Source organism: Thermobia domestica, chromosome 11 (genome assembly GCF_964235325.1).
Source record: "Thermobia domestica chromosome 11, izTheDome1.hap1.1, whole genome shotgun sequence".
NCBI classification, from domain to species: Eukaryota; Metazoa; Arthropoda; class Insecta; order Zygentoma; family Lepismatidae; genus Thermobia; species Thermobia domestica.
In genome coordinates, this window is record NC_137464.1 from 7176451 (window position 1) to 7248539 (window position 72089).

The 72089-nt window shown below is 36.7% G+C and overlaps 2 protein-coding genes across 2 annotated transcripts; one reads left to right on the forward strand and one right to left on the reverse strand.

Annotated features, from left to right (window-relative positions):
* The first annotated feature begins 7299 nt into the window (after positions 1-7299).
* Polr1C (RNA polymerase I and III subunit C) lies at positions 7300-36696 on the forward strand. Its single transcript, XM_081729981.1, has 9 exons — positions 7300-7448; positions 9866-9937; positions 13892-13999; positions 16721-16853; positions 19371-19490; positions 25376-25558; positions 30061-30183; positions 33949-34065; positions 36529-36696. Exons 1-9 carry the CDS (start codon positions 7389-7391, stop codon positions 36642-36644), a joined length of 1032 nt encoding a protein of 343 aa, XP_081586107.1. The 5' UTR covers positions 7300-7388; the 3' UTR covers positions 36645-36696.
* A 6598-nt stretch (positions 36697-43294) lies between these two features.
* AP-2sigma (adaptor protein complex 2, sigma subunit) lies at positions 43295-53470 on the reverse strand. The gene is made up of 4 exons (XM_081729982.1): positions 53285-53470; positions 51671-51820; positions 46651-46824; positions 43295-43952 (listed from the first exon to the last, which is right to left on the reverse strand). The coding sequence occupies exons 1-4, from the start codon at positions 53285-53287 to the stop codon at positions 43851-43853; spliced, it is 429 nt and encodes a 142-aa protein (XP_081586108.1). The 5' UTR covers positions 53288-53470; the 3' UTR covers positions 43295-43850.
* Between the last annotated feature and the right edge of the window lie 18619 nt (positions 53471-72089).

A 72089-nucleotide genomic window follows, 5' to 3' on the forward strand; every position in this document is an offset into this window, starting at 1 on the left:
CACAGCATTGAGCACCTCCCCTGACAGCACAATTACATAACAGGCATATGGGTATCATGTTCCCTCAGGTACATAGGAATGTGCCCAGTATGTGCCTTATATACTTCTGAGAAAGAAATTACATGGATGGCAAGTGATAGTCACAGTCTATGTCCGCCCCTAGGTACATTTCTGAAATGTAACTGGGGAATGTGCCTAATATGTTCTAGGTATGTTCCCCATGCCGTAAGCGTCAATGGACCACAAAATTACTCCCCCAAAATATGTTAAATCATCTATATGCGTAATGTGTTTACATTAAGGTGAGTCTAAACAACACTTTAAACAAGTAAAAAAATGTAGGGCTATCCTAGGTTGGGCGGGAACCACCAACCTTTAAATTACTTGCCGCGAGTTATTCAGACTTGGCCGCAGAGGCGAAGAGAACGTCGCTTGTAGAGGGATAAATTATTGAGGTATTTTAGATTTGGCTAATCAGATTGCTCATTTAACCACATATATTCGACAATAACCGTTTGGGATCAGATAAAATCTGCTTGCCATGTAATTTTATAACAAATTGACGAATGTCTATTTACTTTATTTCATGGTTCTTCCATATTCACTTTCAAATAAACGGCGATAGTTACCATCTAATAAAGTTGATGCGTTTATTGCTTCTCGTAAACAATCGCTTAGAAAAAGAAGCAACAAATGCATCAAATGTGGGAGATGAATTTAGAACACCTAAATGGCGAATGCCTGGTACATCTTGTGCTGTTAGGGTCATGCGTGCAGCAACATGTCAGAAAGAACTAGTAGTATCAATTGCAGTGTAAACTTCAATTTCATTATGGTCACCTTTGGAGACAGACCCTGGTAGAAATCTAGTGTGAAAATAACAATTCAATAATCTACAGCCCAGTACTGTGCATACGCAATACTCAATAACTCAACATGAAATAAAGAAATTTCATGACACTATATATAATTTTCAGTTAACTGGATTAAAACATATTATGGAATTTTCTCGGAAATATTCTTCATTCCCTTTCCGCTTGGTTATCCGGTGATACCTTCATTTCTAAGTTTCATGTATTAAATATCTAATCATGTATTTGGATTCCAATCTGCGTTGGGACACTCAATTTCGCTTTCTTCAAACAAAAACTGACCGCTTTCTCCATCTTCTATGTACAACCAGTGAAACCTGTTGGAATGTTGACATTGGTCATCATCTTCCATTGTTCCCTCAAGTTTATCTATCTATGCTTGCCCATGGCTTTTTCCTCCTTTCCTCGAAACCAGTAACACGTATAACTACAATTCAATCACTTCAATGTCACACCCTTTGTCGTACACTTTTCTTTCCTACACTACCGCGGCTAAGCACTTTTTACAGAAACGCGAATCTCTCCCCCTTCTAATTTATGTTAAATTTCTCAGTGATAACTTCTGTCTTTCTCGGTTAACGAGAACATCCTCTGTTTTTCTTCCCAAACTCCAATTGCTGTCTTCTTTCGATAATTCATCTCTTCATCGTAATTATACCTCCTCCTTTCTCTTTCTCTATTATAGTTATACCACCCTCTCCCTACTTCTCCTCTTGCTCGTACCAGGACTCTCTTATACATATTGTCCTTCAATCTCAGATATCAATATAGAACTTCTCCCCTAAGCACCCTTTTTGATTGGTCTTCGCCATTCCAGCCACCAATGTTTCTCTCTTCCAATCTTGGCTTTTTTGTTTCTTCACCGATACCTGCTATTTATATACCGGTGGTTCTAAAGTCCTATGACTGTGTCAGTTCTAGTTTTTATGATTCCTTTCTCATTTAACATTTTAGTTACAAATTGCCCCTTTTCTACTATCTTTCTTGCAGAAGCTTACTCAGTATTTGCTGCTGTCTGTCGCTCGCTTTAACACTCTTATGTTCCAATTTGTCTCGTTACAGATTCAAAATCCTTCCTTACTGCCTTACTATCATATCTTTGGTCTTCTAACATGGATCGCTTTCTTTCAGAGATTAAATCATTGGTAGAAACGTACTTCTCATGGCTTCTCTACTTTCTTTTTATTAGTGATGAGTCACGTAAGAGGCGTTGGCAATGAGTTGGCCGACCGAGCTGCACTTATTGGCAATTGTTATTAGGTAATTTGTTTTCTCTCAAACTTTCTTCTTCTGCCCACCGCTCTTGTTCCCTCTCCCACCATTTCCAATTGTGAGGACCTTACAACTCTCAAAGTTCCACCGCTACTTGGTACTGGCACCATCATCTCTCTACCTCATACACTCCGCGTCACTTTGGTTGTGATGTGTCATGACCAAATTTTTATTGGTGCAAACAATATCAATGTTTAATACAATTTACTCATATTCTATCAATTTTTTTAGTGTCATAGAGGACATGGTTACTAGGGCTGCTTTGTGCTATTTATAAAGCTAATAAGGAATAACTTTACTGCAGTGTTGCCAATTCGGGAGAAAAGTCGCTAAATTTAGGGGATTCGCCTTCCAGGATAGCGACAAAAAATAATTTTTCCGATTAGCGAATTTTTGGGTGGTTTTGGAATGACGATTTGGCGACTTGCCTACAAATCTAGCTACTTTTGTGCTGCGAACAACTTGTCCTAAAATAAGTACTATTAGCTCGAATCAGTTCAGACATGTTTATTTTCCTTTTGCTTATTTGATTCAGTGTAGATGTTGACGAACTGGGAAAGTATATAACATTTATCTCTATATTCACGCTTTGATTGCTGTTATCTCTAATCTCCTCATGGGGACCAATCCCAGCTTTTAATGTCCTTTAGTTTACAGAGCTTCCTTTAAAGGCACAAATAATACATTGCCAATAGCAAACAGATTATCTGTAGAAGCGAGAGTAGAAGTAAGGTAAGATTTTTTCCTAGACCTTTAATTTTGTTCGTTTTTCTAAAATCATTTTGGGTTTCGCTGAAGCAAAATTGATCATAAATTAAAGATGTATAAAAGTGAAATAATTATTGGTTATATAGGTCTTTCACATATGTTCTTGTAGCGTAGATAGTACTATGGTGTGAATTTGTGAATTGAATTGATCACGTATCTTATACACACACACACACACACACACACACATATATATATATATATATATATATATATATATATATATATATATATATATATATATATATATATATATATATATATGTATATGTTTGTGTGTGTGTGTGTGAGAGAGAGAGAGAGAGGCAAATTCCACGAAAAATTTTTAGCGACTTTTCACCCAAAATTGGAGTCATTTCATCTCCTATGTAGCGACTTTTTGTATTCACTTGTTGGCAACACTGTACACAAGTACAAAGTTTCCAATCCTGCTGCCAGTGCACATGTTCACAGTGATGTCAGATTGAGGGAAATTTCCCACGGACGTGGGAAAAATGTATATAATTTTCAAGGTGTGGGGAAAAGGGAAAATATGCGAAAATAGAACGAAAATGTGGGAAATTTCAACATTCGTCTTAAATAGTTTTCTAAGTGGTCAAGTCAAGCGAATAAAAATTCCTTATATACAGAGAGCAGGAAATATAATGGGTTTTCTAGCAATAATATTTTAAAGAATCACACTCCTCACGGGTTAAGGATAAATAGTTTTATTCCCCTCTGTACAGTATGTTGAAAATGTCTCCTTTTGCTGCAAAAATTTAAGCCAATATGACTCTATTAAGTATTACATTCACCTCAGAATATTTATAGCACATTGTGGGTTCTGATAAGTAAACGTCAATCAAAGAAAGAACCGCACCATCCGTTGCGATTTCATAAAAATTACAATAAGAGTAAGATAGATGAAAAAAGCATGTCAACACTCAAGAGTTATACAATTCACGCATTGTCTTTTTCTTCTTCCACAATATATATAAACAAATCTGTCAACACTCGAGAAAATTCAACTCACAGACATCTAATTTAAGGAGAGACCTCCAGTCCCTATATCGAAAGCACTATGTAGGAGGAAGCCAAAACTAGAGTAGGATAGGCAGAGTTTGAACTTTACTATATTCACCTACTGCTTTCCAATTCAATTACCGTTTGTATGATGATTGTTATGTGTAAATGTTAAATAACGTACTGCACATAATATTTTCTTTCGTTAGATTATTTGTATTATTGCGGTGAGGTTAGGATGTGGCATTCCGTCCACATGTATTAAAAATATTTGTGCATCTTGTTTGAAACTGAGCGTCATATAAAATATCGTCATTTGGATTTCATTAGGCACGAGACTTAAGACGTAATAGGATTCTGGCAGTGCTTTGTCTGGATTACGAACATTTTCGATTGTGTGCAGTGTGTGGTGGTGTAGCGCTGTGTTCAGTAAAATGAGTAAAATACTAGAAACGTCCAAAAAGAAAAGGAAGATTCGCGGAGAACTTTCATCTGAAGAAAAAGGGGGACAAAGCAGAAAGAAAAAAAATCAAGAGGACTGACTAAATGATCCAGATTTTAAAGGCTGGTTAAAACGAGTGCTGGGTAATGACTGTAAGTGTAGATGTTTTGTATGCAATGTTGAACTACAATGTGGGAAAAGTGATCTTCAAAAACAGCAAAGGTCTAAAAAACAAAAACCCAGTGAAATCATTTTCGGCAACACCATCAATCAGTGGATATGTGCAGAAAAATAAGACAGACACTACAGATACTCCTACGTCCTCAACGAAAGTGAAAGAAGCTGAGATAAAACTAGCCGCTTTCCTCGCTGAGCACAACGTAGCGTTCCAAATAGTTGAGCACCTAGTTCCCGTTGTTCAAGATATTTTCAAATATTCTACAATTGCTCAGGAACTAAAATTAAAACGAAGAAATGTACGAGTTTGATCAAGAACGTTGTTGCTCAGGTTGAAACAGATGAAGTTGTGAACGATATCAAAGATACCGCTTTCTCCATTTTAGTTGACGAAAGTACAGATATTGGATTTAAAAAGTTTCTTTGTGTTCTTTTGTGCTATATTTCACCGATAACAGGGAGAGTGAAAACTCAGCTCTTGGAGCTGGTAAATCTAGATTCACGAGACTGTTCGGCAGAAAACATATATACCGCTTTTAAAGAGTGCCTTATTTCCAAGGATATACCCTTAAATAATATAGTCGGGAGTTGCTTGTGATGGAACCAGTGTTATGGTGGGGGCCAGAGACTCTTTTGTTTCGCGCCTTAAAAAGGATTCGAGTGACCTAATTTCCATGGGATGCATCTGTCACTCTGCAGCTTTAATCGCTAGCAAAGCCTGTGAGAAACTCCCGCGGGCACCGGAAGAACTCGTAAGGAATATTTCCTCCTATTTGTTATGCAGTTCAAAACGAAATGCACAATTTCACGAATTCAAGAATTTTTGATCACGGAAAGGGGAAAAAAAAAAATTCTCAAACCTGCCCTTACGAGATGGTTAGCAATGCATGCATGTCTGTGTCGTATTCTTGAAAATTGGGAATCGCTCAATTTTTTTTTTTTCAATTAGCAGTATTCGAAGATAAATTGAAAAGTGCAGAAATGATATTGACAGAACTTAACAATCTATTCACAAAGGCATACATGTTTTTCTTCAAATATGTGTTGAGGTACCTTAATACTTTTAATGTACTTTTTCAAGGTCGGAAAATACTTATTCGTACCTTAACCGAATCTTCTGTGCGTCTTCTGAAGGAGATAGGGTAGAACTTTTTAGTGTCAAGTGCTTTACAAGATATAGAGACAGTGAATGCTTCATGTCCCAGAAACTTTCTTCCTTTGTCCGAAGTGTACCTTGGCCCGGACGCTGAGAATTTGTTAAGTGAGTTACCAACTTTCGGGGCAGAAGTGCGAAAGAGATGTTTGGAATTTTATGTTACAGTGGTGACTGAAATTCAACGACGCTTACCAGTGAATCAACCTCTCCTTCGTGAACTAAGGTTTCTGTCTCCCTCTGTAGCCTTAGAAGTAAATTCTAGAAATGAGCTAAAAGAGCTTACATATTTAGCCAAACATTTCAGTAAGCGTATTGACGAAAACGATTTGTTTATTGAATGGAGGGTTCTGCCACACTTCTTTAATGCCAACGAAAAAAGTAATTTAATGGCTATGGAATTGGATATCATGTAGGATTTCATTTCAAAAACGGGGACCGCGTTGGCTCAGTGGTAGAGCGTTCACCTCTGGTGCTTGGGGTCCCGGGTTCGATCCCAGCCCCCGCCAAGTGAACTTTGTGGTGGACAAACACCGTGTGCGTGGGTTTTCTCGGGGTTCTCCCGCAGGGGCGTCATTTAGGGAGGGCAGGAGGGGGCAATTGCCCCCCCCCAAGAGTTTGAGGAATACATATACTTTAATCGATTGTCTACTAATATATTAGTACAAAACGCGAAAGTCTTATGTTGGTGGTGCTCTTGCCCTCCCCCCCAAGCGAAGTCTGAAATGACGCCCCTGTTCTCCCGTTTCCTCCCACTTTCTTCATTCCACCATATCATTCATCATCACCGTCTCCTTTAGCCTAACCGGCATAACCGTGGGACGTAAAACTCAAAGATTTCATTTCATTTTTTTTTTCATTTCAAAAACGAAAGATTTTAATGATGAACTTATCTCCCAATTTAGGCAAGCTTGCAAGACTTGTACTCACATTGCCCCACTCAAATGCTGAATCGGAAAGAATTTTCTCCATTGTTAATGATGTGAAAACAAAAAAGAGGAACAGAATTGGAGATGATGCTCTTAATGCAGTGGCAGTAGTGAGATCAGCTTTTCAGGCGAAGAACATAGATTCCTTTAAGGTCAGCAGCGCTCATCTTTCTCTCCACAACTCCGATGATTTGTACGACTAATGATGCTGAAAGCCCTTCTGCACCCCCTGTTCTGATGTCCCTGTGGTGAGTTAATATTATTGTTAATTTTTGTCAGATTTCTTCAGTATGTAAAACTTTGATTTGTTGTTGTTGTTTATGATTTCATTAATCTAATGGCTCATATACTGAATTAGAAATATGATGTTTTGCATCAAGCAATGAAGCCGCTGTTTGTTGCAAATCCAGGTGTATCAGCACATGATAGTTTTAAACTTCGATTTGCGCAGAACAATGGTTTAATTAGTTAATGCAAACCATCCTCGTATTAATTGCTAATATTTAGTCTGTAAACTTTTCTTCCTGTTAGTGAAGAGGGTTTTGTAGAAACCCATGTTAACTCGGTAATTGAAAGTTATAAAATTGATAAAAGAAATATTGTGGGAAAAATCAGGCAGATATGGGAAATTTTCATAATTGATGTGGGAAATTCAACTCTAGGCATCTGGCAACACTGCATGTTCATTCTTTGTGCAAGGCAAATATTTTTCCGGTTAAAACGTGCTGGTGTGTGGTATTGATGAGTTTCAGCAAAATAAAATAGAATTGGAAATGAACAGCATTGAGGAAGCTAGAACTAGAGTTGTTTTAAGAGAGCATGATGTATTGCACGTAAGAAAGAGTTTATTATTTGTATATTTTATGTATAAAAATTAAATTTTGGAAGACGATCTTACATCTGGAGGAAAAGTTGATTGTAAGAATGTCAACAAATAAGATTCCGTCCAGATTAAGAATAGCGAACACTTCTATGTAACGAGAAACTCGCAATTTCATATTTGAAGATATCTTTTTGTCTTATAAACTCTTGGAAAATGTTGGAGTTAGAGATTACCAGAAATGATTGATCAGAAATTACAATTATTCCACTAAATTAGTTAAATTATTGCAGATTTATGTATATATACTATGAATAACATTCGTACAAACATATATGCTATTAAAATTGAGGCGTATAGTTTCTAAATCCGCCATCTCCTTCACGAAATGTTTCGAGAAAAACAGGAAAAACCGATAACTCAGAGATTATGTGAGATCAAATTTTCTTTTTAGAAAGACTTTCCTGCTTTATGGACATTCATTATAACTACCAAATGATAAAAATCTCTCTCATCGTGTCGGGCATGGAAAGGAATACCAGTAAATCTACTTATCTATTTTTTTTGAAAATTGGAGATGGCGGATTTAGAAACTATACGCCTCAATTATTTCCTGTGACAAAACGCTAACCTGTGCTAAGTGGTGAGTTACGGTAATGGTTAAGGATAGTCCGTCATAAGGATGGTAATTTTACGGTTAACACGTTGATTGCCGCGTGACTCACCGGTGGATCACCATACCTCTGTTTGTGACCCATTGGTGAGTCACTCGATTGGCAGGAACCACCGGTGGGTCATCTTTCCTGTAATTGTAAGTTGTAATATAATTTTCACCGAGCTGTAAATCAGTATGATGAGATTGTCATTAACATGCATTTCTTTATTGATCTTAACATATACACAGTAGAATACTTGGAGCCTGGTCGTGCAATTCACCCTTATACGTGTTATTAAGTTGAAATGAAGAGATTGAAATTTAGAGTCTGTTACGATTGAGAGTAATGTCAAGCTGGAGGGCCAGTGCAGGGGTGCATTTGCAGCAATGATAGCAACGGTAGATTTGCACATAAAAGAAGAATACTGCAAAAGGAATCCATCGACCTGCGCTAGGACACTTCAAACAAATTTTGCGTTACAAGTGTACTTTTGTGTTGTATTTGTGTTTCTGTTTTATTAGCTAATTTATTATACGATAATTACATATAACCTACATTTATTTTTTAAAAAATAATAAGGTAGAAATATATGTTTTCCATATAGCACAATATATGAATTTTTCAAAAGTCCTTCCTAGACTTCAGTTCACTATAACTTTTAACGATTTCAGTGGAATAAATTTTTTCTGCACAGCAGTACGTAAAGTTTTTTTGTAGCAACATTGTATGCTGAAAGAGTCACATGACGCGAGCGATCATGTAGGTAAAAATGGCTTCAATTCAGGAGAAGGCAAGCATCTTCTCGAATGAAGCAGCATGCCAAGTTTTCCGGGAAGGTGGACCAAGACTGGGAAACTGAGATAACCCTAAAGCGAATGTGCCTATAGACCAATTAGTTGTTCCTTTCTTCTTTAAGGAAGATACTGTGACGGGGGCTACCTGCAGACATTCATCTTTCCCTACCTGGTTGCACTGGCTAACAGTGATAACGTAGATTGTCAGCAGTCCATCTCCGTTTCGATTTCACAGTCAGAAACTTTCTGAATCAGAATTTGGAGGCGGGTGGATTGGCCGTATAGGATCCACATGGCCTACAAGATCACCAGACCTGAACTCGTGTGACTTTTGGATATGTCAAGGTGAAAGTACATGAAAAGGTGAAAAGATGTGGATGATCTTAAAGCAAAGATATCTAAAATTATCACGAGATTTCGGATGAGCAGCGCCAAAAAACTATTTTGGGTTTGAGGGCGTAATGGCAGGAATTCATCGATGTGAATGGTGCCAGTTCTAGATGTGGCGATAAGAACGATAGGGATAAATGTTGCTAGATTAAATTTAGAAGACTGTTCTGCAATACAAACTGTATTTCAGTGAAATATCTCAGCTCGTTGCAAAGTTGTTGTGAATTGAAATGTAAGAGGGACTTTTGTAAACCTCTGTGTTTGAGAGATTAAGGCAGGTCACTTGTCTACTTACATTGTTTACTTTATTAGTTGTATCATTTTGTGAAGGGCTAGATACAAATACTATAGATATAATACTGTATTAAGTATATAATCGATCAGAGGGAGTACATTTTACTGAATTTCGTACATAATTTTTCCTCGTACGATATTTCAATACTACCTCAGTTACCGTTGTGTTTGAAGCTGAGGATATCATGAATTGTAAGGTAAAACAAAGCAAAGCTTCTTTTAAATTTTATTTATAAGCTTAACAAAGTATCATATGTCTTATAGTAATGTGCACTTTTCTCGTGATTCTTTTCCAGACGTCAGCATCAGATTATCCGGGTTCGTATTATGGTTATGACGATACGTGGAGTTTAGAGAAGTTTAAAAAGGTAAATTCCTTTGTCTTATCGTATGTTAATATTTAGCAATATATTATACACTAGATTAACTTATAATATTTTATTTTACGAATACATTTAGAGGTAATAGAGTGAACTTTGATACTTTGATTCGTGGATGAAATATTGCTATAATAGTGAATTAGTTCGTGTCAGCACAGTTGAAAGTAGTTGCGTATATATTGTTTGAAAATGCAACTTTTGCTTTTCAAACTAAAAATTGGGGTAGAAGAATCTGGACGTTTAACTGGCAAGAACTTGAAATCCTATTTGCCACTTGTGACGATGCCAATATATACGAAATAACTTAAATGATGGTTTATTATTATCATTATTAGAAGGGAAAGTCAAAAGGTAGCCCAAAATCCCCCCCCCCTTCCCTCCCCTTCCTTCTTTTCATAGGTAGAAGTAGCAAACTTTTAAGTTCGCTCACAACTAGTTTAAAGCTCCATCTACAGATTGGTGTAACTGCATCATTTGTCGTTTTTTGTTAAAGTGTGGTTAACATTATAAGTACTGGGGTTCGATTACCGTGTATCACTGTTTGGGATAAGCCAATTTATGAGGTTGCTTGGGTTCGTTTCCTGTGGGCTACCGTTTGAGTAAACAGATATAATGGTACTGTGTTTGATCCCTGAACGTCCTTATACTGATTCATGAAAGAAAACAGACTTTTGGACTACAAAATACCAACCCACAAGTAAACATTAACCAACTAAGAACTAAACTGGTGAAACTTAGGATTCGAACCATGGACTTTTGATATATATCGTGTTCGTGATTACTCCCTGTATTCACCTCAGCTGGATCAGCTGATTGTTCCGTTCGTGGTTACCCAGTATGCGGTCAGTGTTCGGGGAACGTTGGGTGCGATATATATTTCTTTTCCCTGTATTCCACGAAAAACAATACCAACCTGTTGCACTGCTGAAACTGCAAACATAATAAATAAAATACATGCACAATACTTATCCTTTAACACAAAATATTATTATATGGCATGTACCTTCTACGTCGCTTGTATGTTAATTAATTCACATAAAGATATAATTAATATATATATATTTTAAACTTCTCACATATAGTGGCACTTTACATTTTATCAGCACTAAGATACCTTTTTAAATTGCAATGATGTGACCCCGTGAGAAAATGAGAAATTCACAAAAATGAGAAATTCATCCACAGGTTGTTGGGGTCCTTTTGCTTCTCCCACATGCTGGTTCCATTCTGACTAGCACAGACAATTCCGTAGCATCATTTTGTTGGTGATGGTAACATAAATAATTTTGAGGCATTTTCATGTGTATATATTACTGGTGAGCTTAGTACAAAAAATTGTATTAAAACTTTTTAGCACTTGTATTATTTACTAAAAATGAGTGTTGCTTGTTGAGTGCTCCATCCTCTTCCGATGTTAAAATTGCACTCCCCGCGCCTAGTCATTAAGTACATTAATTATATTGACGTACATAATAGTGTAAATAATTACTATTTATTATCAAGAATACACATTATGACGTATGATCCACTGCCGTTACTTGGGAATTCAGCTTTACGTGGGTGTGAGTGAGGAGACAAGCAAATACCTTCCCAAATACGGTTCAGCGAGAGGTGCTGAAATGTCTTGAGGAAAGAGGCACCTTCTGGGTAGAAAAATTCCACTGTTTCGCTATTCTGCTAATTCCGACTGGCTAAACATTAGTTCCAAGAACTGGGATTGGAAATATGAGGGTTGGTTAAAAAGTACATATAACGATATCGTTATAACATCACAAAAATACCTTGGTTTAATGACGCCTGAAAGAGGACGCAGCGAAATGTGTTTAAATTTGATGGCTAAATGGAGCACCCCAATTGTGATCTCTCACCGCTGTAGCGGACGTAGTATGTGCTTCCAAATATTCATGTTTCAGAATTCTAAAGTACTTATACAACAATTTTTATAGAGGCAGTTTCGCTACGCGTATATAATTTGAAGTATTCACCAAGTATTCCCTCTATAAAATTTTAGCACATACTAGTTCCTAAGTGAAGTCTTGTCCCGACTACGGTAGGTTCCATAGTTTTGGAGCTATGGACCTTTAAAATTTCATTTCTTCATGTTTTCGGCAGCCTATAACTCCGAAAGGAAGCATTTGCGCATTCAGGTTGGTCTATACTTTTTGTCTTGTCTTATCTTAGTGTAAGGAATCACCTCCAAAAAGTTGTCAGTGTTGTTTTGAAACACCCTGTATATATCACTTCATCAACTTCTTCCTTAGTCCAATATTAAGCCTGTTATGTGTATGGTTAATTCGAATTGCTCAAAATCAGTGCCTGATGGGTTCCCAAGAAAAGTGAAATTAAATCTTTGAGTTTTACGTCCCACGATTATGCCGATTAGGCTAAAGTAGACGGTGATAATGAGAAATGGATGAAATGAAGAAAGTGGGAGGAAACGGGAGAACCCCGAAAAAACCCACGAGCACGGTGTTTGTCCACCACAAAGTCCACACTGCGCGAGCTGGGATCGAACCAGAGACCCCAAGCACCGGAGGTGAACGCTCTACCAGTGAGCCACCGCGCCCTCCTAGGGTTCCCAAGAGTCTAGCAGACGTGCCAGATATTGATATCCTTGGATCGCTTAGTGCGTTACGCACAGGAAGAACTTGACTTGCTGGAAGGTATAGTGATGGCCATTGACTTCAAGTGTTTCTTGAACAAAGTAAGGCAGTATGATATGGAAACATTCAACTTCTCATTTCCCAAGAAATTCCGAGTCTTACGAAAATTGTTCTGGGACATCCAACGCGATTCATCTTGTGGAGTTCCATCCATCTTGGACCACTGTGCTGTCAACTACCGATTCTAACATTTTAATAAAGTTGCGTCGTATCCTTTGTGAAAATTATATCAACAGGTATGCTTCAAATGCTGGATTATTTGGCGACGACGCTCGCCCTCGTGCTTCATATCACGTTCTTGCCAAATTATTGTTTGGCTGGCAGATGCTCCACCACCATCACACCGGGTCAGCACCTGGCTCGGTTTATTATTATTATTATTATTATTATTATTATTATTATTATTATTATTATTATTATTATTTCAACGGTTCAATGGCGGTCAACGATTTGGTTTGGCTGAAGTTTGATCAACCAATCGTCAGTAGGAAATTATACGCTAAGAATACAAACGGAAACGTAACCTTATAGGTGCAAGACATGCTGAAACTTGTACCGCACTGGGAGAATTATATCGGGCTCGTTTGTTCTTATGTTAAAGCTGTACAAGTTTTTGTCCAACTGTTTGTAAAATCCGTGGCAGGAAAAGAATAGTGTGCATTACTTCTCGATTTTGAGAAAAGCGTGGGTTTTTAAAATATTGTAATATCCGTTATCATAAAACAATATATCTGACATCGTGGACAAGAAAAAGCATGCTCTAATCGTTGTAATTTTGAAGGAAGAATTGAACTTTTCCTGGTGACGTGATTTTAGTAAGTCTTCTCGGATTATCAGTCAGCTGAAGGTATTGACATCCGACGTTTCGAATGCAGACATTGCATTCATCTTCAGGGGTTGTCCTTGTCCCTGATTGTCCCAAAAATTACAATCCCTGAAGATGAATGCAATGTCTAAATACGAAACGTCGGATGTCAATACCTTCACCTGGCCGTTGTATTTTTTTTTTCTTTCTTGAAATTCGTTTACTCCTGTAGTTTGGAATAGATGTCTTGGATAGTTTTACGCTCGTAGATAACAGTATTTCCATGAACAATAACCGAAATTATAAAGCATTCGGTCTTCGTTATCGAGAAGTCCATGTTTCGAATCCCGTAGCCAGGTATATTCTCTAAGATTTTCTTTAGCTCTGTCATAAGTAATAATTTACATATTCTTTCCTCGTAGTCTTGGTTGAACTATAAATAAGATTAGTATCTTTATTTCTTTTTCTTTCCAGAGATTGCAGATAAGAATTGTTCATTGTGATGATACAGAAATGGAGTTTGATCTCATAGGGGTTGATCCTTCGCTTGCTAATGCATTTAGAAGAATTCTTTTGTCTGAGGTGGGTATTATTAATAATGTTTATTCTTAAAACCAGCAAGTAAGCGTTAGAATAGGGGAAGGAATGATAGAAGATAGGTGGAATTGAAAGGAGAGTTCGTCAGGGATGTTATCTCTTGTCTGCATTAATTAATATCTACTTAAAAGACATAGTGAAGAAAGGGCTGCATAATAAAGACAGGTTTTTCGACAGAGGTATCTTAGAATGATCAGGTGTAGACTGTTTGCAAATGATATGACACTTGTTGCTGAGTCCGAAAAGAAAATATGTTAAAAACTTGAGGAAAAAGTGGGAAGAATATAAAATGAAAATAAACTCTGGTAAAGACAGTAAAGCGGATCACGCATATGGGATATGGACAGCCAACGTTATCCGTTAAAACGTTAACGGACTGACACCATTAACGAACTCGGCCAGAATAATCACTGTAGCTGTCTATTACAAAAAGAAAAAAAATCTAAAAAGTTTCGTACGTGTGGAATATGAGATGTAGATACATACATATATATATATAACACGGTGGGCCGAAGAAAAGCTTTATTCGAATTTTGATAATGGGTAGTGCAGAAAGGATGCCATTGTGGCATTAAGTTCACACAAAAAATTGAGATTTTTAGGTCAGCTCCTTGATTTGCCAAAAATTCCTTGAAGTTTCAAACGCTCATTTTTAACGTTTTTTTAACAGTGGGATCAGGCAAGTTACTGTGAGACCCCTAAAAAGAGGGGCTATTATGAGACACGCGCACAGAATTAAAACTATCTATACCAGATGCTTCTAAATATTATAGTTCTCTCTATTTATGTAGGGTAGAGCAATTATCGTACACGGGTGATTGGACGTTCCCATCACCTTTTATTATAAAAGATCCTCCTGAATACAGAGAAATATTACAATAAGTAGTTTCCTCTAATATTTTAGGTAATAAAGAGGAAGGAACCCAAAGACCAAGCGTCGCAGGGCTTTTGTAGGTGAGGTTACTCTCTTTGACCAGGCGTCGTGAGAGGGAATGAGTTTGTGTGATTAGGTGTCTCTCGGTGACCGGGCGTCGTGAGAGAGAAAGGGAACCCAATGGCCGGGCGCCTTAGGGCTTAAGGATAGATATCTCTCAATTGACCAAGCGTTGTGAGAGGGTAAGGTGAACCCAATAGCTGGGCGCCTTAGGGCTTTAGGTGGTTTGATCAACCTGAAAAGATTGATGATCCTTAAGGTGTGCTGCTGTCTTTTATCCTAAAATGTCGGCTACCTTCGTTGATCTCCGTCTTGCCGACTGTTGGCGATGGTGGGCGACTCCTCTTCGGTACTGTCGTCTGCGTTGTATTTATTTACTGCAAACACGTGTAATAAACACATGGCTACAGCCTGGTGTGAAGACATGCGGAACCTTACAATATTATTAAATGTTAGCTCATTGAGTGATGTATTATACCCATATATGAAAAAGATTCCTGTGCACTATAGTAAAACAAAAATTCCCTTTTCATTTTGTGACGAAAATAGTTTGTTTTCTGTCAGGAACCTTTTTATTATCACTCTGGAACTATACATGGTAATCCTAAATTCAAAATATTAGCAGGTAGTAGACATTCAAGAGTACCAGAATTATCAAAAGTTTCCACGTGTCAAGTAGCCTGTGGAGGGGAAGTAGCTGTCAAAATCATTGGGCTATTATGAGACAGCACTGCTCTTCTGTTTATGTACTAATTTTTGTTCTCATTACAAAAGATCAAAAGTGTATCATTATTCATAAAAATAACAGCATAATATAAACAGCTAATTTATGTGTCTGTCAATATCTAGCCTATTCTTTAAAGATTTGCGTGTTTATAATCTTAATTTTCATTTTTAAAATGAGAAACTTGGCTGAAACAAGGGAAATACTGTGAAATAAATTCTTACTGAAACAGAAGGTGATATTAAAAAATATATATAAAACCTGCGTGCAGTTAAGGTTTCCATCATTTTCTGGACTGTCATAGTACTAATTTTGATTCAGTACACTTTAAAAAAAAAAAAAAAAAATCCACCAAACCTGGGTCTTCTTACAGGGGATGTCCGCAGCTGTCTTACGATAACCCTCATACATTCGTATGACCACCTTGGCCTGAGTAATAAGCATATTCCGTAATAGCCCTATTACTGTCTCATAACGGGGCTATTATGATACACAACTTTTATTTTTTTTTAAATGCAGAATCCTTTTTGAAATATGACATTCAAATGATGGAATCTAATAGAGGTCTCAATTCACTATTTTTTTTCTTCCTAGTATCTACTTATACAAGAGTTATGGCGAAAGTTTTATTTTTTGTGTCAAAATAGTCCTACCTAACCCTATGTTATTTTAATTTTTTAAGCTGTATGTACATGTATATTCATGTTTAATGTTGCAAATGCCTAAATAATCTCTGGAAGTGCCAGGTGCCTTCTAAATTAGCTTACCTTTTTATCGCCTATCATCATTCTCACCTCCCTTAGCCTCGGGGCATAATCGGTGACGTTAAACTAAAAAAAATAACGTTAGTTGTATTACGTGACACACTTAGTAAGACACACTGATATATTATATGTATACTGAAATCTCGTAATATTACTTGAACTAAATTCAAATGGTATATAAAGTACTAAAAATATGAAGCTAGCACAGGAATACCACTATTTTGAATTTAATTGTAAATAGTATTTGTGAGAGGGCGAATAGTAATTGGTTATACAATTTCCAGGTTCCGAGTATGGCCATAGAAAAAGTATTCGTTTATAACAATACGTCGATTATCCAGGATGAAGTTCTAGCCCACAGATTGGGATTAATCCCATTGAAAGCAGATCCCAGGATGTTTGACTATAGACAAGAAGGTAAGTAGATAGATAAGGAGAATTAGACATTATGGATGGCTTCTTAACTAAAATACAACAGATACTACATTTATTGTATTCAAATTTGTATTATACAAGGAGGTATCAAAAAGTTCTTAAGATCACCTAGAAGAAATCCACTCTGGGGAACTCTGACACCATGAAGTATTAGACTTTTCTACGTAGTCACCGTGCCTAGCGACATATTGTTGCCAGCAGTTCTTCACTTCCCGTAAGCCTGTTTTGTAAAAATCTGCAGTTTGGCTTTGAAACCACAGTTCAACCTCAGAAATGACGTCATCCCTACTGTCAAAATGGCGTCCTCTTACTGGATGCTTCATTTCTGGGAAGAGAAAGAAGTTATTTGGTTCTAGGTCCGGTGAGTGTGGGGGTGAGGCAATATTTCGTATCCTAACTCCACTGCCTTCATCATGGATGCATGGGCGGAATGAGCTGCTGCATTGTCTGGCAAAAGCAGCCTTTTTTGTGACCAATCCACGACGTTTCTTCTTCAGTTTCTCTTCTAACTTAATCAGGAGATTGGAATAATAGGTACTAGTAATAGTTTGTCCCTATGGTAGGTAATCTTTCATGATGACCCCTTCAGAGTCCCAGAAAACGGAAAGCATCACCTTGGCCGCAGACTTTTGCACTCGTGTCTGTTTAGGGTATGGGGAGGAGGGGTGTTTTCATTGTTTGCTCATTTCCTTTGTTTCTGGGTCATATAGATATACCCAGCTTTCATCCATTGTCACTGGTGTTCCGAAAAAGTTCCCTTCATCCATCTCACAATGATGCAACATTTCTCCTGCAGCGTCCTCGCGATTTCTCTTTTGAAAAGGTATGAGCACCTGTGGACCCACCGTCCTGACATTTTCTGAAGATGCAGATGGTTGTGAATGATATTCCAGGCAGACCCATAACTCATACCTATTGCACACATATTACTTTCAATGGTTATCCTCCGGTCTTACATTACGATCTTCTCAACTTTCACCGTCAACGCGGCATCATCAGTGAAAGATGGTTTTGCAGATCTAGAGGCGTGGTCATGTGTCCAATCTGGAATTTGTCGTTCCCACTTGGATACTATCTCATAGGATGGGTGTTCGTCCCCACAGATTTCTTTTATCTCTTCGTGGATCTACTTTACCGATTTTCCCTGATGATAAAGGAACTTAATGATGCTTCGTGCCTCAAACTTGTGAATCGTAGCACATTTAGTAATTTACCTAAAGAAAAAAATGTTCTAACGAGTCCAGAATTTGCATAGTTAACATACAAGGACCTAACTATAAAATACATCTTCAAGGGGATTCGTAGTTTACCTTCTGGGTGGTTACACGAACTTTTTAATACTCCCTTGTATTCTACTTATTGCTTTCAGTGTACCAAATATCATTCTGTGTACTTGCATCTTGGTATAGACCATGTCAGTAAATATTAACGTAATTCTTATATATTACTTTTACACATAGTTAATTTATTACAGTATACAGGGTATATCAAAATAGGTTGAAGGCAATAGCTTAATTCCTTTATGAGTAAAGATATGAAAAAAAAAGAGAGAGAGAGAGATGAGTTTTGGTGGTTTTCAATCTAAAATCGTGGAATCTTTCTAATTGCACCACCCGTTTGAACTACGTAGGTTGAATAGAAAAGCTACGTTGCCAGTTTAGCAAGCTATTCCCTTGGGCTCTCATTACATTAACAACACAACATTGTTGACAGCAGGAAACGGATTTGAGATGTTCTGGGTTCCCTCACACAACGATGTGAACGTTCCTCGTGTTATTTTTACGTGTCCTTACGTTCCGTTCCAACAGCCTGCTGAACTGGCAACGTTGCTTCTTCATTTAACATAGGAAACCTTATTAGTGTGTAGACCAAACGGCTATAGATTTTAAAAATATCACAATTTTGGATAGAAAACCACCTATTTTCATTAACTTCTCATTTAATTTTTCGTATCCTTATTGATAAGTGTTGGCTTATGGCCTCGGACTTTTGATATACTCGGTGTAAACGTAATATTCACGTAAATGGCATTAAGTAGAATAAAATGGTAATTGTGGAGAATTATTATTCGTTATTTCTCATAATTTTCCTCTGCTACTCAATTGCATACGAAGTTGTCGATGCATATGTCTGTATCATACTAGATCCTTCATTGTTCCTTTAAGTCTTAACATCATGATTACCATGCTCGGGTTTTCTCATGGTTCTCCCGTTTCCTCCCACTTTCTTCATTCCACCATTTTACTCATTATCACCGTCTCCTTTAGCCTAACCAGCATAACCGTGAGACGTTAAACTTAAAGATTTTCTTAACATCATGACTGTCACCATCAACACATTCTACTTTCATTACCTTCTCTTTTAAGCGATTACCAAGAAGGATACAGCCCAATCAAAATGCAAGTTTGAGCGTTGATTTCCAAATTATAGTAGCGTTGGTTTCGTGGATAGCGTTTTGAAACTTCGGATTTATGTTTTGATTTATAATTACTTTTGCAGGTGACGAAAATGGCAGTGAACAGGATACTCTAGAATTTGAATTAAAAGTAAAGTGCACATGGAATCAAAAAGCCCCTAAAAATGCTACAGCTCCAGATGAGCTTTATGACAACCACAAAGGTAAGTACAACAAACAGATTGTGCAATAAAGTTTACTTTATGGTAACCGAAACGATCAGCATCTGAATTTTTACACAGTTCTTCAACTTGACTTCTGTTGTTTGTCTTTGTAGGTACGAGTTTGCATATCAGTTAAAATGGTCATTTTATACAGCATAATTTTATGTATAAGTAAATAAATTGATTTATATACCTTATATGTATATTTTTTAAGCTCATGCCCAATCATTTTGATGTCCTCATAACCTGGCATCTTTATGCGAAATGTCGTTGAGCGTTAAATCGAACAGTTGACTTCGCATAATGCTTTTCGCCATTGGACAGAATAGCACTTCTCAAATATTCTGCAGAATTTAAAAATCTCAAAATAAAATGCACTTGATGATTCGCAAAAATAACCGTTTTTCTTGAAAATTATTATTACTGTTATTACATATTTTTGCCTTTTGGCAGGTCCTGGGACTAATGAGGTTTTTTTTTTCTTTCTTTCTTTTCCTTCTTAATTTTTAGCTTGGGTCTGGAAATGTTTCTTCCATGTTTCTCGATCTTCAGCTTCCTCTTTTAACTTCCAATATTTTCTTCTATTTTCCAAATCATCGATCAGCTGTATTCTTCTTCTTCCTATTCCTTGCTTTCCTTCCATCTTCCCTTCTATGGCGGTATGAAGACGACAATTTCTGCGCAAGATGTGTTCAATCCAATTGGCCTTTTTACGAAGGATGCTGACTAGAAGCGTCCTCTGTCATTACTTTTTCTGATCATTTTATTTTCCTCATCTTTCTCCAACACCACATTTTGAAGCTCTCTAAATATTTCTTCTCTAACTTCCGTAATGTGCAAGTCTCAGTACCATAAAGTCCAATACTCCATATATAGCATTTGACCAATTTCTTCCGTAATCCAATATTAAGGCTGCTAGTTAAGAGTGGCCTTTTCTTGTTGAATGCTTCCTTGGCTATGTTTTTGCAAATATAACCACAGAATTACTACTACTTAAATTCAGCGTTGCCAGTTATGTGATTCTGGTTATGTGCAAGAAAGACGTTTTTGCAAGTCACCAAGTGTATTTTATTTTGATATTTTTAAATTCTGCAGAGTATTTGAGAAGTGTTATCTTGTTCATTGGTGAGAAGCATTATGTGAAGTCATCTGTTCGATTTAGATGCTCAAGGACAACATTCCCATGAAAAAGATGCCAGGTATTATGAGGACATCGAAATGGTAGGGCATGAATTAAACAAATTATACGCAAGTTAATAAATCAATTTATTTATTTACACATTAGTTGTTTACTCACTTCCAGTGATCATATTTCCTTTGAGTTTTGCATGCATTCGTATCTTCGAGGAAATATGTTCCATTTATTCCTACTGTCTCATCATTTATATTATTGATAAGATGCATATTTAATATAAACACAGAGGTCGCGGTGGCTCAGTGGTAGGGCATTCACCTCTGGTGCATGGGGTATTTGGTTCGAGCACTCAGCTCGCGCCAAGCGAGCTTTGTGGTGGATAAATACTGTTTGCGTGCGTTTTCTCGGAGTACCCTGTTTCCTCTCACTTTCTTCACTCTACCATTTCATTCATTTCTAATCACGTCTCCTTTAGCCTAGCCGACATAACTGTGGGATGTAAAACTTAAAGATTTTTTTTTTTTTTAATATAAACACAGCGTTTTACTCGCGTACGTGTAAGCATCCATAGGTAACAATAGCACTTTTGACCATAGAACTTTCAATGGCAATTATTCATATTCATCAACAGAAGTTCCTTAAGAGCCTGATATACATAAAAAAAAATGTTTGTTTTCATAAGTGAAAGGAGATAATAAAATGCAACTTACCACAATCATAGAGAATGTTATTCTACAACAGAAAATATGAATCTGAAGAGTTTTCAGTGTTGCTATCCATAGAATTTACAGTGTTGCTAGAATAACAATTCCCCCAAGATCAAAGTTAAGGGAGCAACTAGAGGAACGAACTCAACTGCATTTGATTATGTATCATGTTGCTTTGGTATCCTGTGAAATGCTTTTTAAATAACGTTATTACTTAATTTTAATAAATGTATGTTAAAACTATTTTGTTTATTACAAACTAAATAAAACTATTACTTTAAAAAGTAGATCATAGGATTCCAAGACAACATGATATGTAATCAAATGCAGTTCCGTTCGTTCTTCTAGTTGCTGCCTTAATTTAGATTTTGGGGGAAATGTTATTCTGGCAACATTGTAACTTCTATGGATGCAACATTGAAAGTTCTTTAGGTTCATATTTTCTGTTGTAGAATAACATTATCTATGATTGTGGTAAGTTGCATTTTATTATCTCCTTTCACTTATGAAAACAAACATTTTTTTTTAAGTATATCAGGCTCTTAAGGAACTTCTGTTGATGAATATGAATAATTGCCATTGAAAGTTCTATGGTCAAAAGTGCTATTGTTACCTATGGATGCTTACACGTACGCGAGTAAAACGCTGTGTTTATATTAAAAAAAAAAATCTTTAAGTTTTACATCCCACAGTTATGTCGGCTAGGCTAAAGGAGACGTGATTAGAAATGAATGAAATGGTAGAGTGAAGAAAGTGAGAGGAAACAGGGTACTCCGAGAGTTGCATTTCATTATCTCCTTTCACTTATGAAAAGCAAGTAAAAGAAAAAATTGTGAATTTTGTGTTATTTTCAGTATATCAAGCTCTTAAGGTAACAACGTTGGTTTAAAAATTATATCGTTGGCAGATTTCTTCCCATGTATAAATAAATTAAAATTAAAGTGTTCTTCTTCCATTATTTATGTGTTTCGTTACGTAAAATCTTAACAGCACATACCTGAAATGTACCCTGGGAATCTTAGAAACACGCGTGAAGTGAAGCGTTTCATATTGAGTGAAACACATGTTAAGAGTACGTTTTAGATTATGTTATATTGGAACTTCTAGTTGTGAAGTTAGTGTCTGTAGTGTTTACTAAAATTTTAATAATTTATCGGTGATTTTTTAGTGTTTTGTGTGGAAAAAGGACTAAGTTGGATAAAATGTAAAAATATATATGTGAAGCGGAAGCTGTTAATATTGAGTTGAGTTGATTTTGAGTTTAACGTCCCGTTCAGCAGCGAGGCTATATGAGACGTGGACCTACCGATTAACGTGGAATCCGAGCCACATGAGCTCCCTCCGGGAATAGAACCCGGGTCTCCCACGCCAAAGGTCTGTTCATTATTGACTAACCACCGAAGGCAACAAGATTGGTTCCCGTAATTATACTTGGAATATCATAATCCTTTTAGGATTCCCAGGACACATTATAGATAGATATTAGTAATCCTTTTACGATTCCCAGGACACATTATAGATAGATATTAGTTAATCTTATAATGTGCCAGATGATACCTGTGTTAAAATGTGAACAGGTTAATGTAGCTTAGTTCTAGGTGGAAAAATATGATGTTTTTTAGTTTATTGTCCCACGGTTATTCTCTTTAGGCTAAAGAAGACTATGGTTGATGAAATCGAATTATTGTGAATTTTTTTTTTTTTTTGTGCTGTCCCACTGAGAATCGAACCTAGGATCAGACCTTCAGGGAGGGATCATAGTTCTAAGGCCATATGCATAGTTAATCTGGTAGGGATCTCCTAGCCGAACCGTACCTGTGGGATGCCTCAACCTTAGCCTTGACTGTGCGTTGCACGTAACTTTCAAAGTGTGATCTCTCGGCTACGGTTAACACTGAGTGCTGATTGGTCTAGCAACACCTCGCGCGAGACTAAATTTTTGTCAAAAAAAAAAAAAATAAATAAATAAAAAAAAATAAAAATAAATAAATAAATAAATAAAAAAAAAAACTTCGAAGCTCAGTTCTACTCTGATAAAGCATTAACATCGCAAGCAGCAACTGCATAGGAGAAGCCTATACCTATACAGAAAACAGAATAAATATTTACTACGTTGTTAAAATACAAAAATGTAGCGGAAAAATAAAGTCTGTCAACTTGCAAAAAGAAATAAGGAAGATACGTAGACAACAAACCTATCAGGGTGTAGGTTTACAATAGAGATCCCACTAGAAATAAATTACATATACTGCGTCTTTTTGACCAAATCAACTTTTAATACTTTCGAGAATTGTATTTTTCCAGTGAAGATTAACTTTAAGAGGGCATAAAAGTTATGTCTATAAATACATCATTTTCTTGGAAAATTTTCATGCAAACAGCATAAAAATTGTTATATACCTATTCCTAGAGTGCTATCAACCAATTGCGTACAATTTTGTAATATGCATGTATACTTAGCTATATACAATCATACCTACGCATCCCAAAACCACGCACAAAACTTTGCAAGATGCTTACTACAGATTGTTTGATCCTGCGGGAGAACTCTGCAACGCAAATTATTTAGTGTTCCGTACGCGGTCCCTAAGTAGTACTATGCATACGGCCCTTAGATATCCTTCGTCCTGTATTTATGTTGCTTCCTTTTTATGTGTGTTGAAAAAACAGGCGATATATTACATCTCTATGTCCGTCTACTCAACGCTTACCAGAATATCCAGTCCCGAGTGATGAATACTCGATTTCATTTACTTTAGGTTTTTTTTTTTTTTTTTTTTTTTTTCCAAAAGAATTTCTTTACTTTGTTTGTCTACGGTCAAGAATGCCATTGTTACCCATGGAGGCTTACGTGAGTAAAATTGTTTGTTTATATCAATTTCTTGTGAGTCGTGTGAAAATTGAATTTTGAGAACTGTATACAGCCACAAACTCAGAACTTATGCATGAATAATTGTTAAGCGAATAGTCCTTCTTTCCAAAGTACGTAGTTCCAGTAACACCATACTACATGAAAGTAGAATCACGACTATAATGAACAATATTTAATATTTGCAAAACACATGTTCTATTCATATAAAGAAGCAGAAGTTTCTGTTAACATTACTTCCCCTTTGATTGGAAGAAGATTGACCATTACAACACCATGTCCATGTCAAATCGAACTTTTCAGAAAACTTTGTGGTTCGTGTATTTTCGATGTCTAGTTAAAAATTATAAATTAATGTATATACAAGGTAACCAGAAAAGTTCTTGCCGTTCAAGGGCGTGATAAACAAAGAGCAATACAATGAACGGTGCATACCTTTACGTTTCGAAGTAATCTCAATCAGCTCCAACGCCTTTTGCCAACGTTCCTGTAGCTGCACAATACCCTGGTAATAAAACTCGGCAGTCGTGGAAGCAAAGAAGTTCGTGAGTGCGTTCCGCAGGTCTCCCTCATTTGCGAAGGATCTCCCACGGAGGTAGTTATCGAGGGAATGAACTAGTAGTAATCTGTTGGCACAAAGTCCAGTGAATATGGTGCGTAGAACAGTCTCCCAGCCAACTTACTGAAGGGTCATCCGGGTCCTCTGCCACATGGAGCTTGTATTGTCATGCAGGAACAGCATACCCTTGTGATTGACCAATGCCGGCTCCTTCTGCCACAATGCACGGTTCACCCTTTGCAACAAATTTATATAACAAACACACGCGAACAAGTTGCTTCAATACCTCCATTTCTCTTCGCCACTGGACAACCTATAATTGCTGTATGTGCGCACCGTGCTTGTATTACTGAAGGTCAGTGGTCAGACTAACTCCTGATCGCTTGTTGGCAGGTGTGTTATTTCGTTTCTGTCTGTGAGCGCATGATTAAGGGATGTCAAAAATGGCAAGAACTGTTTTGGTTATCTTATATAACAAGAGAAGACAAATATGGAGTTTTGGGTCTGTCAGCCCAGTGCTGATGGTGGCAGCGGGGAGAGACAGAAAACGTAGAATCAACATTTTTCCACTTGAGGCCGATGCTCAACCTAATTGTCATTTCATTTCTGTTTCAGTGTTTACGAGACATTTCAAGTGGATTCCCATTGGAAGCCAGGCAAATATGTATGAAGCATGTCAAGTAGGCCCAGTACACGATGATATACTTATTGCTAAAATGAGACCAGGGCACGAGTTAGATTTGAAACTTCATGCCGTGAAAGGAATTGGGAAGGATCATGCAAAATTTTCACCCGTTGGTAAGTTCATCTGTGCTTTTTTTTGTCTAAGTTATAGATCAAAGATAGTGGGTGATACAATTTAAGAGAAGTTGCTAAATGATCATTTAAGAATTGAAAAACTATATAAATGAAATTCTCACATAAATAAAAACTGAACAAATGTATATAATTTTAGTGCACGCAGTAACACATCTCAGGTCATAGATGGGCATACTTCCATTCGTGTCCATTGAATTATACTGGAAGTTGGCGCGGGCGCTCGTATTGATTGATTGATTGATTACTGATTAATAGGGACGTCGGCAGCGAGGCTATTTGTCCCCGTCACGATTAGGCTAATAGCTTATAGATACTGCACTTAAAAAACTCAAAATAGAACTTCGTGGACAATCTGTACAAAAAAAAGAAAGTAAAACGAAAAAATTCATAAAAATTAAAAATCTGTAATTTATTCCGTGAGAGTGACGGCCAATTTTTCTTCACTGAAGCAATTGCGAATGGTAGCTCATTCGTGAATATATTGGAAAATTAGTCATTATTCCAACTGAATACCAATTACGACGATTACATTCTACAACTGGGCGCCTCCATTTCTACAGGAATGCACGATGCTTCTGAGTCATGGTCTCCCAGGTGCTCAGATGTGCTATCTGGAGACAACCACCTTCTCACTTAGCCGATCCCTTTCTTTGGAGGTTCGTTAAAAATCAGAATTACGTACCATCATTACTATTGTCCATCCAGGAACTCTGTAATGGAATAATATATGCATTGTATGCTATTACAGCAGACAGATACATCGAGTCTACGATGAATTTGGTTATGTATGTATATCGTGTTACGGAATTTAGGATTTAATTTCTGGGCTTTCGGCATGTATGGCCATGTTAGTCCGTCACGTTTGAGGGATGACGTCCCTCGGCGATCACACTATCGGGGGAAAGGGAAGAAAGGATGGATTAGGGAGGGAAGAAAGCGGCCTGGGACCTCTACGTTAGGTACCACCCCGGCATTTGCCTGATGTGAATGAGGAAAACTTCATTCAGGATGGCTGGCCTAAAAAAGCTTTTTACACTTTTTCTTCGACTGAGTGTCCCAGCCGGGGATCGAACCCGGGACCGCTCGCACCGAAGGCGAGAGCATTAGCTACTACCTACGACTGTAATCACTGTATCGTGTTACCCAGGGTACACGCATTGAAGGACTGTAATTATCGCATGAAAAATTATGGATGATTTCCGCTACTCATGGTATATATTATGCCCGGTACGGCGAGAATTTTTTTTTAAATTAACTTTTTAAACTGTACCATTTTTTTTTTTTTTTGTATACGCCCTGTATAATGCAGGCTTTCCAATGCTTCTATATTTCCTATTTTTCCCATATATTTGCGTCTCTTCCTATAAACTCCTATATTTTAACGAAACTTCCTATATTTTTATGGCAATGCTACTTCCACTTGTGAAAACAACATAAAGAAATAAGGTGTGGATGGTAGGAGGGCCTTTTCTCACCAGAGTAGGGTGGTTGAATGGAGACTCTTCTGTGTTTCGTCCTTTCCTGCTTATTGTCTAAAGATAATTACACCAACTGTCTAAAGATAATTCAGTGTGATTTTTTTTTTATTTCTACCTATTTGATGATCGAAATGTTCCTTCCAATAGGTAGAAATATTGCTATATGAGTTTCTTTGATCCTTGTTCTTTCAAAATATTCCAGGAAATAATTGAAATGTTCCTTTTTCACAGCTTCACGAAACCTCCTATACATACATACATACATATACATACATACATACATATACATACATACATACATATATATATATATATATATATATATATATATATTAGCATTGGAAAGCCTGATAATGCAAAAACAATTTATTTTCTGTCTTTATCTAGGTATATGCGTTATTCCCTACACTCCATAATTTCCTTATAGGAAGCACTGTGGCTCAGTGGTAGAGCGCTAACCTCTAGTGCTAGGGGTCCCTGATTCGATCTGATCCCAAATGAGTTTGTGAAGGACAGCGTCGTCTCCGTGGATTTTTTGGTGTTCCGTTTTCTTCCACATTCTCGTTCCACGAATTCCTAATCAATAGAGCAACCCACATTATGCTTTATTTTTTGTGTAATTATGCTTTATTTTTTTCCAGATTATGCTTTATTGTTAATTTCAGTCGTTGCTTAATACTAATCGTGTATAATGTAAAATATTTAATATACATTAAATATTCTAAATATCTTGATCTATTTATTAACATTTTATGCAACCAGTTTCTTTCATATTTAATGAAATTTCTATTTAATGCATTGTAAAGAGATATGCTTTACGCGAGTCAGTTTTTGTTTCACTTGTGTGCGCCTTAGAGGTGCATATATACAGAAAGGGAAAATAAGAGATGCCACGATAAATACAGGAAGTGCTCAAGTTCAAGAGATACACATAACAATATAGTGTGGAGTTCTTATGTACTATTCATTGTTGGCGGAAAGTTTTCTTCTTTCTTCTTTTCTCCACATCAAAGAATTACACCGAAAAATTTACAGAAATAAAAATTAGCTTTTCATTGTTGCATTGTTATGTTCTCAATGATTTTGCTTTGTAAATATTGGTTTTAAAAAATATTAATATAATATGTATATTAAACTTGCAGTTAAACAGAATTTTCCAAGAATTTATTGTGCTTTATTTTCTAAAATTATGCTTTATTATGCTTTTATAATTAGTTTCTTCTGGACCCTTAAATAACCACAACCATGTTCAAGGTACCAACTATATGTCTAAATTGCTATTACGCTTTTGGGTTGCTCTACTAATCACCATTCTCTTTCATTAATCATCAGTCTCCTGTAGCTTAAAGGGTGTAACCTTGGTTCATTAAATAAAGATTTTTTTTTTAAGTTTCTTATATTCGTATTTTTAAGTTTTAAAATTTAACTTCTCTGTTATACACTGAGTACTCACTGAATTGCGACCACCTACCTATTACTTTGTTGGTACACCTTTTGCTCGAAGGATGGCCTGAACACGGCGTGGCATGGATTCTACAAGTTGCTGATATGTTTGCACGGGGATTTGACACCGTATATTTTCTGATGCCCGTGAGCCCACAGATGTTGGTGCAGGAGTCATGGCGCGAAGGGCTTGTTCAACAGCAATCACAAATCCCACAGACGTACAGCATGTCCGCGTATTTAGCATGTGTGAATATAGACGGCATTCTATTGTAAAACTTACACACTATCACTTTAGTAATCCTAAAATAAATGTATAAATCTCCTCCTCACTGTCACTTCTGTAACTAATAGCTGACAAACTAGATTTACAGTATCTGTACTGCGTATGTTTAAATGAAGAATATAGTATGTACTTTCGTGTAAACACACAAACAAGAGTGGCACCATCTCACGTCACAATAAGATACGTAAGGTGTTTGTATGTAGTACAAGTAGTAATTATTTTACAAGTTCTGCCAATGTACTATGATGGGTAAGTCAATAATCTGTTTCGTGGTGTACTTGACTGCATGTGTATTTTACTGCCATCTCTTGTTCACAAACGTAACTGATGATTGTGTACACCAGTCGAGACTTTTTAGGACAACTGTGTTACATTGTTTTCTGTATTTTAATGTTCCTATATATCTGTAATGATACTTTAATGACACTGTTATTATAAATTTATTATTATTGCAATTAAATAAATTATTATTGAATAAACAGTCGCAAGGCGCAAGCAACATTGCTTTTACCGGCGTACAGGTACGTTATGATTTTCTTCTCGACTGTTGTTCATACCAACGGAAATCTTTAAAAATCCTCGGCATAGAGAGTAGTATCCACCCAGTTTTTTTTTTTTTTTTTTTATCTTGCCCTAGTAACAGTGTTTTCACTCAATAACAGGAGATAATTATAAAATAAAAATCCCTCTGTCATTTAGGCATACTTCCAATAACCTGTACATCGTCAGAAGGCTAACTTCATTACTTTTCAAATGAGATGTAATTTTCCTCTTTACACTAACTACAGGGGTGTGCTATACGCAATTAACTGAAACTTAGCGGGTTTCAGGGGCTGAAAAGGTACCTCCCCTACGTCGGTAACCAGGGGTAATAGACCATATGTCCATATAAACTTTTTGGGTTTGTATGACCTCCCCTAACGCCTCCTAAAATAGCTGTACTTTTTCACTGGATACCCTATATATATATATACCCTATATATATATAAACGGTTCAGAGTTATTCGGTATAATTGGTTCAGCAAGGAGCGTAAACTTTTTTTTTTTTTCTATCAATGACAGAACAGTTACATTCCTACGTTGAAACTTATGTTAGACAGAACGAATACGTTCTAAATTATGAAGTCATCAAAGCTGGGAGAAGTATTTCCTGTACATAACGGCTCGCAACACATATGTATTTTCCGAAACAAGAACAGCTTTTTTTAAAATTTATAATCCATAATGGCTGTGTTCCTTATGTGCTAATTCTTAATTTACTCTTATTTTCATAGCGACTGCGTTCTTTCGGTTGCTGCCAGAAATTACTTTATCTCGGGAGGTGGAAGGAGAATTAGCAGAGAAGCTACAGAAATGCTTTGCTCCAGGGGTGATCGACGTAGAAGAACAAGATGATGGTTAGTGTTTGAGTTCTTATGTTCAAGTTGCATTTTTATTACCATTATCATTTATACTACTTCCTTTCATTTTAATGGTTATAGTAGCCTCCTTAAAAGTGGATCATAATTAAGAATGGTTAACTTTTTTTTTAATTAGGTTTATTTTTGGACATTGTGGTTAGGAATTTTCTTTGTTTAGCAGTGTAGTTCATCGTAATAATTGTAAGAACTTTTAAGTTCAGAGTTACAAGTATGAATAAAAAATATTGTTTATTTAAAATATTAATCTTTTAACTCTTGATATTGTCTGCAAATTCGTGTGTAATTTATTTTTATTTGTTTAGTTTATTTATTACATGCATTCTACTACGAACTCAGTGACGGATCCAGATGGGGCGCCACGCCTTAAGTGATATACAGGGTGTTTCAAACCAACACTGACAACGTTTGGGAGGGGATTCCTGACACCAAGATACAAAAAGTATAGACCAACCTGGGTGCAAAAATCCGTCATTTCGACTTATACCCTGCCGAAAACATGAAAAAATGAACTTCAAAAGTCCATTGCTCCAAAACTATGGAACCTACCGTAGTTGGGTCAAGACTTCATTTAGGAATTAATATGTGCGCTATCCAAAAATACATGTTTCAGAATCCTAAGGTACTCACACAATTTTTATAGAGGGAGTTCGGCTACGGGCATATAATTTCCTTAGGATTCTTAAACGTGGATATTTGGATAGGGCATTTACTAGTTCCTAAGTGAAGTCTTGACCCGACTACGGTAGATCCTATAGTTTTGAAGCAAGCTATGGAGCTTTAAAGTTCATTTGTTTTTCATGTTTTCGGCAGCCTATAACTCCGAAAGGAAGCATTCATGCACCTAGGTTGGTCTATACTTTTTGTCTTATCTTGGTGTCAGGAACTACCTCCAAAACGGTGTCGGTGTTGTTTTGAAACACCTGTATATAATGGTTTTTTTTTTTTTTCAATATATTAGACCAATTATCTGCTCCCAATCTATTGTTAGTACAAACTAGCTACTAGTACCCCCAAGTGACACAGCGGGTAACATTTTGTGCCCCTCCGAACCTTCCAGCCTTTTGCATAAGAATGAAGAGATATAAACCTTGGCCTAGTGACGAATCCAGAAGAGGTCCCCTTCAAGGAAAAAACATGACTCTCGGTTAACTTTCCAGCGAAATAAGAGGGTTACAGGTTGACCTATATTTTTTGTCTTTTGGTGTCAAGGAATCACCTTCAAACGGTGTCGCTGCTGTTTTGAAACACCTTGTATACAGGTGTGTTTCTCTATTGTTACAATATACGAGGCCTGGCTAAAAAAAATAACGGGACGGTTTATTGTCACAAACTTACAAAGTGAAGGTAACATTCTTCCCTCCCCTCTCCATACACGTTTGCATACGAGGTTTCCATTGTTGGAACTAGTTGTGGAAATCTTCAAGTGCCACCGTCTTGAGTACCGCTACCGTTTTCTGCTTCACCTCACAGGCTGAAAATGAGTTCTCTTGAGGGCGGATTTCAGGAAAAGAAAAAAACACTCGGTGCCAAGTCCGGCAAATAAAGTGGGTGTTCCAACACTGAATCGTCTTAGTTGCCAGAAACTGTTAACAGTCAAAGCAGTATGCGAAGGAACTTTGTCATGATGCACACTCCATTTATTGTTCTTCCACAAGAGGGGCCTTTCATTTCTCACGCATTCTCGCTTCACCAAAACCTGCTGATAATACTGATTATTCACTGTGTGACCTCATGGTACCCATTCAATCAGGAGCAGGGTTGATATCAAAGAACACTATGTCATGACCGCCACTGTCGAGTTGCTCTTGCGAGGCTTTTCCATTCGCTATGATGAGGGAGTTTTCCAGTGCGTGGATTGCCTTTTCGTTTTAGGATCATACTGAAAGATGCACGTCTCATCACCAGTGACGATTTTCGTTAACACGTCTCATCGCGCCGTTGTACTACTGCACACGTGTTTCCAGAAGTCCGGCTTCTGCATGAAGTTTTTTGGTACTGTTTTAGCGCAAATTTTGCGCATGTTCAAATGGTCGTGCAGAATTGCGCGGACAGACTTTTTATCGTATCTACCATGTATACTATCATTCGAACTTTTCCCACATTTTCCTCTGTTGTTGCTGTGATCCGACAACCCTATCTCTCGTCACCATCAACGTTCTCGCGTCCCTCGCTGAAGCGTTTGTGCCACTCAAACACTCCCGCATGTAACGTCGTATTATCACCATACACATCCTGCAAGAATTTCATATACTCATTCGGTGATTTCTTTTAATTCACAAAGAATTTTAAGTTAATGCTTTGCTTAATTTTCACATTTGCCATTCTTCCGGCAACACCTTGCACACCTTTCTCTTCAATCGCTGCTCACAGACTAAACCCGACTGAAAGCGGCAACTCAGTGTATCATTCTCTTCTCGAAGTTCAAGGTTGCTCTGCGCGCATGCGGTTCCCACTGTTTCACGTATACTACTGACAGAGTTGCCAGTCCCGTTATGTTCAAGGTTACTCTGCGCGCATGCGGTTCCCACTGTTCCACGTATACTACTGACAGAGTTGCCAGTCCCGTTATATTTTAGCCAAGCTTCGCAACTTTGAAATGTCTTTTTTCTAACATGGTAAGCAAGTAGTGAGAAAATATTGACATATCTTAATCATACCAGTAGTATAGTTATGTCGTGTTTGTATTGTATGTTTCGAATAATTTACTGTCGTCATTAAGTTTTAACGTAGTTGTGTATTAGAAGAAACCATTTGTTACCTTTTACGCCTCCTATCCAACACTCCAAATGTAATTCCTTAAAAAAACATACAAAAGCAAGAGATAACGCTTTGTCGTTTTCATTCCTATTGTGTTTATGTACACAGGTTTGTTTAAGGGCGCGCGGCATTACAGAGCCATATATTCATAGCTTCAGTGGTGCTATTCAGCCGGTTCGCTAGAACCGGTTGTTAAAATATTTCGAGTTCGCAAAACCTTTTGTTTTACCCAGACATAACAGTAATTTTTAGTTTAATTATCTTTGTGTTTAGAAATTCTTACAGCTATAGGGTTAAACATATGATCTCTCAGAATAAGGTATAAGCGTTTATTTCTTAATCTCAAATGCTCAGATACCAAGAGTGAGAACTGAATCATATGTGTGTAGTGGTGAAAGTTATTTATATCTTAAACGCATACATACTATTATCAATAATTGTCGATCCGTTGCTGAATTCAGATTTTCGCAACATTTTTTGCCAACTGTATATTTATCTTGGATAATTCGTTTCCAAGATATTCTCAGTGCTACCTAATTTCGTCACACCACCTTGTATTAGGATGCTGTGTATGTCTCTACTTGGCACTTGTGGTATCCAGTAAAAAATTACACCGTTGTTAACACAAAAATAGCATAACACCACTGGATAGCTCTTGTCTAATAAATAAATAATAAAATGACACAACTACGCTGGAAACAACAAAATTGTTGCAGCTAGTTTCCTTGAGTCCTTGGTGTTCTCTATTTACTAGCTCGTTGAAAAACACGAATTCATCCAGCGAACATTCGCTTTTCGTTGATAACTACTGATGCAGAATAAACATAGAGAATGGAGGGTTCTGTCCATTTTATCCTAAAAATCAACGAAAATCCCTCAATTTTCGTACCTTGTGATAAAAATTCTATTACTTATTTATTTTTCTGTTTGGTAATCGTTTACTAGAGCCTTCCTAATCATATGAACTTGTTTTGTTTTTTCTAGGTAGGCGAGTGGCTAAAGTAAAAAGTGCCAGGTATGACACATGTAATCGGAACGTCTTTAAATATGATGAACTTCGAGATGCTGTGAAACTAACACGAGTGAGGGATCATTTCATTTGTAAGTACATAAATACTAATTATAAGAAAACATTATTTTTTTTTGAGAATTCTTATTAGTTATACACTGTTGTCTGTGACAATTACAATACCAAGAAAGAATGATAAGCGCTTGTACAAATTCACAGGTTTTGCACGAACGATTAACTGAAGCGGAACGGTGCCAGTGTAGGTCCAGCAGTGCCCTCGGTTCGGCATATGTAGTAATACAACGAAACAGTTTACGAAGCACTCAGCATGATCAAATAAACAAGAAACGTATGTGCAACCGCATTGTACGTCGTTGATAAAGCGCACAATATAGACAACTCAATATAAACGTCGTCACATGGTCAACCTACGGAAAGAGGGCTTCTTGTATTGCGAAACTGGTGCTCGTCCAGGGCATGCGTGTGTAGAAGCAGTCGTACGCAGCGACCACCGGACACAGTGGATTGTACAATGTCTCCAGATCATAACAGTCATCTTTTCCACATAGGCGTGACATCGCGTAGTCTACAGTGGTCGATGCTGGAGCGCAGTGACGGATTGTGGATTTGTTTGCGCTTTTCGTTTGATGATGTCTTCCGAACACTGGACTGATAGCTCGCATCTTTCTGCGTCGGCTTCCGTTGACCCAGAATTCCAAAGTGCTGAGAGCAGACGGTTGTGTCTTCGGACAAGTGCCTCTTTAACCTCTCCCACATTGATGGCCGTATACGAGGGCATTTCCAAATGTTTCCGGTCAGACACTGAAATATCGTGCAACTGGTAATAAGCCGTTCGTGGCACATGGTGCTATCTACTGAGAAAATAATGTATCAGTTTCAACTGTCTAGCAGTACCAATTCGTTGGAGGAAGTAATTAGAGTCAGTCCATTATCAGTTGTGCTTGCATACTGCATGTCAGTATTACAGTCCACACGGCTGCTGTTGCCAATGATGTAGTGTTAAATCTGGGCTGTAGGGTGAATGCTGACTCTCCTTGAAGCCATACACAGTCTTTCACTGCAGCCTTGGAACTAACTTCCCCAACGAACTGACGCAACTAGACAGCTGAAACTGATTATACGATATTTCTTCGAAAGATGGCACTATATGCCATGAAGGGATTAATACCAGTGACAAACTAAAGACTTCTGGAAATAACCTTGTACGTTTTAGATGCTATTGTGATTAGCGCAATCTGCTACTATGCATTGTCTACCGTCATAGCAACCGAACAGTAGATGTGAAACACCTTGGACACAACACATAATTTCGGCTTCTACGCATTGAAGGCAATCTCACAAATACCCGCGATATTAAGGAAAACGAGACACATCGTTCAGACAAATCTGGACGTCATATTTCAGCACAACAATACCTAGCCACATGTATCCAGGAATGAACAAGCTTTCTCTGAAGAATAATAATCACTGCTTTCGTGTCCTCCACGTCAGTCATGGAATTGTATGTGGAATATAGTTGTTCGTCACAGCTGTACAGTGGTTGGTTGATGTTTTGTAAACTTGCCTACAAGCAATGTGGCAAAAGGTTTCTTAGGAAGACATTTAACGTCTATTTGATTTGATGTTTCGATATGTTTAGAGGGTTTCATTATATCTGGAGGCTCCACGTCATATTGACTCATCCAGATTAGAGATGTACAGTAGCAAAATTCTATAATCATGTGGCGAATCTGTGCGGTAAATGTAATTCCATTTACTCATATCTTTCTTGGTGTTGCAGTTTTCACAAATAGCAAATATTAACTTCCAATACTAGCTACTAACCGCCTAAGTTCTGGTTGATAATGAAAAAAAAAAAAAAAAAAAAAACTATATACGTAGCATAATTAGAAAAGAATAAACTCTGCTAAAGACAGTAAAGAGGATCACACGTGAAGTTTCAGTTTCGTCGGGTAAACCTTACCCGCTGGAGGATGTTTACTGCCATCTAGCGGCGCGATGTATATCTTTTACTACCTTTGTTACAATAGTAGAAATGGAATATGAACTACTTTTTAAATAACATTATTATTATTTAATTTTAATAACTATGTTAAAAACTTTGTTGTTTATTATAAATTAATATAACTACTATTTAAAAAAAAAAGTAGCTAACAGGATTCCAAGACAACATGATACGTAATCAAATGCAATTGAATTCGTTCCTCTAGTCGCTGCCTTAGCTTAGATTGAAGGGGGGTTTTATTCTGGCAACACTGAAAATTCTTGAGGTTCATACTTTCTGTTGTAGAATAACATTATTTATGATTGTAGTAAGTTGCATTTCATTATCTTTCACTTATGAAAAACAAGCAAAAGAAATATGGTAAATTTTGTATTATTTTTATAAGGCAGGCTCATAAAAATACCTTTAGTTGTAAGAGAAATACGATATTTATTGAGATGAAACCTAGATTCTTTACTATCCTTAATTGATGTGTATATATTCGTGTATCTATGAAGCTATTGTATCTAGGTATATTCTTTTGTTTCAGTTACAGTGGAATCCGTTGGCGCTTTGCCGCCTGATATCCTATTTGAAGAAGCTGTGAAAGTGTTGAGAGGGAAATGCCGCTCATTCCTGTCTGAGATTCGTTCTACACAAGACTAAAATCCTGTTCATTTGTTTTCTTGTACAATAAAGTATTGTTTTTTTTTTTTAACGGTCTCTTTTCCTTTTGTTACTTTGTCCATGAAATGAGCATTTTTCCTATGATTTCCATATTATCCACCTCAATTAGACCAAATACGCGGGATTCTAATGCTGAGACTGGTAGCATGGTCCTCTAATAGAGGTTCGAATTCGAACAGACTGTCTGTGCTTAATAATATAGTGCTGTATAAAGACACAAAACTTCAAATTTGGATTTTCAGTGTTTGGTATCTAGAAAAATCTGTGTTAAATGTGTAGAAACAAATAGGACAGACAAAATACCGAATCTCTGAATTTTTCGTGGGACTGTTATTATTTTGACCACCCACACACGATAAAATAAGCTGTTTGGAAGAATCGGTTGTTGCTATCGCTAATTCAGTTGTTCATGGGCGTAGTTTTTCCTTATTAAAGGTTTTCTTAAGACGTCTATATAAATGAGGTGAATATTGTGATCCAACATAATAGTTGGTTATACAAAAAACACTAAAGAACAGGTCACAACTCGTATCGTAGCATAGAAATGACAACATACCGTATCTGACAAGAATTCTTATTTTACTATTACAACTCTCCCAACACCCCTATTTCGCTTTCTTGGATTATCTTGCAACTCTGTTGCATATCCCTAAACCTCTAGCAAATACAGCCAAACCTTACTTTGTTCGATAAGTACAATCCTTAAAATCACTACTTCCTTACCGCAACTGATATCATTTGCACGACAGCCACGACTTCGAACGGTCGGTTAGAGTTTAACGTCCTGTTCAGCACAGAGGCTATAAGATGTGGACCTACAGTTTAACGTGGATCCGAACCACGTAAGTTCCATCAGGAATTGAACCCATGTCTCCCGTACGAAAGACATATGCTAACCATATAGCTATGAGTGAGCTCTTCGAACGGTTGAATGTGTGTCTGAGCAACTACTACATCCAACAGCATATATTTTAATCACGTTCGATCCTAGCCATACGAGCTAAATACATGGTTCTGATTGGTTGGAGTTACTCGTTTCTCGACACGTAGTATACATATAGCACATATCAATCGCCAGATGCAATCGGTCCTCGTAGCCGAGCGTGCTAGTAATGAAAATGGCTTTTGGCGTGGACTCGAACCCGGACCAAGGAAAGTTTATTAATACTCATTTGCCCTTGTACGTAATGTATAATGCTTAAATTGTTCCTTTTCCACTATTTACCTAGAGATTTCTGATAGTCCTTATAAACAAGGGCGTCATGAACCAACAGGACAGTAAGAAGTGGGGCTCTCGCGATGCAAGGATTTGTAGCGGTAAGGGGAGTTAGAGGGGGAAGAGGGAGAGGTATATTTTTGCACACACATCATTGATTTTTTTTTTTAAGTGATTTACTTACGTTACGAAACAGCTGAGTGAAGGGGGTTAGAAGCCCCACAGAGCTCGTTTTGTTCCACCTTGATCCCTATGATAATACCACGTGACATTACGTCACACTCAGGTGGTGCATCTTCGATGTAAATCTAACCTCATCCGCTTCCTTGTGACCAACTTAAAAAAAAAAAACAGGTGGCTAGGGATAGCGCGTGAAAAAAAAATATATGCCATCCAACATCCCTAACCCAAATTTAATTTTTGCTCTTTCATAAGACTACGTAAAGCTTCGAAAACACTCCTCCCTATCTTCTGTAACTGAAATTAAATTAGGAGAAAAGAAATAGCAATTGAATTAATCTAAATGTAATATTCTTTCTATGACAAAAGTGCACTAAGAACTTGAGTAAAACACACCACCAATAGAACACCTAATGAAGAGAATTCGACAAGAGAGAGCAAGGAAGCTCACAGATTATGTATTTATATTTTTTTTCTATCGAATTATATTCAAGAAGTTTCTCAGGAAATATAACACCTTAGCTACGTTAGCGTCTTAAAAATCTGGAAGAAATATGGAATATGAAGGTTATTACAAAGATAAGGTCGTCTTCGGAAGTATACGAAATCAATCATGAGTGTTTACATACTTACATAGGAATGACCAAATAGAACATTTTCACCAGGATAAGAAAACACATTGGACAATCTAAAAATCCAAACACAGCTAATTCTAATATGAACATTCTTACCTAGTATCTCGAATTTTTCTGATTTACTCACACAGAAAATAAATCTTAGGAAGCCAAAAGCCATGGTGATTGGAGCAAATTATCGGTGTCAGACACAGGAGGGGAGAAAGTAGAACAGGTGACTAGTTTTCGATACTTTGGTAGTGTTGTTAGTAATGATATGAAATGTGAACGTGAAATAAAAGCAAGGATAGGAATAGCGAGAAAAATATTTAGGAGGAAGAAACTATTTTGTGGAACCCTGAATAAAGAGTTGAGAAAAAGACTTATAAAATGTTCCATGTGGAGTATCATGCTGTATGGGTAAGAAACATGAACATTACGCAAAAACGATGGAAAACGACTGGAAGCTTTCGAAATGTGGGTGTGGAGAAGAATGGAGCGAATTAGCTGGGTCGAGCGGAAAACAAATGAGAGGGTCTTAGAAATGGGGGAGAAAAGAAAATTTTTAGATATTATTAAGAGGAAGAGAAACCAGTTGAGACATTGGTTAAGAAGGAACTCATGAGGGACGTGCTACAAGGTCTGATGACAGGAGAGAGGGCAATTAATGGATGGTATCAAAACAGAGAAATCGTACATGAAGACTAGCTGTAGACCGTGGAGCATGGAAGCCTCTCAGTTGCAGCAAGTGACCTGCCAGTAATGGCAGAATACCTATGGTGATGATGATGATGATGATATACACTTTCAGTGTTCTCTGACATCATCGGTGGCATCTTAAACTTTCTAAACTGGACGCATTGGTAAGTTTCCTACCTTCCTCTGCATAAGATTAGATAATGAAAAAATATATATTAAAAAGAAATGAAAGAAAAAATAGACAACTTCACTCCTCAAAAACTATATATATATTTCCTTTTCGGAAAGTCGTGAGTTCTACAGATAATAATGTTCACCGCCAATTTTAGATCTTTACTCTTCCTGTGGACAAGATAGTAACGAAATCCGAGGTAACTATTGAATACTTTTCGCCACATAAAGGAAACACGCTTTTCAGAAAACTGCCCGTACTTTGCGTGGAAATTGAGAAAACACTTCTAGATAACTAAATTTACTTTTATCTTGGTTGTAGAAATTATTATGCTCAAATCTAAACAGTACGTAGTTAATACAGAATTTTTTATCCATACAGATGCTGAATGAATCACAGAAATTCGAGACAGAAGGTACGGTTGTTCTTGTTAAGTTATGTATCCTATAGCATCTATCGGCGAACATCTAATTCGTTTACCTAGATGTTTATTGGAAACTGAACACACAATAAAAAATAAAATGAAAAGAAATGAAATCTTCAGTTTTACATCCCACGGTTATGCCGGGTAGGCTAAAGGAGACGGTGATGTTAGGAAATGGTGGAAGGAAGAAAATGGGAAAACCCCGACAAACCCCACACACACTGTGTTTGTCCACCACAAAACTCACTTAGCGCGAGCTGGGATCGAACCAAGGACACCATGCAACAGAAGTGAACGCTTCCACTGAGCCACCGCGGCCCCATACACACAATAGAGAAACAGGTACAGGTACAGGTAGAGGTAGTACATAACACAAAAACAAAGGATTGTTTTCGAAGCTTTCCATATTCTCATGAAAGAGACAAAAATAAAAATGAATCAGGGAAACTTCAATAAACACTGGCACAATGAAGGTATAAACATAATAATAAAAACTTTGCTTCCAAACTACAAGTTCCATCATCATGTAACGAGGACTTTCATCAATCTACGAACTTGGGTAACTTTATGCTTGGCAGGAAGATAAGCGTGAGGACTGGTTCTCGAAAAATCGATATTTTTTTCAACAATAAGGATAAACATCTCTTTCTAAAACAAAGCTTTGAGTGTTCTACAAAAAGAAGAAAGTTACTTTCGACTTTCTAATTATCAATCAAGGAAAGTGAGAAAGCTCATCAAATACAAAGAAATAAAATAATGAAATCTTTTTAAGTTTTGTGTCCCATGGTTATGCCGGCTAGGCTAAAGGAGACGGTGATGAGGAATAAATGAAATGGTAGAATTAATAAAGTGGGAGGAAACAGGAGACCTCCAAGAAAAAACACGCACACGGTACAAACAAATAAAATTTTCCTTCGGAGCGGAAGTAGATAATAATTTTAATTCTCATTACGAGTTCTGCGCACTAAATACGATATTCATAATTACTATTAGATTGTCGGAAAAGTCATTGCGTATTTTTGCAACAGGTGGCGCTAGTTCATTTTTAGAAATAGAGGGTCAATCGCATGTACTTTATTGCTATGTAATTTGACAGTTAACAGTTCGGAACTTCATTTAACAACAACAACAACAACAACAACAACAACAAAAAAAAAAAAAAAAAAAAAAACGATTTAATTGGCTTTTGCATATTTTACAAGTAAAAGATGGAAGATCGTATGCATTTTTGCCGTCTTTTATTGTTTTAGTTCCGTAAAGTGAAGAACGCGCATCAAACTTTCAAAAAGCTGTAAAGTTTCCGGCGATAATTCTCTACAAGAGCAACAGTGCCAACAATAGTTCACGAAATTTCATGCTGGTGATTATATCATCAACGATGGTGTTCATTCAAGCCCACCGAGGTTGATAAATGACAATAAAGGCATTGGTTAAATCAAACTCATGTTACACAACATGGAAGATTGCAGAAAACATCAATCGTTCATGCATTCCCGACGAGTTAAAAAAAAAAGCTTGGATACGTAAGCAGTCTTCGTATTTAGGTTTTTCATAAACCGAAAGAAGTCCATTTGACGGCGTGTATAAACATCCGCGATATGTTCATTAAACGTAAGGAAAAATATTTTTTTGAAGCAACTGACAACTGGTTACAACAATGTGATGCGCAAACGGTCTTGTCCCGGGCGTGATTCTCCTTAAACGACATTGAAAGCAGACATTTATCAGAGCAAGATGTTAGAATTTTAAATGTATACTGTTTTTCGAGATTCTACAAAGGAACAAAATAAATCAATCCGAATGTGTGCTTTCGGCAACTGGACAGTTTGAATGAGTCCATCATCCAGAAGTATCCAAAACTTATGAACCGTACAGGAGTTGTTCTATCACAGAAAGCGAAACCACATCCTAGTCTGATCACATTAAAAATTATAGGAACTTGGATGGGATGTGTTGGTATACTCATTACGCGCGCCATTAGATTTCCACTTGTTTTGCTATCTTCAAAACTCCTTGGGTGGTATAATAATTAAACCAGATGAGTCTCTAAATCGGCACCACCTTCTACAGTTTTTCGCCGATAAAGATTAAAGTTCATTCAACGAACCTTCTGATCCTGATGTAAACATTGCAGAATTGTATTACTCCGCCAGTCATCGGATGATTGGCTATCGGTCAGCGCTTCTTTCGAGAAGCACGTGCTTATACCCTGTCGATGCTTTAGTTATTCCTCGCATGTGGCCATATTGTTAACTGTGATTCGCGCTAAAATTGAGTTAAAACCACTTTCAATGCATGCACATTCTCTTTTGTTGCATTAATTCAATTTAGTTCTTAGATAAAGTGTTGTTTCTGTTGTCTAATTCTAAGGAATTCTGGTAATGAGCCTTATAAGCAAGGACTATTATCTTCTGCCGCATGGGTGTTCTAAGGCTCTCTAACCAATACAATCAAACAATCACCACGTGTATTTGTTTACATGAGGTACTGAACGTTCCTTGAATAAACTTTAGATCCTTCTGTAAACTAAGAGTTTTGAACCTCACTGAAAGATGGCAAAAAATTATCGAACACATGAGCAATATATCACTGATCAATTTTTGTTCTTTATATAAATAAACGAAGTTTCAAAAACAGAAAAAAAAATACACACGATTTTTCCGATGACCCAACATTAACAAAATACGTACGTTGATCAATAAAGACTGATCATCAATGAGGTGAATACAACAGCAAGGCACAGAAAACGGAACATGTCTGTGTAGTGGGAGAAGTGACGAATAGATCGAGCAACTTTAAAGACCATGACGTCAGGAATGTGACCTTGTCTGCCGTTCAAGCACACGTAGTTTCAGTTTCGCATAAGGCAACATGGAAGTGACACGCGAACAACAGTACAGAAATTCTGTTGACTATCTTGCATAGATCAACGTTCCGTGTGTACCCCATCCTCCATTAAGCCCTGATTTAGCCCCTTGTGATTTCTTTCTTTTTCCAACTTTGAAGAAACACCTTCGCATCTTCAGGGGCAGTGGTGAAAGCTGTGGAGGCGATTTTGAAGCATCTGTCCAAAAATAGCTTCCAGCATGTCTTTAATGACTGGCAAGAATGTTGGGACAAGTGCATTGCATATAATGTGGACTATTTTGAAAAAGACCATCAATATTTGGAGGATTAGTACAGGTAATTATGTTTTATTCATTTATGATCTTTCTTTATTGATCAACTCTCGTAGCGTAACGATCAGTCTAAAGATAAACCATATATACATTTTCCAGGGAGCTCACTAAACACATCTTATGGGTAAATGAAATGGAAATCAAATACCAGAAAACTACATATCAACTTTAATATATATATGTACGTAGACTCTATATGACACAAAATCTGTTTTTAGACATTTTACATACCCGCCGAAGATATGCTTTCGATATATTATTTACTGATACACACTTATATCTCTAACTCGTGTTCAATCGGAATGCTCTTACATAAAATAATTATGTATAGAAATAATTTACAACAGAAGCTCTTTTAAATATATATAAAAAAATAAGACAATTATTCAATACGAGATTCAATTACTCGCTTGAAGTATATGCTAACACTGGTACAAAGAGAGCTTTCACCCTTTTCTCAGAGCCACTTGGATTCCACTTCTGAGCAGCAGCATTATATACACAAGAAACCATTTTATTTCCTGATTACACCATGGACTGTACAAAACAAGGCTAACCAAAGGTACCTCAGAGGCAAAGCTATAACAAACGGAAAGAGCCTTGGATATCTTGATCTCTTTCACCAACCCTTCACACGGAATACGTCCACTAATTCTTCAATAAAGAACATAGAATACCCATTATTTAAGTTTTCACTCGAACTACTCCAGAGAATTCAACATTAACAGTTGTTTTAGCACTTTCGTCTGGCTTGTTTCTCGGATTTCACCAGCTAAGAACATCTCATCTACAACTGTATACACCTGAAACACAGAAAACACTCGTTAATATAATGCCTAAGCGGTACTCGCAGCAAAGTTTAATAATTAAAGACAGTCAGTCAATACTATTACTGTGTGGAAAATTTATATGTCGTATGAAAACATCGAATTTATTCACCAAAAAAGATCAAGAACTTACTGCATCTCATTTAACTCCTATTGGATCCACCGATTGCAATGAAATGTAAGTCACATCCTAACTAAGGATTTTCAAGGGTGAAAAATCCTACACGAATGATCCTTTGCTTGTGATTTGGTAGCATCTAAAGCCGACCACAGCAATTTTTGGTGGTGAGTTTTGACGTTTTATAGAACAAAATTTACCAGTCTATACCCATATATTGTAGGATCACTAACGAACTATTCGCTCTCCTTCGTGGCTGAGAGGTTAGCGTACGTGCCTTTGGCGTAAGAGACCCGGGTTCGATTCCTGGCGGGAGCTCATGTTCGGATTCCACGTTAATCAGTAAGTCCACATGTCATATAACTTCGCTGCTGAAAGCAACGTTAAACTCAAGATCAACTTCCCCCAAATGAATTAAAGTTATCAAGAAAATTACACGAACTTTGTAGCGTATTCTTTCAAGAAGCTAAGTTCAACAGTTTGAGAATAAGGATTTCATTTCTTTCTCAAAAGAAGTTTCACAGATAGTCAGGAACCAACCCTTATATTGCCACTGTGATAGCTAATATATGAATAGTAAGCAAGGCAGACTGGGCCAAGCAGCACATTTTATAAATTGAGTCATATATACAAAATGACAGGGAATGGTGTGAATTTACATCTGGCAAAGTAGACTAGCTGTTCTGTTAATTAGGATGTTAACAGGACACACAGTCTGTTTACTTTGTCAATGAAAACTCACATCATTTCTAGACATTTCGTATACATGACTCAATTTCGTAAAAAATTGATACTTCGTCTAGTCTGCTTTTGTACTATCCAAATTTATTGACAAATATCAAGAAGCAAACGGACAAGAAAAATATTAATTGTCCTGCAACTACTACTACTAATATTAGGTCCTGTTCAGAGTCATTTTTAGCGTCGTATTAAGAGTTTGACTAACACCTGATACTAACTTTTAGCAGCATTTTAGTGAAGTTAATAATTCATATCGAAACAGGCCAGTCATGACTTTCCCGCAGGGTTGCCCAAACACATTAGGAGCAATCAAGGTAAAAGAGAATTATACTATTGTAATTCAATTTCTTCTCATGTGCTTAGACAACCCGGTAGAAAAGTCATGCCTGGCCTTATTCGATAGAATTTGTTATCAACTTCATTAAAATGTTGCCGAACGCATACGTTAGCATCAGGTGTTAGTCAAGTTCTTAAATTTAACGCTAAAAATGACTGCATACGGCCTATTATGTTTAATCAGGGTGTCTACTAAAATTCCAAAACGAAATTTCGTGACCTTTTCTTTCCCAAACCATAAAATTTAGTCATATTCTCAAGAGCGAATTTGGGTGCGAATCGGGCCGATTTTCATGCATGCGATAGAAGCGTGCTTTGCTTGCGATTTGGTAGCATCTAAAGCCGACCACAGCAATTTTTGGTGGTGAGTTTTGACGTTTTATAGAACAAAATTTTTCAGTCTATACTTATATTTGTACGGATAAAACAAAATGGTGACCCAAATGCTAAATTTCGTGAATTTTTCTTGACTTTCATGACCGTTTTCTGATTTCGTGACTTTTTCATGACTTTCGTGACTGATAGACACCCTGTTAATGTTAAATAGCTGTTGAGATAAACCGGATACACGATTACGTTATATTGAATCGTATCGATTTTTATTTCCTATATTTCCTGTATACAGCTATAAACATTCTTTCATCCGCGAAATAAAAATGAAATTAAATGGAATTTTTCAGTTTTACGTCCCACGGATATGCCGGTGAGGCTAAAGGAGAAGGTGATGACGAGAAATGAATGAAATGATGGAATGAAGAAAGTGGGAGAACCCCGAGAAAACTCATGCATACAGTGTTTGTCCACTACAAAACTGTTGGCGCGAGCTGGGATCGAACCAAGGACCCCATGCACTAGAGGTGAACGTTTTACCACTGAGCCACCGCGGCCCCACTTGCGAAATAACTTTTTAACATCAAATGTTTGTAACATTCAGTAAAAAATCTAAATCTTTGCCTTACCCAGATCCCCACAGTAGACTGAAAGCTTTGTAGAAGTTTTTTTTTTCTTTCTTCTAGGATTTTATTTTATTTCATTGATAACAACCACCTAAAATCTTCCGAATATAGCTTTTATTACTGATTTCCAAACCTTGTACCCTTGGGGTCCACGGTGGCTCAGTGGTGGATCGTTCACCTTTGGTACATAGGTGGTTCGATCACAGACTGCGCCAAGTAGACTTTGTGGTGGACAAGCACCATGTGCGTGGGTTTTCTCGGGGTTGTCCCTTTCCTCTCACTTTCTTCATTCCACCATTGTACTCATTTCTCATCATCACAGTCTTTTTTAGCCTGGGCGGCATAATCGTAGGACGTAAAACTGAAAGATTTCATTTTTTTTTCTACCCAAATCTTAATATGCGAACTAAAAGAAGGGATACAACATTCGACAATTAATGATCAAAGATATTTCGATAGTATTTCAAATTAACAAGTAACATTGTAAAAAAACGAGACAGAAGAAGAAAAAAAAAACACCTACCTTATAAAAATTAAATACTAGGTCCAACTCACAGACATTGTGGAAATATTCATTCAACACTTCAACAAAATTATGAATTGCTTCCAAGTAACAAAGGTTATTGTCATTAACGTCTACACAAATGCAGAAATACAAACCGGCGTATCTTCTGTATACTATCTTGAAGTTCCGAAACTATAGAAAAATGAAACAATTCTCTATTAATAAATTCACAAAATACTGGTGTTACTCTTCAGTATCCTATAGTTAACTTCAAGCAAGTAATGTCTGCAAAATGGAATGCATACTCCTCTCAACCTGTTCTCACAACTACTGCTGTATAGTAATTGCGAGTAAATAAAATATTTGACCATCGAATAAGTAACCAGAACCTAGCACTTACTCTCACTTACTTCAAATTATGATTTCCCAAAAATCCTTGCATTTCCAACGTTTTTTGCTCCCATCTGGAGCTTTATTCTTGGAGAACATGGAGAACAAAAACACTTGTAAAAGAAATAACCTTTCTCGATTAGAGATATTAAATATTTAGTATAGAATGCTAATTGGATCTTAAAGAAATGAGTTACAATATTCTTGATTGGATTATTTCTTTTTACAAAATAAGATCCAGCAAAAGAATATTGTTTCTGTGGCGATAAACTTTTGCTTTCCTTAAGCTACGAATTAGTTAAATTCGTTACCATAAGAAATTTATTATATTTTATTAATATACTAAAGTATAATTCGAATTACAAAGATTCCAGTTTAAGCTTGGAATTGCAAAGAAATAATTATCTTGAAAGCACATAACACAGTACGGAAACATGGACAATTATGGAAACAAGCGAAATAAAATAGATGCTTAGCAAGAATTAAAAAAAAAAAAAAAAAAAAGTTGCGGTCTTGGCCAATAATTAGTTTTTGGATTAGGAGTTACAAAATTTTTGAACGGCCTTTAAATCGAGTTTTCGTATTTTCTATGCAAGAAGCACATCATACTGAGTTAAGTGGTAGTTTGGGATCGGCTACACTACATGTAGTTCTCCAGATATAAAGCCTACAAAAAAAATTTGATTGAAATATATTGGATCTTTTGTTCCAAAAATTATTCACAGAGGAACAAGAAAAGATTGAATAAAAATCTGAAATTATTAAAATATATTCAGTCAAGAAAGTGTCTTAGAATTCCGATCAATGATTTTCCTGTTCCGCTCCGATGTCAGAAGTTATCCGATTTTCTTTTGTTTCTTCGCCGTTCCACTGTCGAGGACTGAACGACGCGTTTCCTCATGTAGCAAGACCCAAGCCAACAGAAGGTGCAAGCTGTACTCTTTGTTTCTCACCAGCAAACCATGTAGTTTGATGTGAGAAACGTTGAAGAAGAGGAGCCATTTTCTACTCAGACAAGCAAATTGAAGCCTAGTCAAATAATAATGATAACAACAACAAACACTACTCATTTTAATAAAATCACCAGATGAGTTGATATTTATCTTTTTCTCTTGAAAACCCTGTACCATGATTACAAGTAGTCCACTAACCTGTATTCCGCCCAACGCATATAAATGAGCTGGAGAGTACGCGGCTGGCAGAAAAACTGGATTTAAAATTCCTAAGATATGCTGGTGTGGACATGTATTTACCTATTAAATTTTTAGACTTGAAAAGGTCCTTAGGGAAGACCAAGGAACAGACAGAACGACGAAGTACAAAAGGATATGGAAACAAGAGAAATAAAATAGGAAAAATGTCCAAGATTGAAGAATGACAGAGTAAAAGAAGTAGTTGAAGAGAATTCGCGCATAACCAGGATGCTGGACTCAGGAATTATTTATAATAATAAAAATTACTAAATACACTTATGAATAATATAAATACGAGGAAATTACAGTATTTCGCCTTAGTATATTTTGAGTTTTCATTATAAGTCGATTAATTTCGAAGTCTATACTGATTTACTGATATCTTTGTTCAAGCCACAGTAACTATGAAGAGTCGAAACCAAGTTGCTTAATTTTTAAATATTTTTAATTTTCCACTTCTTTACAAAAACTTATGCCGAAAGCACTGAACTTCCAAATCTTTTCGATTACTGAAATTTACTAATTAAATTCCGTGACAATTATACAATTAATACTGTATGAACTTGTAAAAACTTATACTTTAAAATAAACCTACAGTGAAGTACTATAATTTTATCATATTTGTATGCATATGGCATATTATACAACCATAAAAACACTAATATAGACTGAATAATATAGCTTAACTCTTAATAATAATAATAATAATAAACTACATTTTTTACATCCTTTATAATGAATTTAACACATACTGTTTCAACGCTTTGATCACCTCTTCTTCAGTGTAGCTCTCTCAGTTGCATTGCTTTGACAGCAATGACTTAATATCTGAGACGCTGACAGTGCAGAAGTTATAAACTAACACAACACTGTATTGATATCTACGTACGAGGGTTGATCGAGAATGGATCATTCCTAGCTACTGCCTTGTCATCTGTATTTGACCACTTGACAGTGAGTTAGGCATTTCTAGCTACAGTCCCAACTCAGCGAGCGCTCGAGTCATTCTTGTCGAGTTTCATAACATGTTTACGAAATTTTTGAATCTGGAAAATCTCGTTAAAAAAAAAAAAAATCCATCAACATGTTATATGCAGCTGTAGAGTTACACTGAAGAGGGGAGAATAAAGTGTTAAAATTCATTATAAAGGAAATAAAGTATCTTCTTAAACATTAAACATGCATTCGGTATCTACTGATCTAGGGTGCATCCTCATAAGAAACGTGATGTACACTCATGTCCAAAATTATTGTCTCATCTCTATAAATATGTTGTTGTAGGAATATAATTTGATAACGAATTCGCCCGGTATTTCTTATAATGTTAGTATGTGTATAATCGGCAAAGGCATCTATGTGGCAAATCGCATGTCAAAAGAGAGTAAATAAGAACAATAAAACAAAAATAAAACTTTCTTATCCATTTCGCAACATTTTGTTTTACTCATTCTAATTTTCGTATTTATAATTCTTTTCCTATGAAATTTACCACAAGTATATATTTCCGGATTATACACATAGTGTCAGTATTAAAAGTACCCTGCAAAATCATTATCAAATTATATTTTTACAAGAAGACAGTTTTAGATATGCGACAATCATTTTGGACATGAGTGTAGCTTGTACTTTTATTTTTGTTCTTTGAATTGAAATTTTCCATCTTCGCGGAGATAATCTTCAACAACAGTTTATGCTGCATCACCTTTATATTTCCAATTACGGTTTTTATCTCTTATTTTCCTTACGATATTATTTCGTCACCAATTTCGACTGGATTTACTCAACCAGTACATCGAACGCTTTAGCTTTAGATTTACCTGCACATTATAGATTTTCAATTTTACTATCACTAAATCTTGTTGTTGATTACCAAAACATACTGTAAGAATCACCTGAATCGTTTAAGAGCAAACTTAAAATAACTCCAGACAATGCAAAACAACGCCCAAGAATTCTAACATTCTACTTCCAGATTTCTGTAATTCCTGAATTTTCTTTAGAGTTCCAAGCTTTTGACTCTCTCCTGGAGTCATGGTCACGGAGGTTAAAAACAGGAAGAAAAAGAATAGAAACATCGCGGAATAAAAATGGAACGGACTTACCAAGACAAAAGCTGTATTGTACGGAAACATGTTGTCAAGTACGTCAGCGATCAGCCGATGAAGATGATACAAACTAAAATATGGCGGAGTCAAATTGTGCGAATTTCTTGTTCCTTGTTGGAAGGTTGGCAACTCATGCTACTATTTTTTATTGTCATGTCAATGCTGTGAAAATTTTGTAATAACCGCCTCCCATTCGTCACTCCACCATCCCTTGTCTAAATTTAATTTCGGTTTTTCTAAATGAATAACCACATTTTCAAAAACCAGTCTCTCCACTTCCATTTCTAGATCTAAATAAAATTTTTGAATCTCCTACCCCATGTTGCGTCTCTTTTAAATGTTTCGATAAACCTGACACCGGATTTTCCCCTTTTGTATCTCTAATACGCTCCTTTACTCGGACTTCCAGATTTCTTTTCGTCTTGCCTATATAACTCTCTTGGCAACTGCATTTTATTTTATAAATATCCGACTTTTCATAAGAATTCGTGTAATAACTTTTAAGTCCGATCCAGTTTTATTCCTTGATGTTTCTATTCCTTTCTTCCTGTTTTTATCCTCTGTGACCAAGACTCTAGGGAAGTGTCGAACGCTTGGAAGTTCGAAGAAAATTTAGGAATTAAAGACATCTGTACGCAGAATGAACTCACCTTTTCAATAAACCACACCTTCAGAATTTCTCCAAGAGAAACAACTTACGCTACGTTGTACAGTTCTTAATGAAATATAGACTCAGGTGATTCTGTAAGAAATATATGATACATTTTGGTGACCAATAACACGAGTTATGATTGTAAGAATAAAAATCCATAACGCAAAAACGAATCTACTCGTTGAGCAAATCCAGTCAAAACTGTGAAGAAACAACATAATTGTAAGTAATTGAAATAAAAGAATTTTTTGAGTTTTACGTCCCACGGATATGCCGGCTAGGCTAAAGGAGACGGTGAAGATGAGAAATGAATAAAATAGTGGAACGAAATGGGAAAAACGAGAGAACTCCGAGGAAACCCATGGGCACGGCTTGCCCAGCACAAAGTTCACTTGGCGGGAGCAGGGTTTGAACCCGGGACTCCATGCACCAGAGGTGAACGCTCTACCACTGAGCCACCGCGGCCCCAATTGTAAGTAAAATAACAGCTAAAGACCATAATTAGAGATGTAAAGGAAAGAATCCGGTGACGCAGCATAAACTGTTACTGAAGATAATCTCCGTGAGGATTGACAAATTTAAATCAAGGGACGTAAATGGAGGTGCAAGTTAAGTCACATCTCTTATGCATCCGAGTAAATACCTTAAATATATTTAAATTTTATTCTATTCTACAAATTAAAAATAGAGCGAAGTACCTCAACGAAATTCGTATGTTTAGCATCTCGAACTGTAACTACAGCATGAACTTCTTCGATCAGTTTCTGCTTCTCATCATCATCAAAATTCATGTACCATTTAGCCAATCGCGTTTTCCCAGCTCTGTTCTGGATTAAAATGAATCGAATCTGAAAGAAATTTGAAAATAATCACCATCTGGGATAAACAGCACTCTAACAATGCATTGAAATCACTCAATGTTAATATAATTCGATATGTATCCTACTAGATGGTCGTAAATAATGTTTGTATTCAGTTAAGCATCCGTTTCAAATCTTTACATCTTTACCAAATCGTTACGGATCATGGTTTAACATACTATATTCACATGCTAATTCAGTGCACCCTTATGGACTACTACCGGGGAAGGTTCTAGAACACAGGTCCCCCCATATAGGATAGTAGCTAGGTTGGTTCCTTTATATACCAAAGTTTAATATTTAATTCACATAATATTGCCGAGCGAGTGAAGGCGGGTTAGAGCCCCGCAGGGCACGTTGATTTCTGTCTTTAATACAGCTAAATGAGAAAATGGATCTGTGTTCTAGAACCTTGCCCTACTACCGTACTTCTTAGAAGGGTACAATTTGGATTATGTTTTTTAACGCTGTAAGGAATGTCAAAGATCCGCATATATTTTGATTGTTTTTATATTCCTCTATTGAAATATCATGCAATTTCTTAACTGTAAATTGTACAAATTTACGCATTTGCAAGCTAGGATAGCACGAAGAAAATCTCTGATTACTTAAAAATTTGGGTCCATGTTCCGTTAAGGGGGTCCAAAACTACACTGGGACCCCCCTAAGCTAAGCTAAGCTAAGCTAACCTAATATAACGTTATATTATGTAATCAAACGAAAATCAATATAAAGAGGTGGTGTCAAAGACACTGGACCCCCTTAACGGAACATTGACCAAAATTTGGCCTATGTTTAGCAGGAGTCCAGCTATTTTCTCTAAAAAATGTTACAATTTTGGTAATTTCTGTTCACCTGAAATTAGTTTAGGTTAGGCTAGTATAGTTCAGGTTAGCTTAGGTTAGTTTATGTGAGGTTACATTTGGTTACGTTATGTTACGTCTAAGTACTTGCATCATTCATTTCTCCTGTAAATTTTGTGTTTTCTACGTGCTTCTGGACCCCCTGTACTAAACATACTCCAAAAATTTTAGTATTCGTAGTAAATTGGGCAAATTGAAAATTACTACCGGTGTTTTTATGCATATCCTCCCTTAGACCTACTCAATATGGTAGGAATTTTTTGTAATACCCAGTATGATATTTGGTATCTTAATTTACTACACCGTGCAAATTCTTTTACAGAACCAATGCAATATAAACCTTCACCTAAACTTCTGCAAGACATTTTATCTAACCGGTATTATATATTTATGTGTTAAAAGAGATTAATTCATGCTTCATTTTATATGGACAAGATTCTCTAGCTTTAAGTAATTATCATTTTATTGTAAATAAGTAGCGAATTATAATGAACTCTATGCTATATCACAACAAAATTACAGTACCAAACTAAATTAGTAATAAGCTTATCAAAATAAGTAAAGCAAGTATTTAGAAGTCTATTATTACCATTGTGTATAAGATGTTTAATGTTCAAATGGTACTACAAAACTATGTTCTGCACAGTTTTTACAAAATAATACACTTTTCTTCGATATTTTCTTCAGTGTATTTAAATATATTTCCACCTCTTCATAAGCAAACACCTCCCACTTTCTTCTTTTTGGTTACTGCTGTCGCTGTGGAACTTCTTCTTTTAGCGAACGTCAGTTTTTATTCGGTGCCGATGTGGAAGAACTGTCATCAGAGCCTCATTCCGTAGCAGTTTGCGTTTCATTGCGTTAATCGGTATAACAGTTAGGGGCCTATAATGCTTGAGGCACCATTCTCCGAGTCAGTATGATACTAAAAGGGAGGAAATAAATAAATGCGGATTATGGGCCTTATTCCATACTAGTCTTTCTACAATTTTAAAGTCCGCAACGTAACACAAAGCAAGATTTAAAAGGACGTCACACTGCTATATCATTTTCGTAAAATAAAATACAAATTCTGCGTTCAGTTGTGGAATACTACTCTTACGTAAAAGATTGAATAACACGTTAGAAATAAAATAAAGGTTTTTATTTTCATACAAATTGAGAATATCGCAGCATTAGCTTTTCGTGGTGGGAGGAAACGGGAGCACCCCAAGAAAACCCATGGACACGATGTTGTCTAGCGAAGAGCGTATAAAGATGAAAGATACGCCCATAAAAAGAGCTGTTTGAAATCACAGAAACTTGAATAATTTTCGGGAATCATCCTAAGGCGTTGGAGTTTGTATAGCATTTCGCTTATGAACGATTATTTGGGAGCTACACTTACAGGGCTTTATTCAGAGTCGTTTTTAACGTCTTATCAAGAGTTTGACAGTTTGACTAACAGGTAATGCCAACTTCCGTATTTAGAAACACGTAAGTGAAATTAACAATTATTTATATAGGAAAAGGTCAACCTCGATTTTCTTGCAGGGTTGCCCAAACACTTGAGGAGAAATCAAGACAAGTGAGTCAGATTCTCCCTTATATTGACTTCTGTTATTGTGTTTCGACAACCCTGAGGAAAAGTTATGGTTGGCTTTTTTTGATATAAGTTGTTGTTAATAACATTAATGTGTTTATATATACCGAAGTTAGCATTATGTATCAGTCAAAATTACAACACAACACTTTCCACGACTATGTATAGGGCCCAAATTGTTTATATTAGAGATGTTGAACTTAAATTGTGAGATGTTGAACTTAAAGAAAACTATACTTTGATTGTTTAGTTTACATTATATATTTTTTCTATTTTTTTCTGTTGAAGGAGGGCAGAGTGGCTCAATGGTAGAGCGTTTATCTTTGGTACGTGGGGTCTCTGGTTCGATCCCTGGCCAAGTAAGTTTGTGGTCCAAACATCGTGTCCCTGAGTTTTCTCAGAGGACTCCTGTTTCCTTCCACATTTCCATTCCACCAATTCTTCCACCATCTTTAGTCTCCCTTGGCTTAAAGGGCATATTCGTGGGACGTTAAACTAAAAAAAATCATTTCATTTCATTTCTGTTGAAAAGGATTTACACTTTTTTTTTTTTTTTTTTTTTTTTTTTTTTAGTGAAGTAAAGACAAAGATCGTTTTAGACTTTACGTTTCGGAAAAGAAGGTAAACTGATTATAAGCAGAGCCGTAGCTAAGAGGGGGCCAGCGGGGCGCCCGCCCTGGGCGCTGATAGCAAGGGGGCGCCGAACGAGCAAGGAAAAAGAAAAAGTGATGTTGGACATGAGTAAAAGATGAGTCGCACCCAGAAAGTATTGGCGCCCTATTAGATTAATATTGCTGTCGGTTATCAATGAAATACGTAGATTTCTTTAAAATTTTCTTGCTCGCTTTGCTCGCAACCCAAGAGATTAAATAAGTCACAAGTTTTTACTTATTACTTGAAGAGTTATTATAGATTATTTCTTAATGACATGTGGTATACAAGGTGCCGAGTAATGACTTATAGCGTACGCAGGAGCATTTTCAAAAACAGAAACGAGCAAAGTCATATTCGGCGTTTTGACAGTGATGAGTTTGCTCAGTTCAAAACGTTTTTCTACCCAATCGGATTAATCACGAAGCACAGTGGGGCCAAAGCACTGAATTCTTGGCAAAAATAAGAATTCGTAATATGAAGCAGAAAATTGAAAGAAAACCAATTAGTTCGGTGTGTGCAGTGGCTACAATAATGTTATTTCGACATTATTTCATCAAAAACATAGTTTTACATCATAAAAGGAAATATTCCTTATATTCGCTCTTAAATTATGTAACAGATTATATGATTGGCACAAACAAACGCGTGGGCAATATGCTTTGGTTTGTCAATTTACGATTGGTTTACATTCTTACGCATGAAAGGAAAAAGTGTACTTATTCATTTTACAAGTGAAGAGTAATAAAATTGATGAGAAGTTCTTGCTTCTCAAATTATTTCAAAGTTGTGGAGGATTCGTTATGACAATGAAGATGCAAGGACGCTTCAATATAAAAATTATTTCATCACAAGTTCTCGACATGAATATATTATCAGATGTATTAAACATTTTATGATTTACACGCATCAGTAACCTGTTTCATATATTGCATCGTGCATTACGTGAGCTCACTTCAGGGCTTGATTGGAACACTCTGAGTTCGAGCGGGTCTAGGTCAAAACCCCCACAGCCAAAACCCCCACACTCAAAAAATGTCAAAACACCCACACAAACGGTCATAACCCCCACACAAATGGACAAATCTCCCAAACGCACGAACGGTCAAAACCCCCACAGCCAAAACCCCCACACTCAAGAAATGTCAAAACGCCCACACAATCGGTCATAACCCCCACACAAATGGACAAATCTCCCAAACGCACGAACGGTCAAAACCCCCACAGCCAAAACCCCCACACTCAAGAAATGTCAAAACGCCCACACAATCGGTCATAAGCCCCACACAAATGGACAAAACAGCCACACATAGCAACGGTCATAATCCCCACATAAATGGACAAAACTCCCACAAAATCGGACAAATCCCCCACACTCTGAAATGATCGTCATTTCACGTCTTTGTTGCGGCTCTTTATGACGCCCAAGAAGAATAGTTGCAACATCAGTTTAAGTGGAATAAAAAATGTTATTAAAAAGTACAAGGGCAATACATGAGTATGCGGCTTTTGTCAATTTGTGTGGCAGTTGTGACTATTTCTGCATGTGGGAGTTTTCTCCATTTGTGTGGGGGTTTTGTCCATTTATGTGGGGATTGTGACCGTTGCTATGTGTGGCTGTTTTGTCCATTTGTGTGCGAGTTATGACCGTTGGAGGTTATGACCGTCTACCAGTGTGGGGGTTTTGGCTGTGGGGGTTATGACCGTTCGTGTATTTGGGAGATTTGTCCATTTGTGTGGGGGTTATGACCGATCGTGTGGGCGTTTTGACATTTCTTGAGTGTGGGGATTTTGGCTGTGGGGGTTTTGACCGTTCGTGCGTTTGGGAGATCTGTCCATTTGTGTGGGGGTTATGACCGTTTGTGTGGGCGTTTTGACATTTCTTGAGTGTGGGGGTTTTGGCTGTGGGGGTTTTGACCGGTTCCCGTTCGAGCGAGCGGAAGCTCATTATTAGTTGATTTCAATGTCACTTCTGTACACGCATCACAAAAAACACAATACTGAATTGATAAACACCATTTCTAATATTGATCTATCTTATGGTTCATAGATTGTTTATATGCTTTCAGTACCACAGTATTTTCCAAATATGATATTAAGTAGGGGATTATCATAGTGATGTGATAATGATATTAGCATCAACATCATTTGAAATATGATTATTGACTACACATCACATCAACATTCTAAATATACAAAACAATACATACATATCGGCCGTGTCACCATTTTCACCAGCCACTGAATATCTACATGCAATGGAGCAACAGTCGCATTCAAAGTCAATTTCCTATCTTCTGTCACTAAGCAGCGCCTCTCCGGCTTCAGCGGATAACTAAATTTACACGTCCCATGAGTTCATTGTAAACTGCTATCACTTCTTTTCCTGCACACTATCTTATGTGTACACTATTAAGGTTTCATTATAACAAATTATATCGAGTCAATCTTTTACTTCATTTTTCGAGTTTTTGCTAAGAATTGTCTGGTTTGGCCCCACTGTGCGACGGTGAGAATGAAGGTATGAAAGTGAGAAGAGTGAAGAGACACATTCAAGCTGCTGTTTGCGCGGGAAAATTAAAAATAAAGGTAAACGAGGGGAACAATAACATTTTCGAATTTCAAGCAGTTGTAGAATAGGGGCTTAAGGGGTCAGAACTTAGCCAAACGAAATTCGACTTTTTCAGACTCTTATCACTACCAATGATTTATTTTTAAATTCCATTGACATATCAAATGCTTCCAATTTGGAGGTATTTATTGAGGTCATTTTTCATCATTTTTTTTGTATCGCCAGCATATTATTTTGTGCATAAGTGTCTAGTTGTGTGATGTTTTTATCTATCTACATACATATAAAAGATAAGTACACACACTCTTTATGTATGTACGTGTTAGTGTATTTTAATATGTTAATTAATAATAAATACCTTAAATTCAGAACTTTCGTTCATTAAGAAATTAAGTAATTACTATAATTTCAGACATTTCAGCAGCCAAAGTAGGCTACATTTTAGATTTTAAGTACAAACATTGAACATATTCTTCACCTCCATCGATCAATATTTAGAAATTTACAAAGAAGGTTCCTTCTGAATTTTCATTACCTTTCACAAAATATTTCTCACCGTAAAAGGATCGAAATTAAAATAATATTGATGTGGTCACATACAGAATAAAATTAAAATTTTACAATTATTACTGGAAATTAATACTGTCACCCATTTCGAACAATTTAAAAACACATAGTTTTTAATATATTGAAATTTTATTTCTTATCGATAGTATGAAACGCTGTAAATAGTCGTAACATTCCATAACTGTTCTCCTAGTGAATCTGTATACAACTAAAGGTAGTTTTGTCAAGTTTACCAAAAAGTCCAAAATAACACTCTTGAAAACAGCTCTTATTTGAAAAAGGATACATAATGATCGTTTTTAGTTGTTGCAATGGTCTTCTAAGAAGATTAATAACAACAAAGGCTTCTTTTCTTATATATATACAGGCATGGGCGGCGATTAGGGGGGCAAAGGGGGGCAGTTGCCCCCCACTTTTCTGAAATGGCCTATTAATGTATATAGTTTCAACCAGGGAAATTTGTATATTAACATTGATATACAAATATTCAGATCATTTGCCCCCCCACTTTTAACGTCCAATCGCCGCCACTGTAGGGCCGGTCCAGGATCGTCTGAGGGGGAGTGCACCAACATCCATAGGCGCCGACTTGAAGAAAATATTGGGGGGGGGCAAACAATGAATAAATATTATATTCAGTCGTTTTATATCAACTGCTTGATGAAGGCCCCTTCTCCCCTCCCCCACGGACCTCTTTCCGCTGCATCCGCTCCGCTGGGAAATTCACGACCTAAGTCAAATTTGTCTCAAGGCATTAAAACAAATTCAAGTTCAAAATTTGGGAACTTCACTGGAAGTTTACACACCACATTGATCTTCACTTTTCATATCAGTGCTGCCAGAGTGTTGGTTGAAGCTTCAGTGCTCTATTAAACACAGTTTTGAAAATGATGTTTTCTATCGAATAAGAAGACTGTTCTTAATATTGAATTAAAGGCACGACAAAGTTTACGACAGAAATTCTTGCTCTTCTTTGTTAATTTTTCCTCGACTTTATTATATTGGGGGGGCGAGGACCCTACCTTTAAATATTGAAGGGGCCAAAAGTGTTCTGCCCCCCCCCCCAAAGTCGACGCCTATGCCAATATCTACCAAAATAACCAATCACACTGAAACTCTTCAAAGTGACAGGCGACAATATTCTTTACCCCTGAGAACTGACCCATAGAACGGGGGAGGGGGGGAGTATTTTAAAGAAAGTCGCAAGTCTTATGCAGGAAAAAATGTTCTCTCCTCATGGTTTCTGTTTTCTTCCCTACTTGAGAAATGTTATATTGTTTTGCTTGGTGAATACTTTCCCTTCAATCTTTAGAAAATCGACTTAAACTCTCCTTTTTTTTTTTTTTTTTTTTTTTTTTTTTAAGCTTTGTCCAAACGGAAACACGATAGAAGAAAGTTTCGGAAAGTGTTGCTATTTTCACTGGTAGCTTCTCATTTTAGATACTGTATATTTACAACGAAGGGGGTTGCACGTGCACCTTTGCACCCCCCTAAATCAGGCCCTGTATATATATATATATATATATATATATATATATATATATAAAATGATTGGTAAGATGAGTGTAGGGGGCGCCGAATTCTACTTCGCCCCGGGCGCCGAAATATCTAGCTACGGCTCTGATTATAAGGACAGATAAGAGGGACGGTGGGGGGAGGCCGACAACAGTTAAGAAATTTAGCTACAAGAAATATAATAACTTGGTAACACTGGTTTGATTTGTGCGTGCCGTGTTGTGAGAATTTGTGCTTCACATCACGTGAGAAGAATTTATGGAATATTATGTATGTGGCATGTCAGTGCGAGGAAATTGGCAACCATTGCACAGGGGCAAGTCTCTTTATTAAAAAAAGAAAGAAAAAACTTTAAATTGTTTCGCAAGGGACGAAAGAGAGAAATTATTCGCGAGAATAGCAGACACAATACCATGGGTAGGAACACATGCCATTAGGTTAAATTAACGTTTACTCTAGCGTACCCACGGGGGTCCACCGGGTTCCGCCCCCCCAAAAAAATTCCTAATTCAACATACATTTACACTTTCTGAATAAAACTACTTGTTTAACAGGGAAATGATTAATGTAGCATGAAAATTTGATCTTTTACTTCATGTGTAGATACTCTTTCTCTTATGAAAAATCTAGTTCTACCTTTTTTGTCTGAAGATTTAGGTGGAAGTATTTTACAATTACTTATTGTCTTTTCGGGTGCACAATAACACTCGTTCAATACTACATAAAGGTAATGACTTGAAGTATTGGACCCTCTCAACAAGGGCGCCGATCATGGGGGCTCGCCCCCCCCCAAAGCTCATGTAGGCCCCCATGCATTTTTATGAATATATATTTTTATATGTATTTTTATTGTTGCATGTGATGTTATATGCATTTTTTGTGAATGCCCCCCCCAAAAAAATTACAAAGAAATCGGCGCCTTTGCCTCCCAAAGCTTTGACCCTCAAAAAAACTCTGGGGGCGCTCCTGCTCTCATCTATTGAGTAGGGTGAGAAATATTTGACGCTAATGCTTATGAGGGACAAACGGACACACAGAGGGGCAAATGGAAAGTAGCCCAATGCCTGGTATGCATTATAAAACAATGTTTCTGTGTACATTATTAGACCTAAAGAAACGAGTTATTAAATAGTGACGTGCGGATACATATATATTTCTGTATAAGACATATGGATAGAAGTACATGTTTAAGTGCTATTTTTTGTTATTATTATTTAAAATAATATTGTCATGATCTTCAGTGTTTAAATGCATCCTTTATTGAATTCTGTAAACAACTCTGGTATAAAAATCTTGACTCTTACGTCCCAGTATTGTGCTCTTTAGGCTAAACGAAACGGATGATTAGGGCAAGTGAATGGTCTTGGAAGAATTAGTGGAATGAGAAAGTGGGAGGAAAAGGGAGTATCCAGAGAAAACCCTCAAACATTATGTTGTCCATCACAAACTTACTTGGAAGCAAGGACCCCATACACCAGAGGTAAGTACTGTCTCTACCACTGAGCCACCATGTTAATCGAGTTTATTACTGGATTCAATCTGTTAATGTCTTTACGAGTATCGAAGACTTACGTCGTCCGTTAGCTCACACGATAATTCCTGAACAAAAGTGGTTCTTTTTTAAAATCTGTTTTGTAACAGATACCAAGAGCGACTATTTCCGCCGAGTTTGTTAATATCTTAAAGGGTAACGATGACTAACATACGTCCATCCGTTACTTCACACTATAACTCTTGAACGAAAATGAACTTTTTCAATCCTGGTTTTGCAATAGATATGGCTAGATCGATTATCAAGCCATGTTTGTTAATGAAATCAATGTATTATCATTTTCAGGTAATGAAGACTTTAATGGTAGTTATGTATAGTTTCATTGGTAAAAGTGCATAGTTACAAAATTATTCATTTTAATTTTGGGCTAGAAAGAGTTCTAATCCACTACTTTCGGAGCACAGCCTCGATATGTTCAATCTTCGTATCTGGTAACACTGAGTCATTGTTCTTATGATTCGGGTATTCGATTTGAGGTTTAGATATTTACCTATTTCATTCACAATTTTTCCAAAAGTGGTTAGAAATGAAACAATAATATTATTTTTATCGCTTTCTGAAGAACACTAAATACTACTTAGTAGATTAACCAATGGTTTCGAGGTAAATTTCGTTCTTGCTTAGTTTGTCATCTTAACCAATGAAGGGGGCACGATGGTTCAGTGGTAGAGCGCTTACCTCTAGTGCATGGGGTCCTTGGGTCGATCCCCGACCAAGTAATTTTGTGGTGGACAACATAATGTCCGTGGGTTTTCCCGGGGTACTCGTTCCTTCCACTTTCTCATTCCACAAATTCTTCTATCATCATTCACTTGTTTTAACCATTCGTCTCCCTTAGCCTAAAGGGCATAAACGTGGGACGTTAAACTGGAAGATTAACCAATGAAATCATAATTGAATTAAAGACTTATCATTTCAGAATTGGGAATATATGGACAGCAGAAAGAGATTTAAAAAATGATTTTAAAGTGATAAAAAAATATTTTCCCTGAAATTCATCAATTCAAACGTTATCTGCCAATTATAAATAAGTTTTCTCCCTCCCCCGACTCCCTTTTTACATCATACAATTGTTTTTTCAATAAAAACTAAAATTTAACAATGCAAGGTAAATGTTATAGGTCATATTAAAGTTTTCGTCCCCTTAAGCAATTCTGTATTTACATATGTGGCAAAGAGATAAGCGAAGTGAAATTCGCAATTAGCTGTTTCAACGAACAGAAATATGCCTGTTAAGAAGAAGTCGAGAGAAATTCAATCCGTCGCTAGATGGATGATGTGACAGAAGAAGGGTCGTCTCCACCGTCGCCACCCAGCCTGCGGGGACGAGCTGCTACTGTGACAGAAGACTGACAGGAACTGATCGTCCTCGAGCCCAGAAGAGACACAAACAAATCATATGCGTTGTGCATTTTCCCACTGATAATGAGACAAACCGCAACGTCGTCAAATATACACACATAACCGTGGCTTCCGTACGTGAAGTTACTCGCTTCTAAAAAGTTTTACAACGACTATTCTGAGCACGCGTATACACAGCACTAATCTATCTAAAAGCAAATGAGATTCACGTGTGGTCGCTACCTTGATGTGTGTCTTATTCCGAGTAAAAATGTCAGAATGTTAATTAGAAAATGATTGTAATTAGAATTTTTGTCGCAGTGGTAATTTCCATGTTTATCTAATTCGTATCTTGTGTGTTATATCTGATGGACTTTGAATCAAGTAATGCTTTTTGTAAACACAAGACTAATTTTGTTCGCAAGATGTATAATCTACGAAAGTACAGTTAACTCGTTGGTAACGCATTCCTTTTAGAAATAAGAGATTCTCAGTTCGATCCAAGCTGGAGCCAGTTCGAGGTCTTCCAGGAGGGTAAAAGTGGGATATACGACAGTAAAGCAAGAAATTTATTTTATCTAATGCTTCAGCCATTGAAATTTACAAACACAAATGTGTACTGTTGCCCACGAGCAGGTCGGTAGCCAGCCCAAAAGTGTAGGGGGGTCCTGCTGAAGTTAGGGGGGACGATCCAACCATATTATATTATTCATTTGGAGCCTACCGTGGAAATTTTAGGGGGCCAGCAAAAATTTAGGGGGGTCCGCTAACTAGACCTCCCTGGATAGGGCCTACCCACAAGACGAGATCATTCTGCAATTCGAGATGAAACGAAAAGCATGGTAATTCTTGTCTCGGAAACGAGTCGAAAATAGAGACGAGGCTAGAAATTTCTCGAGTGTTGTGTACAAGACTGGTGCATCCAAATCTTAGGTCTCAATCAGTTTTAGTGTTACATAATTCGTAGCAAAAAGCTATAAACTGATGAAGTGGCTATAGGAACATAAAGACCATTTATCAACGTCTAAAGATGCTCTAATACAGGGGCGGATCCAGGATGGACTTCTGGGGGAGGGGAGACGGTGGGTTATAATACTGCTACTTAGAGCTACTTTTAAGGGCTCCAAACTCTGGGATGGGTTTAATTTACATATATATAATAAAAACAAAACTTTCCTTTTCTGGGGGGGAATCGCCCCGATCGAACCCCTGTATCCGCCACTGCTCTAATGATTACACAAAACAGTTCAATAATACACATGGTTTAAATATGTTTTTGTATCATACCTCTCGTAACGCGGAAGTATTCTGATACCTTCTAGGTGAAAATAAATTTTTAAAAATCAGGTTATAAATTTTGTACATGAATTTACAAAGCGAGACGAGAAAAGTTTTCGGAGAATAGATACGAGACGAGACGAGAATTCAACAATGACTTTCGAGACGAGATGAGAAACTATTATTTCTCGTCACGTGGTTAACACTACAACCTTACAGCTTATTAGATTTCTAGATGTACGTGGGAAGTCCATTGGTTGGATCATCTTGGATGGCCAGGAAAGTCGCTGCAATTTCAGGTGCTGAAGGATATGATTAGAATCGCTTTGCTTAAATGGAAGTTATCTCTTTCAGTTTATATACGAGAGGAGTTTTTAAAGTAACTGGATATTGTTTTAAAAATAAGAGAGCATTATTTGCAGAAATATTTTATTTTCATAGTATGGTATATAAACTATTTTACACATAGTTTCCGTCATAATTGAGACACTGTCATAACCAGTGGCGAAGCACACTTTTGCGCCCCCCCCCCCGGCAAAGTATAGAGAAGGGGCCCTAGTTGTAAAGCCAATAGAAGTAAGGTTAAAGTTCTACTTCTTTAAATCTTTATTCATCGCAAGACTTCGGAGCCCCTATACCTGGGTGCACCCGCACTGCGAGGGTTGCTGGGGCAGCTGCTACACCACTGGTCATAACGATAGTCTATTTGTATTATATTCCTTCGTTATAGAAGGATGCCGACTGTCCTTGACTTCAGCATATACACACACAATAGACTGTCCGAATATTCGTGTGTAAATTCCACGTTAGTATCGCGTAGAAATGGTAAAGATACCCCCTTCAAGAAATGAAAGTTTGTGGGATTATAGACGAAAATCTGAAGTTTTCTACGATAGTTTTTTAGTTTATTGTCCCACTTTTATGCACCGGAATTAAGGGAAACTGTGACGATTAGATAAATGATAATGGCGGAATGGCGAAAGTGGGAGGAAACGGGATAACATCGAGAAGACCGACGTACATGGCGTTTGTTCAATATAAAGCCCACTTGGGAGATCTGGGATCGAACCAAGGAGTATTCTACCAATGAGCCATCGCGGTCCCACTGGTATGATATGTAACTTTTTGAAACATTGGCATATTTGCATTACTTTCTATACGAAACAATGTGGTAATGACGAATGTGTGGAACTGTGACCTTTTCCCGTCTACATCTCCAAGTCGTTGACCATTTTGTGATTCATCCGCCTCTTAGAACAGTTTCCCCTCCTAAGAACAAGAAGGTACCCTGACAGGCCGGTAGCCAGCCCAAAAATGTAGGGGGGGCGATCCAACCATATTATTGTTTATCATCATATTATAGTTCATTTGCAAACCTACCGTGAAAATTTTTGGGGGCCAGCGAAAATTTAGGGGGACCCAGCCTCCCCTGGATACGGGTCTGTGCCCTGACCTCTTTCCGTTCATATGTCCTCCGAGGATCCTTTGGCAGCAGGAACCTGGTTAAGTCAATCGGTCCTTACCTACGTTGGCCGCCTCAGGTGTTGGCCGTTTTTCCCCACGATAAGGTGTAGGTTGAGGTTTTTCCTTCACTTACTACCCGGCTATTCGAAGCGCTTGTAATGCGTTTTTATGCTTTTTGCAGAAGTTTCTTTTTGTTGAACATGTCTTTCTTTTTTCATAAGTATCGAACTACTTGATCCCGTTCTGTAACAAAGAGAAAGAGAGGAGAGGGAGCTGTAATATCAGGACGCTGATAAGAACAAAGGTAGGCTTCTAAGTCCCATACGTTTTTCTAAGAAATACTTCTGGTATTCTTGAGTTCAAGAGTCAACTTCTCACCTAATATAATATCAAGGATTCGAGCTAGGGTAAAGGAGAAAATGTAGTCAATATGACGTCATACTATACTGTAAGTTAAATGTAGTTTATATTTTATAGTTTATATAGATATAATACGTTATATTACAATATAATTGTATTAGGTGTTGCTCAGGTAAACAGGAACTAATTTACGCACTGACCTGTTTCTAATTTCTTATAATTTAAAAAGCCGGAACCTGTTTCGGTTTCAGCTGAAAATTTTATGGTCACCCTATACATAATAGTAAAGGATAAATACCGGGCAACAATATGTTACGAGGATTTTCTTTTAAGGACATCTCGTTTTAAGGAGGTAATATGTAAAAATAATCGAAAACAACCTATTAACAGGGCGTCTATTAATATCGAATCTATGGTTTTCGGGATCACTAGCTGATTGGTGACAGTTCCGGTTAGGCAAGAAGAGGCATATCAACTAGCCCGAGAATTGACAAGGAGTTACCCATGGAGATGTTATGGTTGACTGCAGTAACAAACTCGACTGAGATAATCATTCTAGCTATCTATTGCCCCCCCCCAAAAAAAAATGCTTTTATTCGAGAGTTAGTCTGGTCTAAGAGACGAACGTAAGTCGTCTTTATTCGTTAAGATATTATTTAATAGTCATAATTTGTAGTAACAATATATTTTAATTATGGTGTTTTGTAGTGACAATATAACTTAATTATGGTGTTTTTTTTTTTTTTTTTTTTTTTTTTTTACTGACAATATAACTCAATTGTGATGTTTTATACTGACAAAACACCTGAATCACAACATTGTGATTATTAGGTTAATAATTGTTAAATATTTTGTGTTCTCAAAACGAGACGATTCCGATTAATCGGAACGTGTGGCTATGGCTACCCTACTTAATTAGGTAATTGGAGGTCGTTTTTTTTTTTTTCTCGCAATCGGGAAATGTACCAGCATAATATCTTAGTTCACTAAACGACGAGAAAAGGCAGTACGTATTGTTATTTCGTATATTTGCGACCATATTATTGTACTCACAGTTACTCAACAAACTGGAGCTTTTTCAGGTGTCCGTCACGTCGAAGTTTTCACTGAGTGCACCATTGTTCTGCGAGATGTCGCTAGTGCAAGTTGCTTGAGCTGCCCTCTATTGTCAAGACAAGCAGTTAGTTGGAAACTGCAAAGAAAATTGTTTTCATCTCATTTTACTAATAAGTTTTCCTCCGTTTAGTTATTATTATTATTATTATTATTATTATTATTATTATTATTATTATTATTATTATTATTAGTAGTAGTAGTAGTAGTAGTAGTAGTAGTAGTAGTACTTTAAGATTATTCTCGTGTTTCATCCCTTATCTCGAAGAAACTTTCCCTTCATGATGTCCCCTATCCTATAATATGTCCTAATATTCTTCAATTTCTTTCTACTGTGTTATCCTTGAATTCAGTGTTGTTTAATAATACTGAACAAGTTTCAGTCTTTTCGAGCGACGCTAGGAGAAAAAAAAATTACAGTGATCGTGAAAAAAAGAATCGAATTTCAGATTTCAATGGATTTTCAGTTTTATGACTCTTACATATCGAAAAAGTAATTTTTGGATATCTGTTTGTCCGCTCGTCCTATTATATGTAGGTATATTCACCTACAGGCAGGCGCGTACCGAGAATTTTTTTAGGGGCAGGGGCGGATCCAGGGGGAGCGATCGCCGATCGCCCACCAGAAAAGGAAACTTTATTATTTTATATATTATAAAAAAAAAAAATTCAGAGTTTGGAACTCTTAAAAGTAGTTCTAAGTAGCAGTATTACAACCCACCGCCCCATCAGGAGTCTGTCCTGGATCCGCCCCTTGTTAGGGGTCCAAGTTTGGGGGGGGGATCCACTACTGCAAGCCACTACGTCGATGCAGTATTAAACGGGTATAATTCTCACCCGAAAAGACGATAAATAATTGTAAAATACTTCACCTATATTTTCAGAAAAATAAATGATAGAACTAAATTTTAAGAGAACGCGTATAGGTGAAACACATTTTTCCCTGTTAAACCAGTATAGTTTTGTTGAGAAAGTATACAAATACCGAGAAAGTATACCGAGCGAAGTAGCTCAAGTGGTAGAGCGTTGGCTTCACATTCGGGAGGTCGCGGGTTCGCATCCTGATTGAGGTTTTCCAGGGTTTCCCTCAGTCCTACAAGGCAAATGCCGGGATGATACCAGTAAACAGGCCCTGGCCGATACCTTCCCAAAATCCTTTCCATTGTTGTTGTTGTTGTTGTTGGATATCCAGTGTAAAATGGCCTCTGAGCTGTATCTGGTGATTTTTAAATAAATAAATAAAAATAAATAAATAAATAAATAAATAAATGTTGAGTTAGGAAGTATTGAAAGATCCGGACCTGCTGGACCCCCATAATTTCACCCCTGCCTAGAAATCAGGGTGGATTGATTTAAATCAGTCTGATTTAAATCACGATTTAAATCAAGATTTAAATCACTTGATGTTTTTAATAAAAATCGTTGATTTAAATCGAATTCCGAAATAAATTAATTCAAAGTGAAAATAAGTAAAATCCCGTTTCTGTTCTGTTATTTCGATTATGGAAGTTAATAATCATAATACAATGAGACTCAAATGTACAGTATAGTATGAAAACAAGTGTCATGCAGAGGATGATTGGGGAAAATCCCGTTTTGAACAGGTAACAGAGCAATCCTGCTGTCTTCTTTTTGTAACATTGGGTTTGAGTTTTAAAATCGTTAACTATTCCAACGAAGAAATCGCCATCGACATTTAAGACGAAAATTCTTTTTTGTGCGTGTCTGTTTGTTTGTTCCCAGATAATAGAGCGTATTTAGAGGGGTCCTATCACCTCTCCCAAAAAATTTTTTTTTTGTTAATTTTATAACTTTAGGCGAAATTTATGTATTTCATGCCGCAAGCTAGTTCTGAGTTTTTAAAAATAGGCCCCTGTCAAATATCAGTAGCTTTTGTGAAAAAAAAAGTGTCATTTTGATAAACGTTGCTGTACTTTTTCCTTAATGCTTAACCTTTTAAATTATATCACATATTTTTAGGTGATAGGGTAGAATCTTTATTATTCGATTAAAAAAACACGTTACATATGCTTCCATGCCTTTCTGCGTTGAGGCATAGTGTGTGTTGACGTCATAAATTTAAAAAGATATTTTTTGTTATGCGTATTATTATTATTATTGGCGGGTTACATTTTGCATTCATAAGACTGAAATTTTGCATACTCGTTCAGTGCACCCCTTTATAATTTTTAGATGTTTTCAGATCTCTGCGGGGAAACAACGGGGTCCAGAGAAGCAAAAATGTTTTAAAAAAGGAGTTTTTTTTTCGTGATTTTCCCGCCTCAGATGGAGACATATGAATGGTACCCTTTCAAAGGCTGTTCTATTCTGAAGAAAATGATGTACGTACTTTGCTCCTAGGATAAATAGGAATGTCTCAGGAAACTGTTGCCTGAGATCCTTTTTTATACGGGAATCTGGGGTATTTGGGGAATATTATTTTTCGCGGACTTACTTTTGCAACTACAAGACTGAAATTTTGCACATTTACTCAGTGCACCCCTCAGTATTTTTCAGATCTCTGCCTTAAAACAGGGGAAGGGATCCACAGAGGTAAAAATTTAAGAAAAAAGATATTTTTAACAGAATATTCCTCTTTTCGTGATTTACCCGCCCCAGATACATGATGGAGGCACTTGAATGATACCGTTTAAAAATTTGTTTTATTCTGAAGAGAATAATGTACAAATCATGATCCTAGGATAAATAGGGATGTCTGAGGAAATTTTTATATTACATCCGGGTCATCTGGGGCATTGTGGGAATGTTCTTAGCTCATTGTTAAATAGTTTCCTCACCCTTAATACTCAAAATAGAATCTTGAAATTATGTATACACATTTAGTACAGTCCTTAGTATTTCCTAGTTGATTTTGAGATCTGTGCGTTAACACAGGGGAATCCAGAGGGGATCAAATTAAAAAAAAAAAAATGCCGATTACTCTCAAAATTTCCCGCTTCAGGTACATGATAGGAAATGTGAATGTTTTTAAAAGCTGTTCTATTCTAAAGAGAGTGATGTATGTACCATGATCCTAGGATAAATAGGGATGATGCTGTAGCTGCTTTACTGAAAGTCTATAATTTACCTTTAAAAAGAGCCATAATTTAAAAGGGTTAAGAAACATTGTTTGAGATAGATATAGGTTAACGATTGTTGATAATTCAAAATTCAATCCCAATACTTTCACTTAAATAGCATAATTAGCATTTAATATTAATTCCTAATGCTTTTTCTTCAGCTCGCGACTTGTATTATACGAGGAAAAAGATTTTATTTAAATCAAAAAAATCGATTTAAATAAAAAAAATCAACAAAAATGATTTTTTTTTTTAAATCATGATTTTTTTCCACCCTGCTAGAAATCAAACCATTGAACGTATCCGGTTTCCGTTTCCTGAGAAATACGTCAATAAAAGCGTGCAAGTTTACGTTTGGCACAACCAGTCGAAATAATTGTTGAAAAAAAATATAATTTTCACTAATCTACTTCTTACTGATCCTAAAGATTTGCATTGGGCGACATAAAAATATCTCACTTGGTATAGTAAACTTCAAGGCGACCGCCAGAAGTAATTGTTGAAAAATCACAATTATTTTGTGATTTACGTATAAATACAACTTTCAGATTATGGAATAAATCTACAGGAAAAAAAAAAGCTGTTCTAGGTAGCCACATAAAAGTACGAATATTAACTAACCGAGTCAGGACAGGGCAAAGCTGGTGATTTCGTACGGTAGCACAGGGGGCGTCCAAAGGAAGGAGGCGCATCAGTGATTGTGGGTACGCAAAAACAAGGGTAGTGAAACGAACTGAGTTTTTGCAATGATACGCGTTTCAATATCACTTGTCATGCTGTCATACTAGTAACGCTCCACTTGTAAACATAAAATTCAGCTTCTGTACACTCTGTCATATTTCTGTAAATTTTACAAAATTGTGGTTCCGTAGACTGAACCAGTACCAAAAAAAAGTATTTGATTGTATACTTTAACTTCTATAAGGTATGCGGAAAATATTACATTCTTCAAAATATTCGAAAAATATTGTATTACCTCCAAAAAAATAATTCTGTGGCTTGGACCAAAACGACCAATATCAGAAATTATTGAAATTTTGATTATTGAAATTATTGAAAAAAACTTTTAGATTCAAATTACAGAATTGTAAGAATCTGTCGGGTTACGTTTGCGAGAAATAATCAACACATGTAGTGAACCAGTATTTTCCAATTAGTGTTCCGCTGACCTATATATTGAATAGGTCCTTTCATTGTTTGTGGCGGATATTATCGTGCCCGTGAGTTTTCTCGAGGTTCTCCCGTTTCGTCACACATTCTTATTCCACCGTTTTTTTTTTTTTTTTTTTTTTTACAAACATTCCCTTCCATTAATCACCCGTCACGTTTGACATAAATGGCACATACGTAGTACGTGAAACTAATTATTTTGTGGAGAGGGGCATCGGTGGTACAGTGGTAGAGCGTTCATTTCTGGTACATGCGGTCCCTGGTTCGCTTCTAGCTCTCATCAAATGAACTTAGTGGTAGACAAACACCGTTTGCGTGGGTTTCCTCGGGATTATCCCGTTTCTTCCCACTTTCTTCATTCCACCATTTTATTCATTTGTCATCATCACCGTCTCCTTTAGGCTACAGGCGTGTCTTCACTGTTCGCCTTTCCCCGTTTTGCCTTATGATTCTTATCTTAGATAACTTCAATCAAAAATTGATACTTATGACTTGTTATCATAAGGCAAAACGGGAATTCCCCTTTTGCCTTATAATAATTTTCATATATTGGTAGCCCTGCTTTAGCATATATAAAAATGTAATTAAAATGTTCAACAGAAGGATACTGAGAAACTGGAAAGAAACAAATTTTATTGAAAAAGAAGGTAACAATGTAATGAATTGGAATTCAGAACTTAGAACTAATGATAGCAGAGCAGGGGTGGACTGGCGAACTTTGGCCCACCATCAAAATTTTGACCCACGAATCCGACCATCATGGCTCACGAATCCGGATTTTCGACGCCCTACTGCCATTCACGGGAACGAAGTTATACCTAATCACAAGAAAGAAAGAAAGAAAGAAAGAAAGGAAGAAGAAGAAGAAAAAGAAAAAGACATAAAAACAGTCCTACAAGTTCTGGTGCGCGTCAAGTGTCTGTTTTTGTACGTAAAACAGTAGAATCACTTTTAGCTAGAGATGCAAAAAAGCCGGCTTTTTTGAATCGATGGTTTTTTTCACATAAAAAGCCGGCTTTTTTGGGAAAAAATCGAGAATTTTGGAAATTTTGGCTTTTTTCAACTTCATGATTTTTCTATCTAAATAGCTTTCTTATAGTATATTCTATAGTTAGATAAAAATTCCATGACCTGAATGTGATATTTCGC

Coding starts and splice junctions, on each gene's coding strand:
- Polr1C (XM_081729981.1), top strand. CDS start 7,389: ATGAACAGCATTGAGGAAGCTAGAACTAGAGTTGTTTTAAGAGAGCAT. Junction 14,000..16,720: donor GAAGAATTCTTTTGTCTGAG/GTGGGTATTATT, acceptor TACAATTTCCAG/GTTCCGAGTATGGCCATAGA. Junction 34,066..36,528: donor AGTGAGGGATCATTTCATTT/GTAAGTACATAA, acceptor CTTTTGTTTCAG/TTACAGTGGAATCCGTTGGC.
- AP-2sigma (XM_081729982.1), bottom strand. Junction 46,825..51,670: donor AACATACGAATTTCGTTGAG/GTACTTCGCTCT, acceptor ATTTTTCTATAG/TTTCGGAACTTCAAGATAGT. Junction 43,953..46,650: donor TAGTATTTAATTTTTATAAG/GTAGGTGTTTTT, acceptor TCTGTGTTTCAG/GTGTATACAGTTGTAGATGA.